Here is a 72,089-nt window from a genome sequence, read left to right as displayed (position 1 = left end):
AAGCAACCTAAATGGCCATCAACAGATAAATGGATAAAGAAGATGTGGTATATATACACAATGGAATACTACTCATCCATAAAAAAGAATGAAATAATGCCATTTGCAGCAACATGGATGGACCTAGAAATTATCATACTAAGTGAAGTAAGTTTGACAGAGAAAGACAAATACCATATGATATCACTTATATGTGGAATCTAAAACATGACACAAATGAACTTATTTACAAAACAGAAACAGACTCACAGACACAGAAAACAAACTTATGGTTACCAAAGGGGAAAGGGGTTGGGATAGGGATAAATTAGGAGTTTGGGATTAGCAGATACAAACTACTATATATAAAATAGATAAACAACAAGGTCCTACTGTATAGCACAGGGAACTATATTCAACATCCTGTAATAAACTGTAATAGAAAAGAATATGAAAAAGAATATGTGTGTGTATGTATATATATATATATGTATGTATGACTGAATCACTTTTCTGTACACCAGAAACTAACAAAACATTGTAAATCAACTATAGTTCAATTTAAAAAATACTTTATCGCTTAAAAATGCTAACCATCATCTGAGCTTTCAACGAGTTGTAATTTTTTTGCCATAGTAACATCAAAGATCACTGATCACAGATCACCATAACAAATATAATAATAATGGAAAAGTTCGAAGTATTGCAAGAATTACCAAAATGTGACACAGAGACACCAAGTGAACAAATGCTGTTGGGAGAATGGCACTGATAGACTTGCTCAATGCAGCGTTGCCACAAACCTTCAGTTTGTAAAAAACATATCTGTAAAACATAATAAACTGAAGTATGCCTGTATCTAGTTTCCCCAGTGGTTATGTTACATCTTATGTAATCACTGGGGAAAACTGAGTAGAGGGTACACAGGACCTCTCTGTACTATTCTGCAGCTTCCTGTGAATCTGTAGTTATCTCAAAAACAAAACAAAACAAAGAAAAAACTCTGCCTAAGTTCAAATCCAGGCTCCACCACCCCCTGTGTGAACTTGAGCTCATTTAACCAATCTGTGCCTTGGTTTTGTCATCCTTAAACAAAATAACATTATCTACCACGTCATGGCAAGAAATAACTGAAATAATACATTATAAGAAAAACAGTTCTATGAGTACTAAGTGATTATTCGCATATTTCTGACTTTCCTTTGTTGTAGAGCTGGGCAAGATCAAGTCCTCTTTTCATCTTTGATTATTTACATGATCTACTTCATGTCCAAATCATACAGCTATTATCAGGGAGCCTATATGACTAATAAAATGTTTTAAGCATCTCTCCAACACATCTAAGAAAACGTTGGGCTGCAGGATGAAAACAAGAGAACTAGACACTGAGCATATCAAGGATAGGCATGGGCAGTTCTACTCTCTGACTTTATTCACACCCTACCTTGAGAATCAAAATATGCCTCCCAAAGCACAGGATGTTTACTATCCATATAATTTATTGAACAAAAGCAAACAAAAATCATACTGTTTAATTAATCAAAAGCCAATTAGAAAACCTGACACATATATAGCCAGACAAACCCAGAGGAACAAAATAGGAAGCCAAGAAATAAATCAAATACATTTGGGAGTTAAGTATATGAAAAGGGTGTTATCTGAAATTGGTCAGGGAAAGTTGGAATATTCAATAAACTGTGTTGTAACAATTGGACAGCCACCTGGAAGTAAAGGTTAGACCCACACTTTACATCAGGATAAATTCTAAATGGATCAAAGACTTAGGTGTGAAAATAAAGCAATGAAAGTACTAGAAGAAAATAGAAACATCTTTCTAACCTTGCAGTAAGGCAGGCTTTTCTTACCATGATACAAAACAAAGAAGCCATAGAATAAACAATTAACAAAACTGACTATATAAAATCAAAAAGTTCTGCATGACAAAAACAAAACCAAAAAATCTCAAAAAAGAAAAGAAGGAAAGAAAAGCAAAAAAGCAAAGAATAAATGGGGAAAAATATTCACAGAAAACAATAAGATCAATAATCCTCTTTAAAAACATATCTGGTTATTCCTGTAGCACTGTTTATAACAGCAAAAAATTGGAAACAACCTAAATGTCCATCAGCAATAACCTGATTAAGTTATAGTTTAGTAAATTTTACATGATAGAATATTATGCAGTTGTGAAAAAATGGAAAAGTTCTTTAGTTAGATAATACAGAAAGATATCTATTATTAAAACTATTATTAGTTTTTTTTAAAAAGTAAAGTGAAAACAGAATATATGGTATGCTTCCTTTTGAGTAAAAGGGGTAATTTAAGAAAATATAAATATATATATATATATTGCTTATATGCAAAAAGAAACTCTGTAATGATATATAATAAACCACTTATATTGGCTATCCAGGGGGTAGGCAGGTAGGTGGTAACTGAGCAGATAAGAAAAATTTTTCATTTTATACTTTTTGTTACTTTTTTGAATCATTCAAAAATTTATCTGTTCAAAACATTAGATTAAAAACAACTTTTAAGCAGATTAGGAAAAGATTATTTTATTCATTTTAACCTCCATTAAAAGGTATCCCAAGCAATTTGAATAGACTGAAAATATTCTGATAAACACCTAATCAGAGACTGGGAGGTCTTAAGATGCCACCAAGAGCCCCTGAGTCAAAATGCTGAAAGATGATTTCCCACTCAACAGTCTAAGAAATTAGTTTAAATTTACTTCAAAATAGGAAGAATCATAAAAGTATTTTAGCAAATTTTAAAGGCATTAACAACTGAATTTTATGAAATTCTGAGGTCTAGAAATGCCACACTATTTTAAAGAGAAAAATATATTTTTTAAAGACAACAATGAAGGTGGACAATTGGCAGGGGTGGGGGAAGCAGCTTTTGCAGTAGGAAGATGACTAGTAGGAAATACCAAAGAGCTACAGTTTACTACAGCAGCAACCTAAAGTTTGAGAGAAATATTCCAACAGCTTATTATCTGTGTACATGTGTACTGTGTGTGTTTATTTATTCATTTGTTTATTTATGTACTTGTTTATTTTAGTCATTCATTCATTCATCCCAGACTGATAACTTTCATTTTTTTTTTAATTTTTTTTTATTGAAGTAGAGTTGATTTACAAAGTTGTGGCAATCTCTGCTGTACAGCACAGTGACTCAGTGATACACATATAGACATTCTTCTTTATATTCTTTTCCATTAGGGTTTATCACAGGATACTGAGTATAGTTCCCTGTGCTATACAGTAGGACCTTGTTGTTTATCCATCCTTTATATAATAGTTTACATCTGCTAATCCCACACTTTCAGTCCTTCCCTCTCCCACCCCCTCCCCCTTGGCAACCACAAGTCTGTTCTCTATGTCTGTGAGTCTGTTTCTGTTTTGTAGATAGGTTCATTTGGGCCACATTTTAGATTCCACATATAAGTGATATCATATGGTATTTGTCTTTCCCTTTCTGACTTACTTCACTTAGTATGATAATCTCTAGTTGCATCCATGTTGCTGCAAATGGCATTATTTTGTTCATTTTTATGGTTGAATAGCATTCCATTGTATATATGTACCACTTCTTCTTTATCCATTCCTCTGTCAATGGACATTTAGGTTGCTTCCATGTCTTGGCTATTGTGAATAGTGCTGCTATGAACATTGGGGTGCATGTATCTTTTTGAATTAGTTTTGTCTGGGTATATGCCCACGAGTGGGATTGCTGGATCATATGGTAATTCTATTTTTAGTTTTCTGAGGAACCTCCACACTGTATTCCTTGTCCTTTCATTTTAAACAAAATAAATTTAAAAGCTGAAGGGAATTATATTCTTAAAGCTTTCAGACCTACAGAGCTAAAAACCTATTTAAAGAAGCAATTTTTTACAGAACATAAGCCTAAATTATAAAATGGGAGGGCAGCATGATTACCACATTGGTAAGTGATCATAAAAAAGTAAAAGTGATCATTCCTAAGACACTAAATATTAAACCCAGAGAGACTATAAATATACACACTTTCATAGCTTCTAGTCATTTCTAACCTTTAGTTATTAAATGATTTACATCTTAACTATGGAAAGAGTACACAATTTTTCCAAATTTAAGTATTTTACCTTGAGAGAAGAAAAAGGAAAATTTACAATGAATAATATACACTTTGGATGGAAACCTGACAATATAAAACTGGGGCTTAAGTTTTTGTTAGGGGAGACATAAATTTAAGTCTGTATTTGTCAGCTGCAAACTGGTGTGCCTATTAAAGACTATTTACATTAATCTGCTTTGCCTTTTATTTTCCATAATCCAAGATGGGGTTGAGAGTTCCTCCCGCATGCTCCCAAAGTACTCTATGTATAATGCACCTTACTGTGTTCTAGAATTCTGTTGATGTCTCCATGACACCCTCTAGACAGGTTTCCAGAAGTCAGGACCCTTTGTCTTCTATTCACTGTAGTAGTCACAGAACCTAGTAGAGTGTTTGGCTTGATGATGATTAATAGACATTGTTGATTTGATTAGATATCAAAAAGTTTAGGTGTAGCACATATTTACTCTATTGATATTTTTGTTACCAAGACGCAAGTCCGTGTGCCCAACGACGCACAGTGAGGCCAGACAATACCAAAACGCCGGAGTCTGGAGAAGAGAAAGGTTTATCAGTTGGTGGCTCCCTCAGGGCCAGGGGAGCCGACATCCTTTATGGCCCTGCGATAAACCTTTCTCTGTTCCAAACTCCGGCGTTTTGGTATTGTCTGGCCTCACTGTGCGCCGGGCACACAGACTTGGTTTCGGGACTTGCGTTTCGGTAACGCCACCAGTGCCCAGGCCTGGCTGAAGAGGCACATCTCAGTCGGTCACCCGCCAGCTCACCTGCCAGCCTGAGGCTGGGTGAGCTGGAGGGCCCTGGGGAGAAGGCCGGGATCTGCCTCTTACCTCACTCTCCACCTGACGACCACCACTCCTCCAACGGTTGGCTCAATGTCCCTCTAACGGTCGCCCATTGACACTCACTTTGGGGCGGGGCCCACTTCAGCGCCAACCAATGGCTGAACGGGCCTTCCAACAGTCGCCCATTGACAGTTGCCCGCTTGTGGGAGGGGTCCACTGAGGCACCGACCAATGGCTGAATGGGGTCCTCTGTGGCAGCGACCAATGGCCGAGCAGGACCTCTAAGGCCGTTCTAACTTTACCACATTAACAGTCTCCCGATAACCATTGCCTGGTATCGGGGTGGGGTGGGTGTAATGGCGGGCAGCAATGGCCGAGTGCTAAAGGCTGCGCACTGCAGCGCTCTATTACATTTTTACAGAGCCACCTTTTTCATTTAGGCCAAAGTTATTTGATTTTTATGTAGGCCATCACTTTTTTTTTTTTTTAAAGTTCATTCGGATTTTTCCGTACTATCTTTTTTTTTTTTTTAAGTTATTTATTATTTATTTATCATTTTTATTTTTGGTTGTGTTGGGTCTTCGTCTCTGTGCGAGGGCTTTCTCCAGTTGCGGCAAGCGGGGGCCACTCCTCATCGCGATGCGCGGGCCTCTCACTTTTGCAGCCTCTCTTGTTGCGGAGCACAGGCTCCAGACGCGCAGGCTCAGCAGTTGTGGCTCACAGGCCCAGCCGCTCCACGGCATGTAGGATCCTCCCAGACCAGGGCTCGAACCCGTGTCCCCTGCACCGGCAGGCAGACTCTCAACCACTGCGCCAGCAGGGAAGCCCATGCCATCACTTTTAAAAAGAGATGACAAACTTATAAGACTGATTAAGCATAAGAGAAATTGATCCTTAAGAGTTTCACTATAAAATTCTCCAAGGCTAATTTTCTTTCTGTTTATATAACTCAAAATTAGCTGTAACAGAGTTTACTCTTTTACAGCGTCCTTGTATAACTCTGTGGAAAGTATTTCAGATTATTTGGTCCCTTTGGCTGTTATATGATTTTTATTTATAATTCAAATATTTGATGAATCCTCTAGATGTTGAAAAACCAAATTACTATGTTCAGAAAGTGTTAAATGTTAGTGGGAATGAGGAATTACACTGCAGGCTCCACTGTGATCCTACAAAAGCTGCCCTGCTTTATCTGGCCAAGAGGTGGCAGCATGATCCAGGAAAACGTCGCGAAAATCCTGTGGCTGTTTCTCCTGAGTATTTAGAACCACTAAAGAATTGCTGGACTGTGGGACACAGAGTAAACAAAAATTTAGCTATTCTACTGGTTCCAACCAAACTGAATGTCCAAAGTAGTAGAGGTCATTGGATGGTTTCAACCATTTTACAGCTAGATCCAGTGTCACCACTGTTGCTAATTATCACCTGCTTGTTAATTCACAACAGGTGTAACACAACACAAACTAGCAAGGTTCCTGCCAAGCCAGAGAAGAGAGAGGTAAAGGAACAAGGGGAGCTTGGGAATAAGAGAAACTGAAGAATGCTTTGAGTAGTCTGGAACACCTCTCATATGCACATGTGATGACCTTTCAGTCTAATAAACATGATTAATATGTGATATAATTTTACAGTTTATAATACTAACCCTTTATATATAACTATATAATTAACATAGATACTAACAATAATACAATCAAATAACTACAAAAACTAGTGAGGGTTTTAAGGTCGATTAATCTACTCATTCTTTGTACAAGTATATGATTCGGTAAAAATAGAAGAATTTATCCCATGGCATAGGTACTTCTGTTTGACTGACATTCAACATTTTCATATATTTTATTATACCTGCAGGATGTGATCCTTTTATAGAATAATAAAATTATGGTGAAATATTGGGCCAGTTAGATATTAAAGATAAACAATTACTTGTTTGAGTTTGTTTGGTTTGGTTTGGTTAGATTCAGTCATTAGTTGACTTTATTTCATTCTGCCATGTCATGCTTACCTATATAAACTGTTAATTAATAGTGTCCTTGCTTTTAAAGATTTAAGAGATCCTGGCATGCTCTATATTTAAAGAGTTCCTAGTTGCCATGCAGTTTCCTAGGAGACTGAGAAATCTGTTGCTATTTAAACACAAAACTAAACCGACTAGACTTGTTTAACTGCAAAATTGACTTGAGACCTGTTTAAAATTATATAAGGGAGTAGCCACTAAGCTTAGAAATGTGTGAAGTGTGCATCAGGGTAGACCTTGAATTTCAAATGAAACTTGGAGACTTAGTAGCACATCATCTTCCTGTGCACAGTCTCTGCTAGGACTCACCATGGGCCGTATGGCAGCACAGCACTAGAAGAAGTACAATCACGCAACATCACTTCAGGGCTACCATGGAGCTGACTGAGTTGGTGGTGCAGGACCAACTGTTAAATCTTTCTGCACCCTAATTGCATGCAAGCAGTCTACACATCTGCTAAATGTTTGTCAAAGTGTTGATGACAGTGATGATGATGTTAGTTTGGTTTGCTAAGAAATCAAACAAAGGAAATTTACCAGGTAAAGAATGAAATGGTAATAAAAACTACATTTTTAAGGAACGTTTCTAAAAATTAGGACTTCAAATTTTAAAAAGAAGTTAACAGTATGCTCAAAGTGCTTTGCTAGATCCTAGGAATACTAACATATACACGAGGAGCAACTCATAACAGAGCCCTTCCTAGGGTGCTGAGGAAGGTTTCAGAAGGAAACCAATATATAAAGAAGCCTTGAAGGATGCTTAGGATTTCATCCAAAAGCAAAAAGGTTATTAAAGACAATAGTCAGGGCAAAGGCAAAATGTTGAACAGAGCAGGATGAGAGAGATGATACCTCAGCTTTGATGCCCTAGTATACAAGGGACAATAGCTGTGGGTCAGAAGGAGGAAGATGCTGAATGGCGTGGTAATGGTGTGCACCTTATATTCTGAGGACACAGCAAGGCAGCAAAGATTTATAAATAGGATGATTACATCATCAGATTCATGTTAAGACTCTGGCAGCAATCTGCAAGATGCACCGGAGTAAGAGGGCAGATGTGAGTCAAGGAGATCAATTAAGAAGCTATTACTAGAAAGATAATAAAGGCTTGAATTAAAACAGTAAAAAGGAAAAGAAGACAAATTTGAGCTACTTCAGATGATGATTCAATACTGATCTCAGGTGGCCTTGGCCTGCAGCAGCTTGAAGCAGAATTTCGGTTCCTGGCCAGAGACTGAAGTCAGGCCACGGCAGTGAGAGTGCTGAATCCTAGCCACTAGACCAGTGGTCAGTGACAAGGCCCTGGCCTTTCGGCTTTGCAAAAATGAATTCCCACAAAGACACAGAAAGTAGTGAAACAAGCAAAGTGTTTACTAGGAGGAAAAAGAGTGCTTGTGGATAGACACATGGGCGGGCTCAGAGGGAGTTGCACCCTCGTGGTAGTTTGAATCACTTTTATGGGGCATTTCTTCTGGGTTTTCTTTGACCAATCATCTTCCTTTGCCTGGTTTTGAGTCCGTATTTGGTATATCTCAGGGTCCTCCCATGTGCATGCGTGCGTGTATGCGTGCATCTCTTAGCCAAGATGGATTCTAGCAAAGAGGCCTATGGGTAGGTTGGCATCACTTACTATGGGGTGGTGCCCCCTCCCTTACTGACCTCCAAGGAGCCTTTCTGCGCCTGTGTAGTCAGGAAGGTCTCCTTGACTTGGAGAATGAGGAATATGTGGTCTTTTATCTCTTATCTGGGCAGGGCTCAGCTTCTCCTCCCTCCTGCTATTTTGGAGTATCTGTCACAGGGGACAAATTCTGGCTGCTCGGCCTGGGGCCCATCTATCTCCTGCCTCAATACAACCAAAGTTTTTAAATGACCAATTTTTCCCAGTCCCTTCCACTGGCCCTAAAATTTCTACTTAGTCATGATGTGCGAGGTTAAAAAAGCAAGTTAATAAGTAATTATTCTAATAATTCCATAATATAACAATTAATTATTAATAAGATTAAAAATAAAGGAAGGTAGTCAAGTCGGATTTGGCTGTGTGAATGTTGAAGAATTGGTAAACTGTCCAGGATAGATGTCCTCACAGGTTGGAAATTAAGATTTGGGGCTTGGTAGATATAATAAGAAAGACATATTTGGTCTTCATCCCCAGTTCCTCGCACAGAACTCCTAAACCCCCTGGAATTTCCTGAGTGGTGGGGTGAATTTTCAGCCTCATCCAGCGACCTCCAGGGAGAGGAGAGGGACTAGGGATTCAGTTGATCGTCAGTGGTCGATGATTTAATCAATCATGCCTTTGTAATGGAACCTCCATAAAAACCCTAAATGATGGGTTCAGAAAGCTACCAGTAGGGTGGCACAATCCAAACTCTATGGGAACAGAAGCTCCCACACCTTGAGACCCTTCCTGACCTCACCCTATATACATCTTCATCTGGCTGTTCATTTGTATCCTTTATAATAAATCAGTAATAGTAAGTCAAGTATTTCCCTGAGTTCTGTGAGCTGTTATAGCAAATGATCAAACCTGTGCAGGAGGGACTGTGGGAACCTCCAATTTATAGCCAAGTCAGACAGAAGTGTGGGTAAGCTGGGAAGCCACTACTTAAAATTGTTGTCTCAAGTGGGGGGCATTATTATGGGACTCAACCTTTAATCTGTGGGGTTTGTGCTGACTGGGTAGTTAGTGTCAGAACTGAATTAAATTGTAGGACACCCAGTTTGTGTCCACAGAGAACTGGAGAATTGCTGGCTAAGGAAAACCCACACATTTGGTGTCAGAAGTGTCATGAACAGAGAAATGGTTTTCCTTTAGTAAACAAGTCAGGAATGAAAATACAAATTGGGGGATCATTTATGTATGAGTAGAAGAGTGAAATCACTCCCCCAACAGAGGGAATATATATGGAGAGTGTTGAAGATGAGCTCAGCAGAAGCCTGAAGGAAGGAAGTAGGTGGTAAAGAGGAGCTAGCTAGGCAAAGTGCGGCTGGAGTAGTAGAGAAAAATAGTGCCCTAGAAACTAAAAAAAAAAAAAAAAAAAGGATAGGCTGTCAACAGTGACAAAGTGCTTGAGTTCAGGAAGGATAAGGATTGAGAAGAGGTCACTGGATTGGGCAATTACAAGGTCACTATCTTCTAAGGTTCAACTTCACTGGAATGGTAAGAGGAAACTGGATTAATAAATAAGAAGAGAGTATATTGAAAAATTTTAAAGCTATCACTTACTTTTACATTGAAGTACGATTTTGGGGAATTATGGAAGTGTGGAGATAAGGATACATACTTCCTTTTTTTTTTCTATTCTAAATTCTTTTACTCAATATGAAAGTGTTATTACCTGCAGCAGTATAATCTCAGTCACAAAAAGATGATATAAAATAATGAATTTTTTAAAGCAATACAAATCCAGAAAAAGTAAGCAAACTGGATTGTACCTCCTGAAAAATGTTTTTAAAATAAAAGTATATTTTGGCATTTGGGAGGCCTAGAGGTAATATTGGGTAGTATATATATTAGTCATTTCCCACCATGTTACCTAACAAGATTAAAAGAAATGAACTTCTCATTAGATGTTGCCAAATAGAAACCCAATGAAGATTCAATAAGTTCACTGTTCTATTAAAAATTCAATTAAAACCTCAATCTCCTTCTAGTAACAATTAATACAACAACAAAAGAATATAGGCAAATAATACAAGCTCAAGACAAACAAATTAGATTTTTAAACAGGTCCAGCTTACCACAAATAATAGTTATAATGAAATGACGTGCCTTTTAACACCTAAGTCCTACAGCTTTAAAAAAAAAAAAAAAAGCCTCCCCTCCACACTTTAATGTTTCCAACCCACAAAACCATTAGAAAATATTTCATTCAGCTTCTTTAGTAGAGTTGTTCTTTTCATTACTCATAATCCATTCATTTAGAAAGGCATTGCCTTTCCCCGCCCCACCCCCCAAACTTAGAATGTATCTTTCTTTGTTGAATCACCCCTAAGGCAGAACAGAATCCTGGTGGAAGATCTTTCTGAAGTGGCTGGCAGTATTAAGAGCTAGGATGAGATCTGTCATTGTGGTTAACCCATAAAGGGAAAAAAAAAAAAAAGTAAACAACAATAAGAGCCTGTCTGTAGCTTTATCTCTGTTCTAGGCATGGTAAATGAAAGAACGTACCTCATGAGCAACCTCAACGGCTTTCTTTGACATTGAGGCAAAGAGAAACAACTCAGTAAATAAGGCCTTTGTTAACTGTCTTGGGTGCTACAAATAAGCATTGTCTTGTTCTGTTAATACATCTATTATGTCTCTAAAAAAATACAAAGCTAAGTTGGTGAAATAACAGTAACAGTAATAGAATTTAATTGTGTAATAATTATTCTTGATATTCTGTTTTAATGATTTGGCATCTTGGAGTCATGGAGCCATGCTAATGATGCAAGGTTTTTTACAAACACCTCCACCATCAGGCATTCGGAAATCTGTCACAAACCCTCCAATCACAAGCATCAACTGTGTGTTTTGCTTCCCACTCAGTAGGGGACATCCCCACCTAGCTCTTCTCAGCGCTATAACAAAGGTTTAGTCCCAGTTCTCTCTACTTCTCCCTGTAAGTGATGCCATATGGCCCCATGTGGCATGTGGTGCCTACCATCCTCTGGGTAACTGTGAGTAATAAACTCTTCTTTCAAAGGTTGTTGTCTGCATGTCTGTCAAAACCTGATTAAAATAAATCTTAGGTTAAAATAAAGAGTCTAAGTATATTATTCAAAATTTTCCTTTCTAAATATTCTACATCTTTGAATCCTTCAATTACTATCACTAGTTTTGGTATTGTTAAAAGGTAAACTAAGGATCACGAAAATTTTGAAGAGTGTATTTGAGCAAACATCAAAGCAAATCAGGCAGCACCAAACTGAAAATGGCTAGGAGCACTCCACCGCAGGAGCTAAAGCAAAGGCTTTATAGAGCAGACGTGGAAGCGAAGCAAGGAAATTGATTGACTATAGCTTAAGTGATGGCCTCATTTGAGAAAGCCTAGTTGGCTGTTCGTGATTAGTTGTTCTTAAGTTTCAGTTTCTTAACCTTGAGGTATTTACAGGAATCAACTCTGGCTTAGGTTTTTGTTTGCTTATACAGGCTGCCAAGGCATTAGAGCCGCCTCAGTCAAACGACCTCCCTGTTGAATTACTTTAACAGAACCAATGCTCTCTCTTGTGTATTTGTTTGCTAGTCATACTGGGGAGACGACAACAGAAAAACAAAACCCCTGCCCTCATGAAGTTTATACTCTAGGTGTTATAGTTGTAAGTGAAGTGAGGAAGCTTATCTTTTATTTCATTTGAACCCCTCACTTTTCTTACATATACTAATATTCAATAATATTTGCTGAATGAAAGAATGATCCATTTTCCTTTAAGCATCAGAAGCCATTTTCTTTAGCTTTACAACTGAATAGTGGTTTACAGTTAAGTTTATCTCACTTGATGAAGACCATGAAGTATAGCACTGCTAAATGATATTTACATAATTCAAGCAGTTGGACTTTACTGAATGAATAGCTTTACTCACCAATCACCAGTTTAAGAATGAGTAAGTGGGTCCTCACCAGACACTGAATCTACTGATGCCTTGATCATAACTTCCCAACCTCCAGAACTGTAAGAAATAAATTTATGTTGTTTATAAGCCACTGAGTCTATGGTATTTTTGTTATAGCAAAATGGGCTAAGACACTATGTAAGTGGAAATTGTCAACTAAGGCTCTTAAAAGTAATCAGTTGCTATCCCACTAGGAATTTAAACCAAGTCCTAGAAATTTGCTATAAATCTCTAGTCTACATCTCTTGCAACTAAGTAACTGGTTTATATTTTAAATATCTGTACCATCTTGTAAGGAATGATAGGAATTTGAATTTTTTTCCTAGTGTCTCACTTTCTTACCCATATAGGCCTATTACCTATAATAAGATTACCTACTGAAGTAGATGCCACTGTTGCACACTCATTATTCATCTATCTATCCCCTTTTTCTGTCTTTTTAACATAACCCTAATTTTGTTCACCTTCCCCAGACTGTGTCTTTCAGGAGAGGCTGGGATATGAATCTCAATTGGCCAAGCCTATCTTGGAGGTCTCACCCCTTTGTTAGTGATAGGCATGAACAGGTGAAGCAATTTTAACTAATGAGATATGAGGGAAAATCTGCTGGGGGGAAAGGTTTTCCTTAGTCTTAAAAAGAGACCGAATATAAGGATGTCCCCCTTTTCTTGCCTCTGGGTATTATCTGTAATCTGTAACTGAGACCATTTTAGGACCATAAGGAAAACCAGACTGGAGAACAAGCCAACACACTTAAAGATGGAGGAGCAAAAAGAGGGAAGGGACCTGGGTCCTTGATAATATTGTAAATTCATTGAATTAACCAACCCTGGCGATGGCCTGACCTCCACGCACCTAGCTATGTTAGGTAATAAAAAGGCTTAAACATTAAGGACATACAGTAAGGTTTTCTACCACTGCAATTGAGAGCGTTTCTTCTGTCTCTCAATAGCTCCGCTCCTAAATAGTAGGCTTCTCAATATAACAAGGGGTGGTAGATTGAATGCAATGATAACTGCTCAAATTTCCTCCTATGTTCAAGCTGCTCTTCCTATTAAAAGGTAGTCTATTTCAAGACGCTTCCCATGAGACTAGTCCTGCCAGCAGAATACAGAAGTATTATGCATATATAAATATAATGCCAGTTCCAGACCTAGGTCTTAAGAGATCAAGCATCTTCCCTTCCTCCTTCACTGTTGGAAACCAGGATGACGTAAGAAAGCCTAGGCTAACTCCCGAATGATGGGCCACTACATGGAGAGAAACTTTATGGAGAAGAATCAGGTAACTCCAGCCAAAAGGCAGCACCAAGACCACAACAATGTGAGTGACACCATCTTGGACCTTCCAGTCCCAATTAGGCCAAGAGGACTGACATATAAAGCATCTCTGCTAAGCCCTGTTTGAATTCCTGACCACAGAATTGTGAGCAATAAAACACCTGCTGTTTTTAGTCACTAAGTATTGGAGTGCTTTGTTAGGCAGCAACAGCTGAAACACAAGGTTGTATTATTTGTTCTCTTGCTTTGTAAAATTACCACAGTCTGTGCACAACGATTAAGAATTATTTAGTGAGCCACTCTGAATGCTAGTGAATATTTTTTTCCAAATATGTGTTTTGACTTAGCTCACAAAGGAGAATGTGTTTCTATGCATGTATCACCTTGTACTAACATTTACAAAATAATTAAATACTAATAAGAGGGGAAATATTTATAACAAATGAGAGTCGATATCCTCAGCAAGTAAAAACCTCTCTCAAATACAAAAGAAAAATAGTAACACCTCAATTTTAAAAATGGGAAAAGCCATTTCCATGAAGAACCATAAATGGTCAGTAAACATGTGAGGAAAATACTTTAACTCAAGCTCACTAATTTAAAAGAAATGCAAGTTAAAACAACATGAGGCATCATTTTTTAATCTACTGAATAGCCAAAGAAAAATTTAAACCCTAAAACTTAAGCCAGCTAAGTTCCAGTGAAAAATGGAAAAATCCTGCATTAGAGGCGCAATGTCTGGGACCCCAGACTGTCCTTGAACTACGGCGACTTCGGCGTCTCTGGTCACACGTTGCCTGACTTTGGGCAGAGTCTAGCGCTGTAAAATGGGCATAAACAGCTATCGCACAGAGCAGTTGGAAGGCTCAAACGATACGCAGAGGGAAAAGGAATATAAGTGGTTGTTACTTTTTGTTCAGCCCGTTCATCCACGGGTTTACTTCTGTCGGCAGTACTGGAAATGCACAGGAATTACAGGAAAATCCAAATTACTTTCTGGAAAACTGGAGGTAAGATGACTCGGGAACGACAAGACACAAAGTCAGGAGGAAGAAAGCCAGGGTAGGAGGTGGCCGAGGCGTGCAGCAGTGCCCTAGGGGAGAGCGACGTCCCCCTAAGATCCCCGCCTCTAGAGCATCCTCGCCCTGCCGTCGACGCTCCGCGGGGCCCGCAGCCACCCCGGGAAGGCGGTGGGAGGGCTGGAGCCACGTGCTGATTGGCTGACTGTGAGAACGGGGCGGGGCGGATGGAGGTTCGGGAGGGCGCGCGAGCGGAAGGCCGCGAGCGCGCACTTCCGGTCTTTGTGGCTCGCAGCTGCAGGTCCGCGGCTCGCGCCCTGGCGGCTCTTGAGCTTCCCGGTGAGGGACACGGGGCCTGAGACGGAGCGGGGGCGGGGAGGGCGCGCGGCCGGGGCGGCGGGCGCTGGATAGAGGAGCCCCGCTCCTCGGCCTGCCCGTCCCCGGGTCTCGGCACCTTGTCCGGGCGGCGTCTCCGAGCGTCCTGGGGACGCAGAGGAGACCAGCACTTAAGCCCCTGCTTTCCAGCGGAAAGGGCAGTTATTCCCCCACCGCCGTGATTTCGCAGATGCTGCGATTTAACCGGGATATAAAAACAGAAAGGCTAGTGCGGCAGGGCTGGTTAATAAACCACAGATTTGTAGACTAAATATTCTGTTCTCTAAAGTTAACTGTAGTGTTAGTGTTCAGATGTACTGATCTGTCTTGCTAATTCAAGGGTACACCCTTCTATCAATATTCTTCCATCCAAAGATCAGATCATGATCGGTCTATATATTACAAAATTAAAAACAATTATTTGTTGCCATATTTCACTTTTTAAAATGTTTACTCCCCTATCTTCTAAGCTTTTTGAGAGTTGAGATTAACGTTTTTGCTTTTGTGTCTCTGTAATATCTGACATTTGCGCACATGGTAAGCATTTAACAAATACTGCTTGGTGAATTCCTAGGTAGACTCATTTATTCACGAGCAAAAACCTTTGTATCTTAATACCTGGCTCGGGACAGAGCCCATAATAAGTGCCTCAATGTTTGTTGAAGAAGCGCATTAAATACTAAATTTAATCAAATGGCAAACGTCCAACAATGTTTTTATTTAAATCAGCTCATGTTTAATATGGATTTTAAAAAATGTTTTATTACTTCCTAAATGAAAAGCACCATTATGTGCCATAGGTTAAAGGTAACTAAAAATAAATGTTTAAAAATCAGCATATCAAATCCTAGCTAGATGCTGTTACCCATGGAAGTCTGAGGCCTATAGTTTATTTAAAAGGGAATTCTGTAAGTAACATCTTCAGAAGATGTTAAAGACAGACTATTCTTGATGCAAACAGGATTGAAAGAGAATTGAAAAGGAAATTCCTCAATATGTGATTCATGTTAATACTGCATTCTTTTGCCTCTAAAATAATTTATCATAGCATAAATGTGGTAGGAATTCTACAAAATGAGAGACGTTGAATGAGGTGAGTGATTTTTAGTTTTGTCATTTGATTATTACTTAGTTACAGTCTCAAACCTGATCCCTTTCCATATATTACTCCGATGACTGATCTTTATTATTGTAAGTTCTTAGAGCGATGACTGATCTTTATTATTGTAAGCTCTTAGAGGTTTTTTTCATTGCTGTAAGTTAACAGTGCTTTTATATCCTTCAGGAAAGAAGAGATTACTCAAAAGAAACTCTGAAGTAGAGGACCCAGCTGTAGTGAGCTTTTTGCTAAGCTGTTTCAGCCCAGAACGGCTATGGAATCCAGAGCAGTTTCAACCCCGGTACCTCAGAATTCTCAGGAACAAGAGCTAATACTAGTGAAAGTAGAAGAAAGCCTTTCTTGGGGTCAGAAACTTAAGCAGAATGGGAGTACCCGATCCTGCCAGGAATTGTTTCGCCAGCAGTTCAGAAAGTTTTGCTACCAGGAGACACCTGGGCCCCGGGAGGCTCTGGGCCGACTCCAGGAGCTTTGCTGTCAGTGGCTGAGGCCAGAGTTGCACACGAAGGAGCAGATCCTGGAGCTGCTGGTGCTGGAGCAGTTCCTGAGCATCCTGCCTGAAGAGCTGCAGATCTGGGTTCAGCAACACAGTCCAAAAAGTGGCGAGGAAGCTGTGACTCTGTTGGAGGATTTGGAGAGGGAATTTGATGATCCAGGGCAGCAGGTGAGAACAGGGAGATGTGATATGTTTTGGGAAAAGGAATATACTTCTTGGAGCATGTGGAGGCATCATAAGAATGGGGTGAGAATTTGTCTCTACTGAACCATAACCCTGAAGTGACTACCAGGGCCATACCTGTCTCTGTCCTTAAACAGTTCTTTTGTTCCTATCCGTCATCCCTGGAGATGTCTTCGGTGACCTCTTGGAGATTTTTACTAAGCATTTTCCCTAGGGATTTTCTCACAAAGAAATTTTCTCACAAATTTTACTGATTTCAGGTCCCAGCTAGTCCACAGGGACCAGCAGTGCCATGGACGGATTTGACACGTCTTGGAGCATCCCAGGAGTTAACAAACATCGAACTCCAGCCTTTAAAGAGACAGCTGAAACCCTGGGAACCTTGCCTTTCCCCCAGAAGCGGTAAGAAATAGAAACTCATGTGGGAACTGTTATCAGGCCTCTGGTCTTGAGGGTAGAGAATTAACGATATTTTACAGCATGCCCCATGTGAGCCTCACGTTTATTATTCTAGAGTGGAGGTGCTCACTCTTGAGCACCTTTGTATTCAGCAATCCTGATGAATTGCAGTCAGCCCTCCTTGTGTCAGTTTCCCCATCATTTATCCACTTATTCCTTCATTTCATGACTTAATAGGGTGCTAATACACATCTATATTGTGGTAGGCACTGGGTCTCTATCCTGAAAGAATTTTCAAGCCTAGATGGGGTGGTGGACAAGCAAAAAGGCAATTACAATACAGTATAGGGTAGTAAATTACAGAATAATTAATGTACTATGGGGGCACATATAAAGGCACCCACCTAACTCAACCTTAGAGGTCCAAGGAGTACTTCCTGGAGGGAGAGACATCTAAGCTAGGACTTGAACTCTGAGTAGAAGAAAGCCAGGTAAATAGGTGGGAGGAGGAGATTCCCAAGCTAAAGGGAAAAACTGTTTCTCTGCTCACAACATTTCTGACACTGCATATGTGGGGTTTTCCCTCCCATTAAGCAATTCTGACACTAACTACCCAGAACCAGTGCAGACCCCACAGGTTAAGGTTTCAGTCCCAGGAGACTGCCTCCCACATCAGATGCCAGTCGCATGTAATGAGTCCCCAGATTATCCACACTTCTGTCCGATTTGGCTGCAAATTCGTGGTTCCACAACCCCCTCCTCAGGTTTCATAATTTGCTATAATGGCTCACAGAACTCAGGGAAACACCTTACTTACCATTACCAGTTCATCGTAAAGGATAGAAATGAACAGCCAGATTAAGAGGTCCATAGTGCAAGGTCCAGAAGGGTCCTGAGCACAGGAGCTTCTGTCTCTCTGGAGTTTGGGGTTCACCACTCTCCTGGGTGCATTCACCATCCCTGAAGCTCTCTGAACCCCTTTGTTTAAGGTTTTTATGGAGGTTTTGTTAGGTAGGCATGATTAATTAAATCATTGGCCATTGGTGATTGATTAACTCAATCTCCAGCCCCTCTCCCTGGAGGTCAGAGGATGGGTCCGAAAGTTCTAACCCTCTAATCAACCAGCCCCCCTGCCCTCCAAGAGTCAACTCATTAGCATAACCTCCGGCACCTTCTCATCTCTACCACAGAGGAAATTTTCAGGGGTTTTATAAGGTCTGTGCCAGGAACTGGGGATGAGGCCAAATCTATATTTCCCACATTACAGTATCACGCAAGCAAAGTCCACAAAATCCTGAAGGTGAGAGAATACAATCCATTCCGGGAATTGCAGGTAATTCAATTTAACTTGAAGAGAGAACTCCTAAGGGAGAGCTGGTTAGAGGGAAACTAGAGAGGAAACTGGGGTGCAGGTTGTGAAAACGTGTCTGTCATCCTCATTCGTTTGTACAGTGCAGTGGGGAACAGTTGAAGGGTTTTAGATGAGTGAGTGACATGATCAGATTTGTGTTTTAGGACTCAGTTGCAGAACAGGAATGGATTTGAGGAAGGCAAGAGTAGGGTCTGGTTAGAGACAGTTGTAATCCAAGTGGCCACAGTGAATAAATCAAGATGTATTGTGGTGAGAGGTGGGAAAGATCACGGCTGACTCCTGTTCTTCAGCATTTAACTTGAATTGCAGTAGCTGGTCATTGTTAAACGTGGAGCATGTGGGAGAGGAGTTGAGGGTGATACTCAGGTTTCAGTCTTGAACAACTTGGTTAATGGCGGTGCTATTCATATAAGTGGGAAAACATAAGGGAAAAAAATACATATGATGATGTGTTTAGTTTGGGACATTTTGATGCTTGTCAAATATTTACAAGTAATATGGTCAATTAGCATTGGATACGAGAGTCTAGAGCTTCATAGAACTGGGATAGAACTGGAGATCTGGGGAGATATTAGCTTATAACATAAGTAGTGATTGAAGCTTAGGACATAGAGAGTTGGTGGAGTGAGGATATATGAGAGCTCAGAACAGAACCCTGAGGAACTCATGTTCGAGTGATTGACCTTGAATCTAAGAAGGAACAGCCACAGAAATCAGGCTAGTGGATTTGGAAGAGAATGGCTCTGGAAGGAAGATGTGGTCCCAGTGTCAGTGCTACAGAGAGGCCAACTAAGTAAGATCCAGAAAGAAGCCACTGGATTTAGCAGCTATGAAGTTGATTTTGATGAGAGTAGTTTGGGGGGGTGGGAGGTGCACAGGTGTGGCAGAAACCAAATTACAGAATGGGAACGAGTACAGACAACCGTTTGAAGAAGCTTTATTCTCATTGGGAGTGAGGTTGCATGAGGGAGATGTGTAGGCAAGGAGCTTGATTTAAAAAGATGAGAGAGGGCTTCCCTGGTGGCGCAGTGGTTGAGAATCTGCCTGCCAATGCAGGGGACACGGGTTCGAGCCCCGGTCTGGGAAGATCCCACAGGCCGCGGAGCGACTGGGCCCGTGAGCCACAATTACTGAGCCTGCGCGTCTGGAGCCTGTGCTCCGCAACAAGAGAGGCCGTGATAGTGAGAGGCCCGCGCACCGCGATGAAGAGTGGCCCCCGTCTGCCACAACTAGAGAAAGCCCTCGCACAGAAACGAAGACCCAACACAGCCATAAATAAATAAACAACTAAATAAATAAAATTTAAAAAAAAAAAAAAGATGAGAGAGACTTGAATTTATTTAAATGCTGACGAACAGGAGTCAGCAGAGAAAGAGATTGAAAACAATAGGAAAGGAATAGTGGGTAACTGATCAACTGAAGTCTCAGAGGAAGCAGGAAAGGATAAATTTCAAACTGTAGATGTAGGCCTTAGTATTAGAAAGGAGGCGGGACCCTATTTTGACCAGTTAAAGAAAAGATACATGCAGATGGCTTTATCTTTGTAAGTAGAAGCATCTATTTTCTCTCATATAGAAAGGGAGTATTGAAAGTGGAGAAATAAAAAGTTGTTTTTTTTCTGTTATCATTTCAGATTGTGAGAACAATGGATCATCAACAAAGAAGGACATTTCAGGAGAGAAATCACAAAGACTTCCCCAGGAGCCTTCATTTGGAGGAATTAGTGAACATGAAAGCAGTTCAGAGTGGCAGCATGGAAGTGGTACAGGGGAGAAATTAAGAAGATCCCCCTCCCAAGGGGGCAGTTTTAGTCAAGTAATCTTCACACACAAATCTCTAGGAAACAAAGACCATCCTGAGCCCCAGAGAAGCTTGATTCTAAATACAAACTCTATAACGTATCAGAAAGTTCCTACAGAAGAGAGACCTTACAGGTGTGACGTATGCGGGCACAGCTTCAAACAGCATTCTGCTCTAACACAACATCAGAGGATCCATACTGGAGAAAAGCCATACAGATGTAGCCAGTGTGGGAAGGCCTTTAGTTTGAGGTCCTATCTTATTATTCATCAGAGAATTCATAGTGGTGAGAAAGCATATGAATGTAGTGAATGTGGGAAGGCCTTCAACCAGAGCTCAGCCCTCATTAGACATCGGAAAATCCATACTGGTGAGAAAGCTTGTAAATGTAATGAATGTGGCAAAGCATTCAGTCAAAGTTCGTATCTCATTATCCATCAAAGAATTCACACTGGTGAGAAACCCTACGAGTGTAATGAGTGTGGGAAAACCTTTAGCCAAAGCTCAAAGCTTATTAGACACCAGCGAATTCATACAGGAGAAAGACCTTATGAATGTAATGAGTGTGGAAAAGCTTTCAGGCAGAGCTCAGAGCTGATAACCCATCAGAGAATACATAGTGGAGAGAAACCCTATGAATGTAGTGAGTGTGGAAAAGCCTTCAGTCTGAGCTCAAACCTCATCAGACACCAGAGAATTCACAGTGGAGAGGAACCTTATCAGTGTAATGAATGCGGCAAAACCTTCAAAAGGAGCTCAGCCCTTGTTCAGCATCAGAGAATCCACTCCGGGGATGAGGCTTACATATGTAGTGAATGTGGGAAGGCTTTCAGGCACAGATCAGTCCTCATGCGCCATCAGAGAGTCCACACTGTAAAGTGACTTATGAATACAATGAATACTGTAAATACTTCAGTCAGGCTTCTATCTTTGTTAGTCAAAAGGGTTTAATTTACTTTGGAGTAAGACTCCATGGAGGTGGTTGTACAGTACTAGGTCTCAAATCAACCTGACTTTATACAGCACCTGCCAGTGCTCATGCACATTGTCCCCTGAAAGCTTTTCCTGTGACTAATTAGAAGAGCAGACAGAAGAATCATTGCTTCCACCTTTCTCTTACCAGTAAGAATACTCAGGAACTGCGAAAGATGGGACTATAACATTGAAACATCATTTTCCATGAGAATGTCATGAAGAGGGCACAGCAACTCTGTCACTGCATCTAATTGTCAGTGGGCCAGATTTGGAGGATGGTGTGGAGAGTATGAGGGACATTTTGTCTCAGGAATGCAAAAATTTTACTGACCAGTTAAGAACAGTGGCAGGGCAGCAAGATATGGGGAAGCAGTTTCATCGATGACTTATTGAGCCCAGGGCAGACCAGAAGTGAGATAGTGAAAAGAAAATACAAATTAAGTTATCCAACAGTTAGTTTTTGAGTGGCTGCTTTGTGCCAGGCGCTAGGGATACAGTGGAAAATAAGACCATATCTTCAGTTTCACGGACAACACAAACAGGCAGTGACACTGTGGTACGATCAGTGCTGTGTGATGTTAAGGAGTACCTGACTCAACCTTGGATCAGGAAAGGCTTCTGAGAAAAATTATCTGAAGGATGAGTGGCCAGGAAGGTAGGCCGGCCAGGAGGAAAGTCTGGCACATCTGAGGAAAGGAAAAGGCCACTTTGCCTGGAGTATTCCTTTTGAGTTCCTTTTGAAGTGGATTCCTGTCTGTAGGAAAAGCATGCATGTGGCCAGAATCTCTATTTACTACAGTGCCTATAGTGAAACATGAGCTAGTGGAGAAATTTGTTAATAGACAAAACCTGGAGTCCTTGGAGCATGGGATGGTGAGGAGCTTTGTCTTGGTTTGTATGACTCCAGGGTAAGGGTTAAAACGTAGTTTCCTTGTCCAACCTGGAGGCTAGGCCTTCCATGTGGGTGAGGGCAGGGGGCCAGAAAGAGCCCAATCTAGAAGTTAAGAGTCTTAGAGTTCCAAATCTCTCCCTCGCAGACATAAGGGCTCCTTTGGTTCTTAAAGACGTGACCAGCGCTTCTGTTGGCTTCCTCCTAACTCCCCAGGCTCCGGGTCGGAAGCCGCTACGGCTGCCATATCATTTGTCTCTGGGTCTGTACTCCCACAGTTCCTAGTGTGCACCCCTAGGCTCAGGCGCTAAAGACTTCCTCCATTGCTGGGTCTGTTACTCTCCAAGCACCTCACATGTGTTCAGTTTTGTCATATCAGCAGTATTTCACAGTCTTGTGAATTTTGTTAAAGACCACACTAAAGGGAAATAACAGAAACAGTCACGGTCCATCCAGAGAGACTGCCCTCTTCTGAGGGACCCAGCAGGAAAAGGATCCCTAGACGGGTGCTTCTCAGTGCAATGCAGAAAGGTGTGTAGGTTAGTCAGCAACAGAAAGACATGTTATTTAAAATACCTAATAGGTCAGAGTTACAACACACCTTACCAAAAATACAAACCTTTGGGAATCTCGAGTCCTGTACATAGGTAGAGTTTTCATGAGGATAAATAGAGAAGTAATGCTTCTATTGTGGCATGAGCATGTATTAAGCAGTAAGAATGGCAGGAGGACTAGATGCCCATGCTTGGAGAGAGAATGTGAGAAAAGAAAGGGCTAGGTTAAATAACAAAATAGCATGGTAAAGCTATTCAACTCATTCCTCTTCTACAGAGGAAGATCCAATCAAACTGAAAAGGGCAGAACAAATGTTAAGTAGGAATTGATACAACATATATTACAAAAGGCAAATATTCTTTATATAGAGGGTTCTTACACGTATTGGTAAGAAACATAATAGGTACTTGCAAAGGGCTTTGTGTATATGTATTACTTCTCAGACAGCCCATATTTTGCAGATGAAGAAATGAAGGCTTGAGGTCATGGCTTACTCAAGGTCATGTAGCTACAAAGTGGTGAGGTCAGACTTTAAACCCAGGCAGTAGGAATCCAGAACGCGTCTGGGGAGCCACTTCTCTGTACTATCTCCCCATGAAAAAGTCCCAATAGAAAAAACTACGTAATAGGCAAATCACAAAAGAATAAATGCCAATGGACAGTAAATATTAGCCTTGCTAGAATTAAAAATGTATATTAAAGCAAGAGTTGAGATGGCACTTTTTTTCCCTCATGAAACTAACAAAGATTCAGGGAAATTGGGACTCTAATGCTGCTGGTGAGATGTGAATAGATGCTGTCTGTGGCAATCAATACCAGAAGCCTTAAACATTGCCTTTTGACTTTAAAATTCTACCTGGAAATGTATGCTTCAGAAACCATCATGAATGTATACAAAGTCTTAAAAGCTGTTAAAAGTGTTGATTAATATTAAATAAGAAAGCATTCATATCTTAAGTAAAAATATAGGACGATATGTACAATATGATTTGTGTAAAAATATATTTATGCATTAAAAATATTGGAAATATATATAATCTCAATGTGCTATACTGGTTATATCTGAGTAATAAGATTATAGGAGATTTCATTTTTTCTTGTGTTTGTGTCTTCCAATTTTTTCTACAATAAATATCTAAAATTTCTAAAGTTAGAGAAAAAAAGGTTTAAAAGGGAGTGGAAGCCCGGGATAGCTGAGAAATTATCAAAAAAAGCATGTGCTTTCTATGGCATCTTTGTGCCTTCCAAGTCCTAGGCAGTTAGCTAACTTGTTAACTGATCTGTGACTTCCTAACTGGTAAATGACAATGGCAGATGTACTCATCTCACTAGTGTACAAAAAGAAAGTCTGCAAATTATAAATCTCTGTGCAAATATGTTATTTGCATGAAGGTGATTATAGTTGAGAAAAGCAATAGCCTTGAAGTGAAGACTTCTGTTCTCCTTAGTGCTCCTCCGTGAATTCCGCAGCCATAAGCAAGTTACCTGACAACCCTGGACCCTCAGTTTAAAAGAGCTGAAGTAGGTGATCTCTTACAGTTAAAGCTTCAACAGTCTATATGAAACAGAGGGGGCACCAAGTAGGTGGATGTCAAAGGTAATTGTTTTTTCCTTCACCAGAGTTGCCTGAGGAAAAGTAATCCATCCCTTTCCTTTCTGCTCAGAACCCTCATTTCTCTTGGTGTAGAGGCAGTCCACTGTTTACCTTAAATGGGTCCTGCACAGATTCATGGATTTAAAAAGATGTGGAATTTAGGCAAAGTGCTTAATACCAGTTTCCTACCTCTCCACTCCTCCCTCCTCACTTCCACAGGCTGCAGTTAACACTGTCCAGATGAGAGGATTAGAAATTTAAACAAGTCTGACCTTGGTCTCTCCAAGCCCCCCTGTGAACAACTTTGCTTCTTTTGCCCCGTAAAGTGAATCCTCAGAGCAAGGAGGATTCCCGATCATTTCCATGCAGAAGGAACTGACCTGAAGAGCATTTCTGCAAAGTCAAGAGGAAGGGTGAGCAGGGTAGGCAGACCTACCCCCTGCTCTCTGATGGCCCAAAACCAGATGTTGCTGCTCAGTAACTTTATCGTTCACAGCTGTCTTGTTGGCAGGCACAAATGATGATAGATCTAAAGGGTCATGGGGTGTTCCTGCACATGTGTGTCTATTAAGGACCTGCTAAGAGGGGTGGGGAAAGCTGTGGCATTCTCCAAGGCTCTTGCTCCCAAGGTGGGGAAGCATCCTGATTCTTGTGGACGATGCGTCTGTTTGTAGAAGCTACTTGCTCTCATTCCCATGATCTTTCAACTACAGTGCAGCTCCAGATGTCCCTTCAATTTTGTGACTTCACCTGGTGAACTGCAGCCCCAGGGACTAGGTATCGTTTCCAGACATGTTTTGGCCCAGGAATCAAAGCTAAGACCACCAATTCCCTGCCTTCTTCCCACAACTCCTTCCCCCATTCTCCCAGCACATCTCCACTCATGTTACGGTGCTCCCTATTACTGAATGATTAATTTCAAAGCAAAACTTAAAACTCAAATTTTATTACAAGACATCTTGCATTACATTCTAATACTAAATAGTTAAAGCATAAACAATGAGGTCCTACTGTATAGCACAGGGAACTATATTCAATATCCTGAGATAAATCATAATGGAAAAGAATATTAAGAATGTATATATATATATGTATAACTGAATCACTTTGCTGTACAGCAGAAATTAACGCCACATTGTAAATCAACTATACTTCAAAAAATTTTTTTAATAAACAGTTGAAGTATATAATCAAAAGTATAAGTGTTAAAATCAGTTACTAAAAATGATTTACCAAACAAGATTTTCACCATAAAAAAGTACACATATATTAGGGTTGGGGGGTAAAAAAAAAAATCTACTAGAAGTACTCCAAAATGTTAACAAAGTTTCTATGGATGGTGGGATCGTGGGTGATTTATACTTTCTCATTTTCTGTACTATCAACATTTACAATTAATTCACAATCAGTGAAAAAAATATTAAATGGTATTAAAAATATGAAATCATTTGATTGTCACCCATAGGAAAAGGCAACTCTCTATCCATTTGAAGGATCTTTTTAGATTTCTGATTGGCCTCACTAATAATCCTACAACCTCTGGACACAAAAGCTGTCCCCCTAATTTCACCTCTCCTATTACCCACAACAGCTTTGATTATCACGTCTTCTTCAGAAGTGACAGTATCAGGAAGAGAAATCAGGACATCTTAGAAGAGGACTCAAACTTTCTCTTAAGTATTAACTGCCCTCAGCAATTGTGAGTTAATTAAAACTGCCAAAATAAAAATTGGAGAAGTAGAGTTTTGAGGAATATTCAACAAATATTCATTGCCCTCAAGTAGCTTAGCATATGTGAGTCTGGTGATGAGGGGAGGGAACAGGAAATGAGGAAGGCAGACCTCCCATTCCCGTGTTCCTGTCAGCTTCCCATTTCCTGGGCCCCAGGGTCATGGGACACAAACACTCCAGTCCCCACTGTCCCTCTACCCTCCAATATGTATTCTTTTCTTGGTGTACAAACATGCCTTTTTCCATACAATGCAGCAAAGTCTCCCATCACACTAATTCTCCTCAGTACTTCAAGAGAACTGGGATAGGCCACCCAACTCAGTGACTAAATAGGAAGAGAGGAACAAACACCTGTCCTGGCTTCTGAACCAGGGGCCCCAAGAAAAAATTCCTGCCAGAGAGAAGAGTTCAGAGGAAGGGATGTCTCCAGATCCTCTGTTCATGCCATTGCACGTGCTATAACCTCTGCCTGTAACATTCTTCTCTTCCTTCTTGCCTTGGTCTGGCTAACTTCTACCCACCTTTTATGTCTCAACTGAGATTTCATCACATCCAGAAAGCCTTTAGTGACTCATGGACCAGGCTAGGTACTCCCCTGCCATACATGCATTTCAACAGAACCATATATATATCATATATATATATATCATATATATATCATATATCCCAATATATCACATATATATCATATATATATATCCCATTATTCACCCCCAAAGTGAATTCCTAGTATTTCATAATTGTACAACTCTTACCCAAAGAGTTAAACTCTGGTGTGAGTTCTCTGATGCTGCATAAGGCCTGATCTATGCCTAAATGTTTTCTTACATTCACTACATTCATAAGGCTTTTCTCCAGTGTGGATTCTCTGGTGCTGGGTGAGGGCTGAGCTCTGATTGAAGGATTTTCCACATTCATTACATTCATAAGGTTTCTCTCCAGTGTGAATTCTTTGATGTTCAATAAGGATAGAGCTTCTACCAAAAGCCTTACCACATTCAATACATTCATAGCCTTTGTCTCCAGTGTGAATTTTCTTATGCTGAATAAGGGCTGAGCTCCGGCTGAAAGCTCTCCCACATTCACCACATTCATAAGGTTTCTCTCCAGTGTGAATTCTCCGATGCCTGATGAGCTCTGAGCTGCCCCTGAAAGCTTTTCCACATTCACAACATTCGTAGGGTTTTTCACCACTATGAATTCTCTGATGTCTAACAAGGTCTGAGCTCAGACTAAAGGCTTTGCCACATTCTTTACATGCATAAGGTCTCTCTCCAGTATGAGTTCTCTGATGTCTAATCAGCTTTGAGCTCTGACAAAAGGCTTTCCCACAGTCGAAGCACTCATAGAGCTTTCCCCCAGTGTGAATTCTCGGTTGTGTTATAACATTTGAGTTCAGACTGAGACTTCCTTCACCTTCATTACATTCCAGGACACTCTCTTCTGTGGAGATTTCCTTGTTGAAGCTTGCCAGGCTAAAATGTCTTTCCTGGGAAGGGAGCTGACTCATTTTGTCCCCTGAAGCACTTCCTTTTGGCTTCTCAAAATTGTCCAGACCTCCCAAAGCTTCTTCAACTACCTGTCCTGAAGGAGTTTCCCCAGGGAGTCGTCTTGAGGATATCATGGCTGCTGATGCCACACATTCAATAATTTCTTGCTTTGCTGTCAACAATTTGTCAGCCACCAGCTTGCCATCTAAAAATGTGAATAGAAAATGCAAGTGTCATTTGCTCCCTATGTTGGAAGAAAAGAAATTATTGTAGCAGAAACAGAAAATAAACCAAATGAAATAGGTATTTACTTATTAGAAGGAAAACTCTTAAAAACTAGCTTCCCAACCTAGAATTTAGAAAAGTGGCCTGGGGTAGTGAGAGGTGGCACCCTCAGAGAGTAATATAGACTAGAATGAGAGTCAGCGTTGGAAAGGAGGGATGGTGAACAGGGCAAGACATTAGTTAAAGGAGATAGTGATAAACAGGAGTAGCAGTGAAAGACCAGGAAGCTGGGAGGCAATCTTGGGTTAGAGGAGATGTGCTTTTAGGTAATGAGGGAAAGGAAAAGAGGAGATAAAGAGTAATTAGAATAAAGACAGATGTCTAAGAGTATTGAATCAGCAGTGCTTCTACAAAAATAGGAGAGCAGGAGATACAATTAGGAAATGCTTTAGGGGTTAGAATTGGACAGAGGTAGGTGGTGCAAAGGTAAATTGCAGATTCTAGCAGGTTCTAAGTTGATCAAATGATTATAAGCAAATAGAATAAGACATGCAGAGCATAAGAAAAGGAATATTGTGAGTTCCTGACTCATTCTGAGGCCAGGTGGGAGTCTTCTATGTTCACTTTTTTATGTATAAATGGTCAAAGATGGTGCATGGAAACAAGAGGCAGATGTGACTGCCTGGTGCCGAACCTTCAGCTCTCACACGACACGCCCCTCTCATTTCTAGATTTCTAGTAACCCAGAACAGGAGACTACTGGATGATGGCTGAGGTAACTTCAATTATTTTGAGTGGGGAAAATCTGAAGAACTGTTAAGTTACTTTCGTTCCCCTCAAAGTCCTCTAAACTTATATGCATTTTATAGATCAGGAAACGAAGGCTCAGAGAGGCTATGTCACTGATGTAAGGCCACAGAATTAATAACTGGTAGTGTCAGGATTCAAACAAAGATGCTTAGCATCAAGGCTTGCACTTTCCCCCTATGTCATCTGCTTTCCCTACTGGAAGGAAGTAGGGCTGTAGTTGCACTAAGAAAAAAATTAATTTAAAAACCTTTTTTATTTAGCTTCAGAAAAGTCATGTTTTTCTATGAAAACAAATACTTCTTTTTGATATTCTTGGAGTTCATCACACTTTAAACACAACAATAAACTCTCACAATGATTCCCTGACCAAAGCAGAGGGCTATCCAGCTTCCCTTTTCCTTACTCCTTACCAGAAATCACAGATGGACAACACTGCCTCTTAGATTAGGACAGAACACTAAAATTCACACTGTTCTTGGATCTTAAATAGAAATTTAAATTACTCAAGGCTATGTTCGTTCAAAAAGGGAAAATTTATGAATAAAAGCATAATATATAAAAAAAGGCAGAAGAATAATAAGCACCAACTTGGTTAAAGTCAGAGACCTGACAACCTAATGAGAAATCTTGTGAAAGTAGTAAATAGGTCAAATTATAAAGAGTATAAATTATAAAGGGTATAAAGTGGCAATAAAATTGTGTAGGGACAAATTTAGGGCTGTGAAAATTAGAAAAGCAATGTAATTTATGGGATTTAAAATACTTCTTCAAATTCTATAATCACATGAAGACAAATTATGAGACCAGAGAAAAATCTTGACCTTAGATGTATTGATCAGGAAAATATTAAGACTCTTATTCTTTCAACTATATATGTATATTATATTAAAAAAATTAGGATAAACAGTTAACTAGCGTAATTCCTGGAAATGACAGAGATTAAAAGTAGAATAAGAGATGATTACTTGAATATTTAGAAATATCGGTACAAAAATAATCCAAATAATCTAATTGATATCTTCCAAGAATGAATGATAATTTACAATCAAGCCCAAGGTCCAGATGCTGGAGGGCGGAGTACAGATTATAGGAGGCTCTTTGGAAGAGAAGTAAGCCACAGGTTCCTCTGTAGAAGAGCTCTTCTATATAACATCCCCTCACCCCATCCCACTACTTCCCTACCTTTTCAGTGACCTGTATGGTCTAAAATCATCTTAACTCGGGACTTGGCCTTTAACTGCACATGGACAAATATGATTCAGCCTTAATACTATATAGATGAGGCTCCACTACCAACTCAGATCCCCTTCACCAACAGGGTGCCTCCTTCCCCCAGCTGCTGTGAGTGTTGGCTCCTAACGACCCATAGCTGCCCTCTTCTCTGGAGCGTTGCCCTGGCTGATGAAAGCCACCTGGCCTAGGAAATTACTTCCACCCTCACTGCCCCACAACCCCGCCTCAAGAAGGAACAACTCAGCAGTACAATTATGCTCCAGAGGGTCCTCCCAAAGCCCCACCTCATGGATTAAGCCAAGGCTAGGTTTTACCCGACACCATATCATTGCTTGATCTTTTCCCTTCCTAACCCTACCTCTCTCACTCCATCACAGAGTTCTCCTGAGGAGCATGCCCTCAGTAAACCACCTGCACTCAAATCTCCATCTCAGGCTCTTCTTCTAGCAAAACATACTGCTAGGCTAGTGAAGAAGCTAAGGAAAATTATATATTATATTATATATTATATAACCAAGAGTGTAAGGTTGTAAAAATGACATGGCAACTCTTACAATCCTATCAAGGTGGATTCCTCCAATGATTTAATCCTTATTGACCTAGGTAAAAGATGTGAAATGATACACATTAATTCTTCAGAGGTGGAGCTAAGACCCTCAAGACTAAAAAGAGATCAGCATAATGAGATTTATCAGAAACCCAGTCAAGGCCATTCAAGACCATATACTTAGGAATCAGGCATAAATGGAGGATGAGGACATTTTGCTAAGGCCAAGGAAGGCTGGAAGATGGAATCACTGTGGCCATAAGTTGATTGAGTCAACAACATAATACCACTGTGAAGGAACAAACAAATAAAAATATATAGGGTGCAACAAATAAGAGTTGGGGGTGTGTGTGAATCTACCTTGTAAATTGACCAGATCTTCATTAGAGTATTTTCTTTTTTTATCCCTGTACTTCAAATGAATGTGGAGAAACTGAAGCACATCCAGAGGAATGAGCTGTGATGACTGGAGAGATGGAACACAGATGGAATCAGAGGCAGTGAGATGCTTAGTTAAAACAAAGTCAAAGGGCAGTGTACTCATTACCTTCAAGAACAGGTGTGTTTTATGAGGATTCTGCTAAACAAATAAAATAAAATGGAATTAAATTAAAGCTGGAAATAGTTCATATGGACACAGAGAAGAAGTTTAATACCGTTTTAGTTTGCCGGTCTGCCTGCCATAACAAAATACCATACACTGGATGGCTTAAACAACAGAAATTTATTTTCTCACAATTCTGGATGCTGGAAGTCCAAGATCAAGGTGTTGGCAGGTTTGGTTTCATTTGAGGTCTATCTCTCCTTGGCTTGCAGTGGCTCCTTCCCACTGTGTCCTTATATGGTTGTCCCTCGATTTGTGTTATGTCCCAATCTCCTCTTCTTACAAGGACACTGTCATATTGGATTAGGGCTCACCCTAACAATCCCATGTTAACTTATTTACTTCTTTAAAGGCCCTATCTCAAATACAGTCATATTCTGGGGTACTGGGGGGTAGGGCTTCAACATAGAAATTGGGGGGGACATAATTCAGCCCACAACAAATATCAGTATGAAAAGCCCAATAACGACTTAAAAAATTACAGCACAGTCTCTGTTCCTCAAGACCTTAAAAGAAGGAAATAGAAGTAATCTACCCTGATTTAGATATTTACCTACTTTAAGGCAGGGGACTTGAGGAGATGATTTTTTAAATCCACTTGAATGTAGTTTTTGCTTGATGCAGAAGATATTTAAGTGGGCTTACTTGGCTAATGATGTGTGTTGGGGGGGCGCTAGGAGGGAGTTTCCCAGGAGGTCTCAGTGTACAGATGCATGGATACCTTTGGTGAATGCCAAGGTCCAAGATCTAGCCCTTGACCTTGTGGCCTCATAAACCTAACTTTATCATCATACAATGAATAGATTTACCTCTTGGGGTTAACTCTCATTAGCCAAGCTCATGAAACTGAGCAATAAAACCATAACAAAAATTAATGAGTAATGTAACTGTCACACAGACCAGACTAGACTAATGTACGTTTTTATTATAGCTAAGCTTCATAGGAATTTAATAAGATTGCTTGGTAAAGATGAAATCAGAAGGGTAGTTGGGTGTAACAAACTTGTTAATGAGAACAATAAGCCTGATGTACATGCTGCCCATAGGGATGATTTTGCCAATAACATAATCAAAGCCCTTTTGGTCAGCTTCAAATCCACCCTTCAGTGCCCTGCCTGTGCTACACTTCTCCCTGGCCAGCTGACAACGATGTGAGCTTTAACAGTAGGGGCTGAACAGACCCTGGAGGAGGAAGGGGCTTTTCTTCCTGGTGCTGGTGTGCTCTCTTTTTCCCTGCAACGTGTGGGGCATCCAGCAGTGCCAATCAGTTTCAGGGGCACCACCCCTGAGGGTGGCTTTGCAGCAAGTTCTGTGTCATGGCACCTCCCCATGGCGGGGGGGCTCCTGGCACCCCAGAGGGTAGCTTCTCAGTGAGTTCTGCCCCCTAGAACACACACTTTCCCCCCACCCATGAATGGCTTTCCTTCGTACCCCAAAGAGCAGTTTCCCAGCAAATCTGCCAGCAAGCACTCAGGGAACATATCCATCCAGTGGGCCATAGCTGTGTCCTCTCCAACAAGATCTGGATCTCAGTTCTGCCAGGGGAGGGGGAAGATGCAGCACCCTCTTGCAGATTTGTTCCTTTCTTGGGCGCTCTGCCTCAACCCTAGAGACTCCCTATATGTGTTATTTCTGTATACTTTATGGGGGTTTTAAAAACTAATTAGTAAGTAATCCTCTGTCATAGTTAATAATTCTTAACATTAAATTTTCCCTTTTCAAGTTACTATGTGGTTTCTCTTATTGATACATTATTCATCTCCATCTTAAGGACTGCCTTGCCAGTAGGACCATAATATTAAAAAACCAGAATACTGCTCTTTGAATATTATGGATATTATTAGAGAATTTTATTAGAGACCTTAATTCTTAATCCCAAATTAGAAATTATATTGGAATTTCAGATTCTAGGCAGAGCCAATGAAAGAATATTTCTAGGCAAGGGGGCTTTTTCACAGTACTTAATGACAGTCATAAGAAGCAGTTATTAAGAAAATGACCCATGCCACGGATTTAAGCCCTCACCTCCGCCCTCAACCCCAAATGGACTGTGGCTCCTCACCTCTCCCACAGAAACCCTGGGGCTCCTGAATCTCATTCTTGCCCTGGTTCTCCAAGGGCTGGAGCTGGATACTCAGTGACTTCAGTGCTCCCATAGATGTCATTTCCTTCCAGATCATTCCTTGGCCATGAGCTGTGTCCTAGGAGTAATCAAGTACCAACACTATGATTCTGAGGACATACAAGAGGAAAACCCCTAGAATAACAGGGCAGGGCAGCCAGAGTCAGAAACTCATTCAGATGATTAGATAGAAAACAACAAGACTAAAAGCTCTAGTGACTTGATCCCAGTGCACAAATAATAACCCAAAGGACAAAAATTTTATAATTCTGGGGTAGCCCAGTCAAGGCCACTCAGAATGGCTTCCTCATTAACTTACAATCAGTAAAACAAGCGAACAAAACACCTACTTACCTGCTGCCTTGGCTCGTCAAGCTCTTTCTCCAGCTCCTCCAGCATCATCACGGCTTGCTCTCCACTCTCTGGTCGGTTCTCCCGAAGCCAGGTCTGCAGCTCCTCTGGCAGGATGGCCAGGAACTGCTCCAGCACCAGCAGCTCCAGGATCTGCTCCTTGCTGTGCACCTCTGGCCTCAGCCACTGACCGCAAAGCTCGCGGAGCCGGCTCAGAGCCTCCCGGGGCCCCGCGGAGTCAGAGTAACCAAACTGCCTGAACCGCTGGCGGAAGGCCTCCTGACTATAGGCATTTCCCTGAAGGCCAAAGTCCTGTCCCCAAACATAATTTTCTTCTTCGACCTTCACAATTATGAGTCCTTCCTGCTCTTTTGGAGCATGGTAGACCAAGGCTGCAGACTTTCCTGCCATTCTGGGCAGAGATAGTCTGAAGAGGCTGCCTAGTTGAAGCGGGGAGGGGATGGACGTCTGTGTCTGAGAGATTCTTTCTGAATTCCAATTCTCCAAGGAGCTCCTGAGGTGGACAATGCTAATATCACACAGGGGAAAAAATGTATTTAGAATATAAATTCAGGTGTTTGAAAACCAGTTGCTACTGAGTGTAGCGCTGTAAAGAAAACTGACTAAAAGGGAGCTTCCAGGTAAACAATACATTTATAGATGATTCAGGATTTTTCTCAGGATGTAAAACAGAAAAGTTAAAGTATCACTGAAATAAATTCAACTTTTGGTAACAATGGTAGAGACAACATTAGGGATAATAAATAATGCTTATACATCATGGAAATCAGGAAAAACACTATAGTATATTATCACCTCTCAGAATAATAACCACCATTTTACTGAGCACCTACTAGATGCCAAGCACTAGCTAGATACTTAACATAAATTTAATATAATTTCCCTAATAATTCTATAAGGATAATCATAATTATGCCCATTTTCCAAATGAGGCTACTGAGAATCACAAGGGGACCAAAGACACACAGCCAGTAAGCAGCAGAACTGCTCTCTGCAACCAGAGGATTTATTAGCTCTTTCTATTAAGCCATAGGGTCTCCCCAAAGAAGGGAATTTGCACTTAATAAACCTACTATGGGCCAGGCACTTTACAAATACAATTTTATTGAGGCTTGTAAATAACACTAGTAGGTATGTATTATCATCCCCACTTTACAGACGAGGAAACTGAGGTTCTTGAAAGTTAAGTAATTTGCCCAAGGTCCCAAACTGGTATACGGCAAAGTCAAGACATGAACCTAGAGTAGACCAACTCTAAAGCACTTGTTTTTTTAAATTACAGAATGGGTTAATGCCCAGGACAATCTTGGTTGATACTATAAGTTAAGAATGAGGGGGCTTCCCTGGTGGCGCAGTGGTTAAGAATCCGCCTGCCAAGGCAGGGGACACGAGTTCGAGCCCTGGTCCGGGAAGATCCCACATGCCGTGGTGCAACTAAGCCTGTGCACCACAACTGCTGAAGCCCGCGCCTAGAGCCCGTACTCCGAAACAAGAGAAGCCACCGCAATAAGAAGTCTGCGCACTGCAGTGAAGAGTAGCCCCCGCTCATCTCAACTAGAGAAAGCCTGCGCACAGCAACAAAGACCCAACGCAGCCAAAAATAAATTAAAATAAAATAAATAAATTTATTTAAAAAAAAAAAAAGAAAGAATGGGGGTGAAGGACTTCCCTGGTGGCACAGTGGTTAAGAATCCACCTGCCAATGCAGGAGACAGGTTCAAGCCCTGGTCCAGGAAGATCCCACATGCCACGGAGCAACTAAGCCTGTGTGCCACAACTACTGAGCCTGCACCCTAGAGCCCATGTGCCACAACTACTGAAGCCCGTGCGCCTAGAGCCCGTGCTCTGCAACGAGAGAAGCCACTGCAATGAGAAGCCCACACACTGTAATGAAGAGTAGCCCCCGCTCGCTGCAACTAGAGAAAGCCCACGCACAGCAACGAAGACCCAACGCAGCCAAAAATAAATAAATAAATAAATAAATAAATAATTTTTTTAAAAAATCTGCTTTCTAAAAAAAATTAAAATAAAAAAATAAGGGTGAAAATGTTAGGAAAAGGTCATGGAGAATGGCCAGGGTAAATGTACAAAAAAAGGAAGAATTTTTCTTTATTTTTTTTTAATGTTTTTAGTTCTTTATTTTTTAAAATTTTTATTTATTTACTTTATTTATTTTGGGCTGTGTTGGGTCTTTGTTGCTGCGCACGGACTTTCTCTAGTTGCGGCAAGCGGGGGCTACTCTTCGTTGCAGTGCGCAGGCTTCTCATTGCGGTGGCTTCTCTCGTTGCGGAGCATGGGCTCTAGGTGTGCAGGCTTCAGTAGTTGTGGCACATGGGCTTAGTTACTTCACCTGCATGTGGGATCTTCCTGGACCAGGGCTCGAACCTGTGTCCGCTACATTGGCAGGCGGATTCTTAACCACTGTGCCACCAGGGAAGCCTGGAAGAATTTTTCTTGACTTTAAGTCACAAGGTTCTGAGACAGCACAAAGGAAAGAGGAGTGGATTCCTTCATCCATTATCTCAACAATACTTGAGCTATGTGCTAGGCAGTGTACTGAACAGGACTCTCAGGATTCAGAGGTCTGTCTTCAAGGACTCCTAGTTTAATAAGGGAAAGTGACAGGGAAACAGGCAAACACAGTGCAATACATCCAAGGATGGAGGGAAGCAGACAAGGTAGCCCGGAAAGGTGACTAAGACCAGGAAGAACTGCCTGCCTGGGGGAACCATCTCAGCAGAGTCTGGTATGAGTGAGCTGGGTGGAGCTGTAGAGGGAGGTCATTCAGGCAAGGAGCAGTGGGTATGAGAGGATGTAGCCCATTGAGGAAACTGCAGGTGATTCAGAAAGGCCAGACTCTGGCTATGGCTCAGAAACAGCCATGAGCATGGCCCTCAGACTTGTTGAATCAGAATCTCCATGGGTGGGGCTTCAATAAGTGCCACAAATGCTTCTGATGTGCAGCCAGGGTAAAAACCCTGGGCCAGAGCCTAGGCAGAGTTAAGGAATAGTGAGAGAGGAGGGACCTAAACACAGAGAAACTTGGGGGCATTTTTCTTCTTAATTTTGTGGTATTTGGAAAATACTAAATACATTTCTTTAGTTCTTATTATGACAATTGACATTTAAGAAATCCCATGATGATGCATTGTCAGATCTGTGCATCAGTATAAATACTATGCCTCAGCAACTTGTCCTCCATTGGGTGGCTGAAGAATTATCGCTGTTCCTTCTCCATCTCCTTCACAAGTCCATCCTCCTTTACATCAGAGTTCCACAGGTCAGCCCTAAGTCCACCACTGTTCTCATTCTCTCCCAGGCAATCTCATCCTTACCTTTGGTTACCATCGATCTCTAGTCTGGACCTCTCATCTGAGCTCCAGCCCTATTTATCCACTGTGACTCACATCCATCATAACTCTTTTTTTTTTAAATTAATTAATTAATTTATTGGCTGCGTTGGGTCTCTGTTGCTGCGCGTGGGCTTTCTCTAGTTGTGGCGAGTGGGGGCTACTCTTCATTGCTGTGCACGGGCTTCTCATTGCGGTGGCTTCTCTTGTTGCGAAGCATGGGCTCTAGGCGTGCGGGCTTCAGCAGTTCTGGCTCGCGGGCTCTAGAGTGCAGGCTCAGTAGTTGTGGCACATGGGCTTAGTTGCTCCATGGCATGTGGGATCATCCTGGACCAGGGCTCGAACCCATGTCCCCTGCATTGGCAGGCAGATTCTTAACCACTGCACCACCATGGAAGCCCCATCATAACTCTTCTTGAATTTCTCAAAAGGACCTCAAACTCAGCACATGCAAGATCAATTGATGATTCCTCCCACCCCAACCTGCTCCTCTCCCAGTGATTCCCCTCTCGGAAGTAGGAACAACCATACGGCTGCACTGCCAGAAACCTGGAAGCATTCCTAACACCTCCTTCCTGTATTTAATGCAAATTAAGTCCTATTGATTTTATTTCCTATTTCCAGAATCTGCCCTTTCCCATCTCTGCCACCACCTTCTTCATTCCAGCAACTATCCTTCCTATCACACTGTACAATAACCCACACTCTGTTTATAGTGTAACCACAGTGACTTCTTCAAATTGCAAATCTGATCCTGTTCCTTGGACTAGTTTTAAAAAAGCAAAAACAAAAACAAAACCAATAAATAACCAACAAGGACCTACTGTATAGCACAGGGAACTCTGCTCAATATTCTGTAATAACCTAAATGGGAAAAGAACTTGAAAAAGAATAGATACAGGGGAGGAGGAACCAAGATGGCAGAGTAGAAGGACGTGTTCTCACTCCCTCTTGCGAGAACACCAGAATCACAACTAGCTGCTGGACAATCATCGACAGGAAGACACTGGAACTCACCAAAAAAGATACCCCACATCCAAAGACAAAGGAGAAGCCACAATGAGACGGTAGGAGGGGCGCAATCAGAGTAAAATCAAATCCCATAACTGGTGGGTGGGTGACTCACAGACTGGCGAACACTTATACCACAGAAGTCCACCCACTGGAGTGAAGGATCTGAGCCCCACGTCAGGCTTCCCAACCTGGGGGTCCGGCAACGGGAGGAGGAATTCATAGAGAATCAGACTTTGAAGCCCAGTGGGAATTGATTGCAGGACTTCGACAGGACTGGGGGAAGCAGGGACCCCACTCGTGGAGGGCGCACACAAAATAGTGTGCGCATCGGGACCCAGGAGAAGGAGCAGTGACCCTGGGGGAGACTGAACCAGACCTACCTGCTAGTGTTGGAAGGTCTCCTGCAGAGGCGGGGGGTGGCACTGTTTCACCATGGGGACAAGGACACTGGCAGCAGAAGTTCTGGGAAGTACTCCTTGGCGTGAGCCCTCCCAGAGTCTGTAATTAGCCCCACCAAAGAGCCCAGGTAGGCGCAAGTGTTGGGTTGCCTCAAGCAAAACAACCAACAGGGAGGGAACCCAGCCCCACCCATCAACAGTCAAGTGGATTAAAGTTTTACTGAGCTCTGACCGCCAAAGCAACAGTCAGCTCTACCCACCACCAGAGCCTCCCATCAAGCCTCTTAGATAGCCTCAACCACCAGAGGGCAGACAGCAGAAGCAAGAAGAACTACAATCCTGCAGCCTGTGGAACAAAAACCACATTCACAGAAAGATAAGACAAGATGAAAAGGCAGAGGGCTATATACCAGATGAAGGAACAAGAAAAAAACCCCAGAAAAACAACTAAATGAAGTGGAGATAGGCAACCTTCCAGAAAAAGAATTCAGAATAATGAAAGTGAAGATGATCCAGGACCTCGGAATAAGAATGGAGGCAAAGATTGAGAAGATGCAAGAAATGATTAACAAAGACCTAGAAGAATTAAAGAACAAACAAACAGAGATGACTAATACAATAACTGAACTGAAAACTACACTAGAAGGAATCAATAGCAGAATAACTGAGGCAGAAGAACGGATAAGTGACCTGGAAGACAGAATGGTAGAATTCACTGCTGCGGAACAGACTAAAGAAAAATGAATGAAAAGAAATGAAGACAGCCTAAGACACCTCTGGGACAACATTAAACGCAACAACATTCACATTATAGGGGTCCCAGAAGGAGAAGAGAGAGAGAAAGGACCAGAGAAAATATTTGAAGAGATTATAGTCGAAAACTTCCCTAACGTGGGAAAGGAAATAGCCACCCAAGTCCAGGAAGCACAGAGAGTCCCATACAGGATAAACCCAAGGAGAAACACGCCGAGACACATAGTAATCAAAGTGGCAAAAATTAAAGACAAAGAAAAATTATTGAAAGCAGCAAGGGGAAAACGACAAATAACATACAAGGGAACTCCCATAAGGTTAACAGCTGATTTCTCAGCAGAAACTCTACAAGCCAGAAGGGAGTGGCATGATATACTTAAAGTGATGAAAGGGAAGAACCTACAACCAAGATTACTCTACCCGGCAAGGATCTAATTTAGATTTGACGGAGAAATCAAAAGCTTTACAGACAAGCAAAAGCTAAGAGAATTCAGCACCACCAAACCAGCTCTACAACAAATGCTAAAGGAACTTCTCTAAGTGGGAAACACAAGAGAAGAAAAGGACCTACAAAAACAAACCCAAAACAATTAAGAAAATGGTCATAGGAACATACATATCGATATTACCTTAAACGTGAATGGATTAAATGCTCCAACCAAAAGACACAGGCTTGCTGAATGAATGGATACAAAAACAAGACCCATATATATGCTGTCTACAAGAGACCCACTTTAGACCTAGGGACACATACAGACTGAAAGTGAGGGGATGGAAAAAGATATTCCATGCAAATGGAAATCAAAAGAAAGCTGGAGTAGCTATACTCCTATCAGATAAAATAGACTTTAAAATAAAGAATGTTACAAGAGACAAGGAAGGAAACTACATAATGATCAAGGGATCAATCCAAGAAGAAGATATAACAATTATAAATATATACGCACCCAACATAGGAGCACCTCAATACATAAGGCAACTGCTAACAGCTGTAAAATAGGAAACTGACAGTAACACAATAATAGTGGGGGACTTTAACACCTCACTTACACCAATGGACAGATCATCTAAAATGAAAATAAATAAGGAAACAGAAGCTTTAAATGACACAGCAGACCAGATAGATTTAATTGATATTTATAGGACATTCCATCCAAAAACAGCAGATTACACTCTCTTCTCAAGTGCACACGGAACATTCTCCAGGATAGATCACATCTTGGGTCACAAATCAAGCCTCAGTAAATTTAAGAAAATTGAAATCATATCAAGCATCTTTTCTGACCACAACGCTATGAGATTAGAAATGAATTACAGGGAAAAAAAAGTAAAAAACACAAACACATGGAGGCTAAACAATACGTTACTAAATAACCAAGAGATCACTGAAGAAATCAAAGAGGAAATCAAAAAATACCTAGAGACAAATGACAATGAAAACACGACGACCCAAAACCTATGGGATGCTGCAAAAGCAGTTCTAAGAGGGAAGTTTATAGCTATACAAGCCTACCTAAAGAAACAAGAAAAATCTCAAGTAAACAATCTAACCTTACACCTAAAGAAACTAGAGAAAGAAGAACAAACAAAACCCAAAGTTAGCAGAAGGAAAGAAATCATAAAGATCAGAGCAGAAATAAATGAAATAGAAACAAAGAAAACAATAGCAAAGATCAATAAAACTAAAAGTTGGTTCTTTGAGAAGATAAATAAAATTGATAAACCATTAGCCAGACTCATCAAGAAAAAGAGGGAGAGGACTCAAATCAATAAAATCAGAAATGAAAAAGGAGAAGTTACAACAGACACTGCAGAAATACAAAGCATCCTAAGAGATTATTGCAAGCAACTCTATGCCAATAAAATGGACAACCAGGAAGAAATGGAAAAATTCTTAGAAAGGTATAACCTTCCAAGACTGAACCAGGAAGAAACAGAAAATATGAACAGACCAATCACAAGTAATGAAATTGAAACTGTGATTAAAAATCTTCCAACAAACAAAAGTCCAGGACCAGATGGCTTCACAGGTGAATTCTATCAAACATTTAGAGAAGAGCTAACACCCATCCTTCTCAAACTCTTCCAAAAAATTGCAGAGGAAGGAACACTCCCAAACTCATTCTACGAGGCCACCATCACCCTGATACCAAAACCAGACAAAGATACTACAAAAAAAGAAAATTACAGACCAATATCACTGATGAATATAGATGCAAAAACCCTCAACCAAATACTAGCAAACAGAATCCAACAACACATTAAAAGGATCATACACCACGATCAAGTGGGATTTATCCCAGGGATGCAAGGATTCTTCAACATACGCAAATCAATCAATGTGATACACCATATTAACAAATTGAAGAATAAAAAACATACGATCATCTCAATAGATGCAGAAAAAGCTTTTGACAAAATTCAACACCCATTTATGATAAAAACTCTCCAGAAAGTGGGCATAGAGGGAACCTACCTCAACATAATAAAGGCCATATACGACAAACCCACAGCAAACATCATTCTCAACGGTGAAAAACTGAAAGCATTTCCTCTAAGATCAGGAACGAGACAAGGATGTCCACTCTCACCACTATTATTCAACATAGTTCTGGAAGTCCTAGCCACGGCAATCAGAGAAGAAAAAGAAATAAAAGGAATACAAATTGGAAAAGAAGAAGTAAAACTGTCACTGTTTGCAGATGACATGATACTATATATAGAGAATCCTAAAACTGCCACCAGAAAACTACTAGAGCTAATTAATGAATTCGGTAAAGTTGCAGGATACAAAATTAATGCACAGAAATCTCTTGCATTCCTATACACTAATGATGAAAAATCTGAAAGAGAAATTATGGAAACACTCCCATTTACCACTGCAACAAAAAGAATAAAATACCTAGGAATAAACCTACCTAGGGAGACAAAAGACCTGTATGCAGAAAACTATAAGACACTGATGAAAGAAATTAAAGATGATACCAACAGATGGAGAGATATACCATGTTCTTGGATTGGAAGAATCAATATTGTGAAAATGACTATACTACCTAAAGCAATCTACAGATTCAATGCAATCCCTATCAAATTACCAATGGCATTTTTTACGGAACTAGAACAAATCATCTTAAAATTTGTATGGAGATATAAAAGACCCCGAATAGCCACAGCAGTCTTGAGGGCAAAAAACGGAGCTGGAGGAATCAGACTCCCTGACTTCAGACTATACTACAAAGCTACAGTAATCCAGACAATATGGTACTGGCACAAAAACAGAAATATAGATCAATGGAACAAGATAGAAAGCCTAGAGATAAACTCACGCACCTATGGTCAACTAATCTATGACAAAGGAGGCAAAGATATACAATGGAGAAAAGACAGTCTCTTCAATAAGTGGTGCTGGGAAAACTGGACAGCTATATGTAAAAGAATGAAATTAGAATACTCCCTAACACCATACAAAAAAATAAACTCAAAATGGATTAGAGACCTAAATGTAAGACTGGACACTATAAAACTCTTAGAGGAAAACATAGGAACACATAAATCACAGCAAGATCTTTTTTGATCCACCTCCTAGAGTAATGGAAATACAAACAAAAATAAACAAATGGGACCTAATGAAACTTAGAAGCTTTTGCACAGCAAAGGAAACCATAAACAAGACGAAAAGACAACCCTCAGAATGGGAGGAAATATTTGCAAACGAATCAACGGACAAAGGATTAATCCCCAAAATATATAAACAGCTCATTCAGCTCAATATTAAAGAAACAAACAACCCAATCCAAAAACGGGCAGAAGACCTAAATAGACATTTCTCCAAAGAAGACATACAGATGGCCATGAAGCACATGAAAAGATGCTCAACATCCCTAATTATTAGAGAAATGCAAATCAAAACTACAATGAGGTATCACCTCACACCAGTTAGAATGGGCATCATCAGAAAATCTACAAACAACAAATGCTGGAGAGGGTGTGGAGAAAAGGGAACCCTCTTGCACTGTTGGTGGGAATGTAAATTGATACAGCCACTATGGAGAACAATATGGAGGTTCCTTAAAAAACTAAAAATAGAATTACCATATGACCCAGCAATCCCACTACTGGGCATATACCCAGAGAAAACCGTAATTCAAAAAGACACATGCACCCCAATGTTCATTGCAGCACAATTTACAATAGCCAGGTCATGGAAGCAACCTAAATGCCCATCGACAGACGAATGGATAAAGAAGTTGTGGTACATACATACAATGGAATATTACTCAGCCATAAAAAGGAACGAAATTGAGTCATTTGTTGAGACGTGGATGGATCTAGAGACTGTCATACAGAGTGAAGTAAGTCAGAAAGAGAAAAACAAATATCGTATATTAACACATGTATGTGGAACCTAGAAAAATGGTACAGATGAACCGGGCTGCAGGGCAGAAGTTGAGACACAGATGTAGAGAAAAAACGTATGGACACCAAGGGGGGAAAACTGTGGTGGGGTGGGGATGGTGGTGTGCTGAATTGGGCAATTGGGATTGACACGTATACAGTGATGTGTATAAAATTGATGACTGATTCAAAAAATAAAAAAATAAAAAAATAAAAACTACAATGAGGTATCACCTCACACCAGTTAGAATGGGCATCATCAGAAAATCTACAAACAAGAAATGCTGGAGAGGGTGTGGAGAAAAGGGAACCCTCTTGCACTGTTGGTGGGAATGTAAATTGATACAGCCAGTATGGAAAACAGTATGGAAGTTCCTTAAAAAACTAAAAATTGAATTACCATATGATCCAGCAATCCCACTACTGGGCATATACCCAGAGAAAACCATAATTCAAAAAGACACATGCATCGCAATGTTCCTTGCAGCACTATTTACAATAGCCAGGTCATGGAAGCAACCTAAATGCCCATCAACAGACGAATGGATAAAGAAGTTGTGGTACATATATACAATGGAATATTACTCAGCCATAAAAAGGAAAGAAATTGAGTCATTTGTTGAGACGTGGATGGATCTAGAGACTGTCATACAGAATGAAGTAAGTCAGAAAGAGAAAAACAAATATCGTATAGTAACGCATGTATGTGGGACCTAGAAAAATGGTACAGATGAACCAGTTTGCAGGGCAGAAGTTGAGACACAGATGTAGAGAACAAACGTATGGACACCAAGGGGGGAAAACCACAGCAGGGTGGGGATGGTGGTGTGCTGAATTGGGCGATTGGGATTGACATGTATACACTTATGTGTATAAAATTGATGACTGATAAGAACCTGCAGTACAAACAAACAAAAGAAACAACTAATGCTAAACTTTCTTTGGGTTATTTGTATGGAAATATGTTAATATAAATGTTTCAGACATTACATGAAATTTCTAAAAATCTTATATGTTCTGGTGTATTGTTATAAGTCATAATTCTAGTTATTTAAAATTTATATCTCAGAAATAACTAAATTTCCTTGTCAATTGCATTATTATGAGTTTTCATCAAATCTTTAACCATGGTCATTTTTAAGTCTTTTGTCATTTACAGACAGTTCTGGGTGTACTCTGATGCTTTTGCAAAAATGTTCCTATAAAAGGGTTTCATCTTTAAGGAATTCATGGACGAGACCGACAAGTACAGGTTTCTGGTAACTGACTATACTGCTGAACTGAATGAATAAGCATTTTCAGAACTCTAATGGAAAACTGATGAATTCATAAAAGTGCTAACAAAAGATCAAGATGAAAAAAAATTAATTACATGGGACTGAGTGAACTGATGAGGATGATTATAATTTTTGTGACTTTCTGTTTGAATAAAAAAAAAAATCCCACAAGGACTCAGAGGCAAAAAATATACAAATCAATTTTCACTGCAAAGTAAAGGAGCTGTTACAGTGGAGGATTACTGGACTGAATGTCAATATTATGACATAGTATGAGTGTGTTTCGTGTTTGGTAATTGCAATCATTGTCGCTTTTGTTGTGGTCATCCATTTACAACGCTTGGTGTCAAGTTTATTTATCTCTTGTAAAACTAAAATACAGTGTGTGTGTGTGAAAAAGAAAAATCTGATAGACAAAACAAAGAATAGATACAGATATATGTATAACTGAATCACTTTGCTGTACACCTGAAATTAACAAAACATTGTTAATCAACTATACTCCAGTATAAAATAAAAATTAAAAAAGACAAACAAAACAAAACAAAATCCTTTAGCCAAGGTGAGGCTTTCTTTGACTGCAGTCACCTCACTTTACAGATGCCTGGGCTGCATCCCAGCCTGAGCCAGAAACTTGTGGGTGGGGTTTTAGATCTGTAAAACATTCGGCAAGTGATTCTGATGTGTAGGCAGGCTTGAGAACCCTGGGCCAGTCAAGGAGTCATGAGACACACCATGAAAGAGAATTGCATTCCTTTCCCTCAGAGCATCTCTCTCATTTTGTCAGTATAAATACTTCAGTAGGACTATTGGGGTAATACATATCTTCTCCATGATTAGATTGTAAGCTACATCAACATTTTTGCTCACCACTGTATCACCATCACCCAATCCAATGTGTGGCATAAGTTGACTGCTTTGGACCAGAAGTGTGGATTTAAGTGTCAGTTGTTTATGGAGTTGTCTAGGGAACCCAGGTGGGGGGGCTGGAAGCACCTCTGGGAGATAAGATCCTGGTTCCAGTTAGCTCTTAGTCCAAGCAACCCAAGAACCTCCACGGCACCTTTGGACAATCCTGCTTACTGCAGTATAATGTATCTGCATTGTCTGCTTAAACACTAATTGAGCTTTTATTATAGTCAAGTGCTGTCTACCTGTTTTAAGTGTCTTCATTCATTTCACCTTCATAGCACTCTGTGCTCTACAGTTTTACAGAAGAGAAACAGAGAAGTTATGTAATTTGTCTCAGGTCACATGGCTAGTAAGTGACGTAGTCTGGACTGTTTTGAAACCATATGGTCTGACTCCAGAGTCCATACTCTTGGATGTGTGTTCTGCTGAACTGCCCTTTCACATCTGCCTTCCCCCACCAAACCAAGAGCACTTTTAAGGACAGCCTGTGGTTTTCGCACATTTCTCTAACAATATTTATTGAGTGCCTACTTTGTGCAGGCACTGTGCCAGGCACTGAGCAAAGAGTTATAAACAAGACAGTGCCCTTGCATTACAGAACGTAAAAATAGTAAGGAGAAGCAAATGTCAAACAAAAATCGCACGGAATTACCTGATTTAATCGTGATAAGAACTACAAAAGAGAGAGCAGAAAGTGCTCTGAAAGTGGTAAAAAATCTAACCTAGACTGGGAAGTCAATAAGGACGGCTGAGAGCGGACTCAAAAGCGATCTCTGGGCGCGTGAAGTGGGAGGAGATATTCCATCAGTGCCCCTCCGACTCCTCTGCTAGCGGCCTGGCACACAGGAGGCGCCCCGTAAGTGCTTGTGGAGTCAGTCGACGCAAGGGCGGGTGGATGAACCGGCAAACGGACACATGCATGAAAGATGGACGGACGGACTGATGGGCTGATGGACAGATGGGCGGGCGGACTGTAGCATCGAGGGGCGGCCACCTGGTGCAGCCGCAGGCTCTGCCCGGGGCCGAGGAAGGCCGAGGCCGGACAAGGGCGGTTTGGGAAACACCCAGGCCCGTGCTGCCGTACCACCACACTCACCCTTCGCTCCGCGGGCTGCGGGGACCGACCCCAGGCGGGGAGCAGAACGGCCTCTGGCCGCGCGAGCCGGAAGTAGGGGGCTGCGCGCCCCTCTAGGCCGCCCGGAGGACTGCAGCTCTGTGGCGGGCGCGCGCGGCAGGGTTCGGAGGACCGGTGCGGGGTCCGGGAGAAGGAGCGCGTCTCTGGGTGGGACCTGGTGGGGAGAGCCCCAGGTCGAAAACGGTTGACAGGCGACTGAAAGAGGAAAAAAGAAATAGAGATAGAGGTTAGTATAGCATCAAGGAGATAAAAATAGAACCCATCATCTGTAAATTTGGGGAAGAGGACCAGATCACATTCATACACCACAAACACGTTGACTGTCTGCAATGACAGTTCTAGAAGTTACGGGGATGACTGTAGGGGAAGAGCCTCTACCCTGGCATGGCGAGGGGACAAGGCGGAGATCAACCCTACCGTCGACTGCAAGGGCGTGGGGACTGGGGCCGAGCCGAAGAAGGTCTGTAATTTCCCGTAGAATGCGCTACTCAAGCTGAGCCTTGCCGACCGAGTGAAATGGAGATTTGGAGAAGCGCAGGTTTCCCAGGTAGGGAGCGGCAGGAGCGAGAGCCCAGCGGTGGGACGTACAGGGCACGCTGGGGAGTTAGCCCAGCATCTTGGCTGGCCGGAACCTAGGCTAAGGGATGGGTTGGGGTCAAGTTTGGAGAGTTTCAAATGCCAGGCTAAGGAACTAGGAACGCATTTAGGAACGGTGCAGGCCATTTATATGTGAGATGGCCAGAACTGTACTTCAGGGCAGTATCTGACAGTACTTTGTAGAGAGGATTAAAGGGCAAAAGAGATGAGAGAAAGAGGACAGGCGGTTAAAAATGTGAACTTAGCAAGATTTGCTAGTATCTGAAAATATGATTGAAGATGGGGAAGGGAATGACATTACCAAGGGAGATCTTATGGAAAATAAACAGGGAATTATGAAATACTAGTACCTGAGGGTGGGAAGAGGAAGAGTTGGTAAAGAAGAGGAGCTTCTCAGAGAAGTTGGGCCCAGCTGGTGCAAACATCAGAAAAGCCAGGAGAGCATCTCAGGAGAGGGAACAGGTGACTAGGAGTTGTGCCAGAGAGCTGGAGATGATGAGAACTAAGGTGATGCTGGAATTAAGGCGAAGGGCAGAAGACGGGTCAGAGAGAGATGTTACCTGAGGAATGTCCTTGCCAGGGGTTAAGAAGTGTATGGTAAGGCCCTGAGAATAGATAATAATTCCTTTTAAGAAATGTGATAATGCAGGAAGGAAAAAGAGAGGACACTGGTTGGTCTAGGCAACAGGATTGAAAGGTGTTTCTTTGTTTTCTGAGGAGGGTAGAGACCTAATTATATTTGTAGAAAAAAGGTAAAGTGTGGGTGGGGAGAAAAATTGAAGATAAAAGAAAAGAGGAATAGCTGACAGGGAGAGAATAAGACTGGATAGGTCTCAGAAAATAAGATGAAGCATTATAATAAAAAATGGTGCATTTGGTCTATGTTGTCATGCTTTGAATGCAGACCAGCCAAGTAGTATCAGTTAGTAATGCTGATTTTACCAGTAAATATGTGCATGTACCGTTTGTTGAATTGTCACAAACTGAACACACTCATGTTACTAGCACTCAGATAAAGAAACAGAATATTATCAGTCCTCAGAAAACCCCCTTGTGCTCTCCTCAAGCCGCTACCCTCCTCTAGCCCTGAAAGATAGACTACACTGAACCTTGAATATGATAGGTTGGCCTTGCCTATTTTTGTATTTGGATAAATGGAACTCAGTATGCACTCTTTTAAGTCAGACTTCAACATTGTTTGTGAAATTTGTTCATATTGTTTTGTAGATGTACACTGTACATTTTCACTTCTAATAATATTATATTGTGTGATTATGCCAACACTCAGACATTTTATTATTGGTGAACATTATTGAGAGTGAAGTATTTAAGTCTCTAAGTACATTAATTTATTTTTGAATATTAAACCAACCTTGTATTACTAAGATAAATTCCACTTGATTATGGTGTATAATTTTTTAATATATTAAGGAATTTAATTTACTATTATTTGATTGAGGATATTTGTGTCCATATTGTTAGAGGTATTGGTCTGTAGTTTTCTTTTCCTGTGATATCTTTGTCTGGCTTTGGTATCAGAGTAATTACTGGCCCCATTTATTTTCTGGGAGAGATTGTGAAGGATCGGTATTATTCTTAAACTGTTTGATAGAATTCACTAGTGAAGTCATCTGAGCCTGTGCTTTTGTGCTTTACTTTGTTAGAAAAATTTTTATCACTAACTCAATTTCTTTACTTTTCATATATTTATTCACAGTTTCTATTTCTTTTCCAGTCAGTTTTAGTAATTTGTGTATTTCTAGTAATTTGCCCATTTCACTTACATTGTGTAATGTGTTGGCATAACATTGTTTATAATAATCCCTTTAAATCTCTATAGGGTTGGTAGTGATGTCCCCTCTTTTCTGCTTTTGTTAATCTCTCTTTTTTCTTTGGTCAGTCTAGTAAAGGCTTGTCAATTTTTGTTGGTATTTTCAAAGAACCAAATTTTGGTTTGATTTTTTAAAATTGTTTTTCTGCTTTTTATTTCATTAATTACTACTCAAGTCATTATTACTTCCTTCCTTCTGCTTTTTTTGGTTGTTGTTAAGTTTGCTGTTCATTTTTAAGTTTCTTAAGGTGGAAACTTAGGTTACTGATAAGAGATTTTCTTTTCTAATATAGGCATTTCAAAGCTAAAAAATTTCCTCTAAGCACTGCTGTAGCTGCACCCTATAAAATTTTGTATGTTGCATTTCATTTTCATTCAGTGTAAAACATTTTCTAATTTCCCTTGTGATTTCTTCTTTGAACCACAGGTTATTTAGATATGGGTTGTTTAATTTCTAAATATTTTAGAGTTCCCAAATTACTCTGTGGCTTGATATGCCCTCTGGGTCAGTGGAAACACTATCAACCCCAGTCTCTGGGCCACATAGGTCCCATTGGCCCCTGAGCCACTCTCAGCTGAGGTGGCCTTGGTGTCTCAGCCCTCAGTAGTGGACCCACCCTCTGGGTACTCCATTTCCTGGATGTAGAATCCCAAAAGTCTGACAGCTTTCCTTTATTTTGTCCTGTCTCTGTCAGGAATTTCCCTGGTTGTCCAGTGCTTAAGACCCTGCGCTTCCACTGCAGGGGGCATGGGTTCAATCCCTGGTCAGGGAGCTAGAATCCTGCATGCCCTGCAGCACAGCCAAAAAAAAAAAAATTCGGTCCAAGATGGCAGTGTTGTTTCTGGTGCTATAACATTCTCAAGAGCCATGTTGGTCTTCCGTGGATATCAAGGGGATCCACACAATTGGATACAAGGGTCCTCCACAGATCCTTCCTATGGATAACCCCATTTCTATTCCTGGTTTCTGTTGAGATGGTTGATTGGATCCATGAATCACACATCTAACCTCTTCACCAAAAGGTTGTCCAGCTACACTCATGGCCTTGTCTCCAGAGCATGCTACCTGTGTAGGCTGAGGATTTTCCAAATCATCAAGTACTGATTCCTTTTTGCTTAACAGTTCCTTCCTCAATTTATCTCTTCCTCTCACATTTTACTATAATCAGCAAGGAAAAAACATCAAGCCACACTTTACACATTTTGCTTGGAAATATCCTCAGTTAATTACCCAAGGTCGTCACAAGTTCTATTTTCTGTCCAACAGCAGAATATGATTCAGCCAAGTTTCTGCTACTTTCTAACATCTATCACCTTTCTCCAGTTTCCAGTAATGTTTTCTTCATTTCTGCCTAAGACCTCTTTTTTGGCCATGCCGCGTGGCTTGTGGGATCTTAGTTCCCAGACCAGGGATTGAACCTGGGCCCCCCGGCTGTGAAAGTGCGGAGTTCTAACTACTAGATTGCCAGGGAATTCCCCCCACCAGAAGTTTTTTTTTTTTTTTAATTTTTATTGGAGTATAGTTGCTTCACAATGTTGTAATAGCTTCTACTGCACAGCAAAATGAATCAGCCATACATACACATATATCCCCTCCCTTTTGGATTTCCCTCCCATTTAGGTCACCACAGTGCATTAAGTAGAGTTCCCTGTGCTATACAGTATGTCCTCATTAGTTCTCTATTTTATACATAGTATCAATAGTGTATATGTGTCAGTCCCAATCTCCCAGTTCCTCCCATCCCCCCTTCCCCCTTGGTATCCATACATTTGTTCTCTACGTCTGTGTCTCTGGTTCTGCTTTGCAAATAAGGTCATCTATACTATTTTTCTAGATTCCACATATATGCAGTAATATACGATATTTGTTTTTCTCTTTCTGACTTCAGTCTGTATAGAAGTATTTTTTTTAATGCTCATTATTTCTAGCAAAATTCTGTTCATGACAATATATGTATTCTCTAAGATGACAGAGGATTCCTCTACTGTCCTTTTCACTTCCTTCTGAGACCCTGCCAAAGTCACCTTTAATGTCCATATTTCTACCAACAATCTCTTCAAGGCAACCTAGACTTTTTGTATCATGAGCCTCAAAACTCTTCTAAGTTCTAGCCATTACCCAATTCTAAAGCCACATCTACATTTTTAGGTATTTGTTAAAGCAGCACCCCATTTCTGGTACCACAAACAGAGTGGTTTAATACAACAAAAATTGATTCTGTCACAGTCTGGAGGTTAGAAATCCAAAATCAAAGGTGCTGGCAAGGGCCATGCTCCTCTGAAGGCTCTGGGGAAGGACTGGTTCCATGCCTGTCTCCTAACTTCAGGTGGTTGCTGCCGTCCTTGGCATTCTTTCCCTTATGGATGCATCACCTCAGTCTCTACCTCCACATTCACATAGCATCCTCCTCTCTCTGTGAGTCCCCTCTGTGTCTGAATTCATCTCTTCGTATATGGATACCAGTCATTGGATTAGGGCCCACCTTAAACCAGTATGACCTCATGTTTACTTGATTACATCTGCAAAGACCCTATTTTCAAATAAAGTCACATTCGCAGGTACCAGAGGTTAGGAGTTGAACATATCTTTTGGGGGGGGGGGACACAATTCAACACAACAGTGTGGTAAGTACAAACTAAGAGTTGTTTAAACCACTGTGACTTGGTTTTGAAGTTGAAGACTTCAAATTTTTGCCAATGACCTCATTTGATTGAAGACAAAAAAGAAATTATTTGATCTGAATTCAACACTAAAGGTCTTGGAGAATTCTAGTGTTTCTGATACAAGCCTACCCATCTCTGCAAAGTGAACCTAAGGAACTCTGATTATATTGGCCATTATTTCCCCTTCTGAATCTGAGTTTTCAGCACTTGTTCTGTTTTTGAAAAGTCAAAGTCAATTCGACATGCACATTAACATTTCAAAGGTGTTGTATTGTTGTAATTCAGGTGTCTTATTCAAAACAAACAGCAGCAGCCTACTCATTAATACATACTTGATCAAAAGGAAAGTTAATTTTTTTTAATTTGGCTTCACAATTTGGATTTATGTCCTTTTTTTACCTAAACCTAGAGATTGAGTTTTAAGTTGAAGTTCATTCTTTGTGAAGATTGCTTATATAGTCTAAGTATCGAAGAAAATTAATTTCCAATGCAATGTAATACATGGTAAGCAAAAGTTCTCATGTAGGTCTTTATGTTCAACTTTCTGAGGAAGAGGTCCATAGTTTTCATCATATTCTCAAAGGAATTATATTATCTCAAAGATTAAGAACCACTACTCTACAAACCATGCCTAAATCAGATATATGTTAGTTTGGCCTAGTTTCTCCCAAGAGGAAATGGAATAGGAAATAGAAATCAGGTAGAATATTGGGGGGGGGGGTAACATATCAGTTTCATTCTTGAGGCTCTGATATCATTTTCATGCCTGTATTACCACCCCTGATCTCTCTGGAAACCTCTGAATGTCTTTTACCTTACGAGATGAACCTCTTCAGTGTCAGCTGGAGTGGACCACAGTTGGGTCTAGGTTTGTTTTGGCCAATGCATCGAACTGTTGAACTCCAAGCTGGCTTCTCAGACTCACTCACAGAATGTAACATCTCTGGTAAGACTCCACAAAGCAACAAATCTAGCATAATCTGAAAGAACAGTTTGGTTTTCTTGGTTAAACACCCAGAAAATTTATGTTCACTTCGTCACTTCTGGGTAAAAGATTAACAAAACCCTTACATTTGTACGTGAGAATTAACCTTTGGTTGACTTTCCCATCCTCTTTTACTGGAAACCTATTACAAGTATGTCAACTATGGCATTCTCATACACTGTTGGTGGGAATGCACAATGATTCAGCCACTCTGAAAAGCAGTGTAGCAGTTTCTTAAAATGTTAAACATACACTTAACCAGGAAAGAGAAAAAAGCATATGTCCATATAAAGACTTGTACACGAATGTTCATAACACCTTTATTCGTAATAGTGAAAAAACTATAAATAACCCAAATGCCCATCAACTGGTGAATGGATAAACAAATTGTGGTGTGTACATCCAATGGAATATTATTCAGAAACAAAAGGGAGAAGGAGTGGACTATTGATACACACAGCAAGATAGATAAATCACAACATAATAATGCTCAGAAAGAAGTTTGAGTGCAAAACAGAGTGCATTCTGTTTGATTCCATTTAAATAACTCTCTAGAAAATGCTAATTAATCTATAGTAACAGAAAGCAGAACAGTGGTTGGGGGTTGTGGTAGGAAAGGGATGGATTATCAAGGGAAGGAGGAAACTTTTGGGGATGTCACAATTTTCATTGTGGTGATGGTTTCACAGTTGTATACATATGACAAAATTTACCAAATTGTATAATTTAAATATTTGCTGATTATTGTATGCTGGTTATACCTCAGTAAAGCTGTTTTTTAAAAAGCATCTGTACTCCCTACTTGGGAGGGCTGGACCCAAACGAGTTCCTTACATTTTATCAGGGTCTCATTCACACATCCCTAAGATTTCATAAATCAGAACAGGGTCTTAGGCTGGAACAGAAAACCCTCTTCCTCTACATCAATCATTACTTCAGCCAGCCACCATTTTCTCAAACCTATACCTTTTCCTTCGACATCTTAACCCAAGTCACATGTCTCACCGGTCTCAATACTTCTATTATTTATTTCTATATCTCCCCCCCTGCCCCCGCCCTTATTCCCCAAGATATTTCCAAGGAAACAGCAATATCCTTTCCTACCCTGATGCCCTCCGCCACCCCCTTTCAGGTCCTTCTCACCCTGATCCTTTAGCCACAATGAGGATTGTATTGGAAAGCAAACATTTTAGGAGACCCCATGGCCTTTCTTGATAGCGAAGTAGGTGAAAATCCAGCTTCGCAGCAATTTAGGGATTAATTCCTGAGCATTATTTACTTTTAAGGCAGTGGTTCTCAAATTGTGGTCCCAGGACCAGCAGCATCAGAATCGCCTGAGAACCTGGGCTCCCATGACAGACTTACTGATTCTAAACTGGCATGGGGCCCAACAATCAGTATTTTAATAGAGGCATACCACTGTGCTGTGGGGAAAACCAGAGAGGACAGGAAGAAAGTTACAATGGAAGCACACCAGCGAATCTGATTGACAGGTTGGGGGGTGGGTGGGGGAACGGATTAAAAAAAAGAGAGAGAGAATTAAGGAAGAACTCATTATGTAGTCAGAAAACCTACCCTGCCCCAGGGAGCTTTCTAGAAAGATGTTTTCTGACATTCACGTCAAGAATTGGCAGATAGGGGGACTTCCCGGGTGGCGCGGTGGTTAAGAATCCGCCTGCCAATGCAGGGGACACGGGTTCGATCCGTGGTCTGGGAAGATCCCACATGCCGCGGAGCAACTAAGCCCATGCACCACAACTACTCAGCCTGTGCTCTAGAGCCCGCGAGCCACAACTACTGAGCCCGCATGCCACAATTACTGAAGCCCTCATGCCTAGAGCCCGTGCTCCGCAACAAGAGAAGCCACCACAATGAGAAGCCTGTGCACCGCAAGGAAGAGTAGCCAGTCCCCCTTCGCCCGCGACAAAGCGCGCGCGCAGCAACGAAGACCCAACGCAGCCAAAAATAAATAAATTAATAAAGTAATTTTTAAAACTCCGAAGTGATTAAGTTATGTGTGTGTATGAATATACACACACATATATATTAAAAAAAAAAAAAAAGGAATTGGCAGACAGGGCCAACCAGGCCCCTCGCTACGGCTCCGCTGGGGCCAGATCCGCAGCTGTTCAGGGGTTAAATCTCGGCAACTCCCCGCCCCCACCTCACCTTGCCGCCCCCCGCCCCGCGCGTGCGCACGTGCGAGGCCACGCGCCATAGAGCTGAGCAATCCTCCCAGATTCCTAGAGCGGTCGGCGGTGATGGCCGGTTTACATCGTGTGAGGCTTGACGGTGACCTGGAGAATACATCGAGGTATGGGTGATGTCGGCTCACGGAAGGCGGAGGAACTCGGGTGATCTGCCCTTCCCAGCAGCCTTGCAGCGCCACCGGGGAACCGTATGCTGTTTCTTGAGTCCGTGGGGAGTCGAGGCTGCCGACGTGGCCCCCAGGCGCGGCTCCTGGGCATTGCGAGCTGGTCGGCTCTCGGCCTGGTGTGCTGTTGGTACGCGGTCAGCCCTTGACTAGCCTTGGGTTCAGCTGAATGAACACCAGAAACTTTGGGGGCGGGTGGAATCCAGAGCTTGGATGCATTCACATGAATCAGCGGACGAATGTGTGAGTGTGGGAAGAACGGAAGGAGAGAGAGACAGATCATGATGATGGATCAGTAGTGTCATTTCGGTGTAGGAGGGGCAACGAATAACATAGAGCTAACCGCTACGGCAAAATTCTGAAATTCCCTCCCCTGCCTTATCTTTACAGTTATATCCTGATTTTGGTAGCATTAACCCCCGGATTATCTTTGAAGATCTCTAGATTTGGAATGGAGAATGTATGTCCAAGAGGGGTGATGCCTGACTCCTGAATGATAGGGAAAAGAAGCGTAGGAAATTTGAAAGAAAAGCACTTGAAAGTTAAATGAGATTTTGTTTTCTCTTTAACTTCTTTTATATCTAGAGGATGTTTCTGGTCGTCTAGTCTCAGAAATTATATCTCCAGTCTCCACAATGATTCCCTTCCAAGTCCAGTGGTGCCCAGTTGCCTGCAGGTCTCAGACTCCTACGTGGACAAGAAAAGCTTAGTGAGGAAATGGTAAATCTCCAGTTGCTCCCTGAGGTGTCAAGTGTCCAGTGGCAGGCAGTCCATGGAGATCCAATTCAATTATGAAGCTCAAGAACACTACCTTCTGTCAGGTGAGAAGCAGTGTGTATCTTTCTTAGTGGTTTGGGTGGGTTGGGGGGTGGCGCCGTGTTACCTTGCTATGTTAGTGTCTTCAAGTGCTATTGGTATTCCTAGTGTCTTCAAGTGCTACTGGTATTCCTCATTGCCTACCCCCCACTGTATTAGGCAGTACCATTTCTTTTGTGCTCCAAGCCCACGGCTTTATTGTACATTCTGGCAATCAAATTCTCTTGGTTTTCCTTCCTCTCCTTAAGTCCCCAGTGTCATCCATTTTTCCCATTATAATCACCTTATTACCAATCTGTCAGTGTTTGGTATTTGCCCTTTAAAATCTTTTCAAGTCATCCTTCTCATGTACTGTCGGGGCATAGTTAAAAGTTTTGGAGTCTGACACCTGGATTCAAATACTAGCTTTGTCATTTACTAGCTTCAGTAAGTTACTTACATTTTTTTAAAATAATCCTGTTTCCTCACTTTATAGGTGTATAATAACTCACACCTTGAAAATTATTTTGAGGGTTGTGTCTATCTATTACTCCATAATAAAGGACCCCAAAACTTAGTGACCTAAAACACTAAGACATTTTTCAACCATGTTATTTTCTTATGGTTCTGTAGGTCATCGGCTTGGGCTGGGTTCAGCTGGGCAGTTTTCTTCTGGAATCACTCATGCTCAACTAGGGCCAGGGTCTATGTTGGTATCAGTCATAACATGTCCAGCTGTTGGTGCTGGCTATAGCTTGGGTCACGTTATCTCCAGCAGGCTAGCCTAGACTTTTTCACAGGGCAGCTAGTTTTTAAAATCAGAGAAAGGGATGCATAAGCACTTTTCTAACCTATGTTTGCGTTACATTTGTTATTATCTCATTGACCAAAGCAAGTCACATGACCAATTCCAGAGTCGTTGTGGGAGAAAACTACACAAGGATATAGATATTAGGAGATAGGATCATTGGGGTCCATTACTACTATAACAGATACCACAAGCACTAGATAAGATTCTGTATATACGGCTCTGAGCGCATACCTGGCTGGTAGTAAATTCTTTACGAATGGTAGTCACTGTTATTTTTAGTAAGATAATCTTGGTGCTGACTTTGTTCAGATGTTCTGCAGGCTCTCATTTCCGCATCATATTTTGCTGCTTTTTGATTTTGGTCTTCCCATTACTGCTGTTTTGCCTATGAAATTAACCTTCTGTTGCCCTTTTCTTTTACTCTAAATCTTTTGCCTGTCTTTAGTTTTGGAGTATCTTTTATTTTATTTTATTTAGTTTCTCTCTCCTGTATTTAGAATTTGTTTTTCCTTAAGAGTCTATTCTAAGGCATCTAGCTCTCTTCTTTCCTGAGAATCACTGCCTCCTCCTTGTTGTTTTACATAAATTGACATACATACTATATGTGTTTGTGTCTCTTAGCCTGTGTATAAAATAACATTTTTTATGATAAAGCAATATAATTATATTAAAGTGCATTTATAAAATATAGAAAGGCACAAAATAGAAATTTTAATAACCTACAACTCCACCATTTAGAGATAGTCACTGGATACATTAATACATTAATACTTAATGTATCCTTCAAATCATTTAATTAACTGTTCAACAAATATTTATTGTTGATAAATGTTTATTAGTTCATAAGATCATAGCTTATTAATGATTATTAACCATTAATATAATATTATTAGTTACTGAGGGTTTACTTTGTGCCAGCCACTGTTCTAAGTTCTGGGGATGTAGCAGTGAACTAATCAGAGAAGGCTTTGCCCTCAAGGACTTTACATTCTAGTAGGGGAAACAGGAAATATATAAATATACAGTATAGTATCAGATAGTGATAATGGTTATAGAGGATGTATCAGTCAGGATTCTGGCAGGAAACAGATGGCTCATTCAAATTGGGTAATTCAAAGTTTCATAAAGAGGATGGGAAGGATTACAGAAATCAACAAGGGATGGAGAACAGCGTACACAAAGCCTAAGCTGATAGTCATAACTATCCTCTTCCATCACCCACTCCATATTGCCCTTACCTTCTGCCAGAATCTCAGTGGCACAGAGTTCTTTATCTAGTCAAATAAAATAAACCTTTTCTAGATGACCTGAGTGCTTGGTGATCCTGCCTCTTTCAGGCTACTTCCGTGAACCATTGACTGGGCCTATTAGACATGAGAGAACTACGAGGCACCCCCACTGAGTCCTCTGAGTTCCAGTAGCAGCAACCATTTCCCCACTGGTGATTGGTATCAGTCATTCTGGCCAGTAGAGTGACCCCATCTCTGCCTGCTGGTTTGGCAGTTTGAGGAGCCCAAAATGCTGAAGCAGGAAACAGTCTCAACTTCAAATTTAACAAAATTATGACTTTGTCCCATGGTAGAGGTATTTTTCCTTTGAGAATCGGAACCCTGAACCCACCAAGCCCAAGATTATAGGGATAGGAAGCAAAAATAATATAAGTGGATTATGAGGTATATAGTAAGAAGAGATATTATTACTTTCTCTACCACCCTTCGTTCCTATACCCATGTATTATGGCCATGGGGAAGACAACACTGTTTATCGCCCTTTAGTTTAATGCATATATTGCATCCTGTATGACAGCACCCCAAACTTATCAAGATGTTGTTGTCTAGCTTGTCCTGTAACTGAGCCTACATTTAATTATTCCACCATTATCACAATCCACTTACTTCTGGATGATGGGACATGCGGTAAGACCCATGAATTATATGTGTATGAGCTCATTGCTTAACTTCCTTCCCTGCAAAATGACTCCTTTGGAGGTAATATTATAGAGAATACCATGATAATAAATACGGCATTCTCTTAAGTCAATGCAAATTTGTATCTAGACTATGTATTTAGTCCTTTGAAGTTGCTGCCCTTTCCATAATAAAAGGGGTCAGATGTAATGAGTCTGTCCCCAAGTGGCTAGCTGGTTCCTCTCTAGGGAATGGTACCTTATTAGGGCCTTAGCGGTTAGCTACTTGGGCACATAGCAATGATTATAGGCATATCAACCTTGATAAGTGGAGGTCCATATTGTTGAGCCCATATATAGCCTCCATCCCTGCTGCCATGACCTCTTTGTACATGAGTCCATTGGGCAAACATTGGTAAAAAGGCTGACATTGACATTCATAATATGGATCACCATGTCCATCCTTCTGATTGAGAGGCTTCTCCACAGTGGATGCCCTTTGGTGAGGATTCACATGGGCCACAAACATATTCATTCTTTGGTTCATCCTCATACTTTTCCTCCAGAATTCTTATTTCTTGTCTTCCAATCTTGTTCTTTCCAGGTACCTAACTAATCAAGTAACCCATTAGTCACTATCCATGGATCAGTATATACATGTATCTTAGGCTATATTGCCTTCCATGGAAAGTAGACAACCAGGTGTATACCTGAAATTCTGCCCACTGGAAGGATTTGCCTTTACCAGCATGTTTAAGGCCACCCCTGAGTGGGGGTATAAGTGAAAGGTACTCACTTTCAGCTGGTGCCCACACACTGGGCAGGCCCATCTACAAACCAGTTCTGTACATTTTCCTCCTCTGTGAACTGATAATAGGGAATTCCCATAGGGCCATGAATATAGGTTGAGGGGGAGAGGTAGTGGAGCAGTAGGAACAAGTCCTATGGGAATCTGAGTCACTCGCACATGGAATTTACTTGTCTTCCAGATATGCTTTTATAATGGAATACTGGTTTGTATGTTCAATTTTATGAATTGATGGGTCAAATAACAACTAATACATAGTGGTCAGTTTGCAATAGTTATTTGGTGCCCTGTGGTCAAGCATTAAGTTTCTATTAGTGCCCAAAAGCAAGCCAGGATCTGCTTTTCACTTAGAAAATTGTTGGCAGAAGACAGTATGACCTTACTCCACTGTGGTTCTCTTATAGAGGCTGGCAAGAGGCTTCATACAGCAACCGTGACTGCTGCAGACACTTCCAATACCATTGGTTATCTTGGTTAATAAGGGTCATGTGACAGGACAGCTTGCATTGCAACATGGTCCTACTGCAGAACTTTTTTTTACTCTAAGCCTCACTCAAAAGTAGCAACCTTGCAAGTTACTCAAATTGGTCATTTCAGCACATTTACTATGGTATCTGTTACCTCAAAAATGCAGGGCCCACCAAGCATTGTGCCTTTCTGAGGTGGTAACAGTTGGTTAGAGAGATAACCGAAGTGAAAGAATAAGCCATGTAACCATCTGAGAGAAGAGTCTTCCAGGTGGAGGGAATAGCAGAAGTCAGAGGCCCATAGATATAGCAGGAACAGAGTAAGCCTGGAGTAGACAGGTGATAGGGGTGGTTTAGAATGAAATGAGGGTAGAGAGAAAGAAAGGGACCAGATCATATGGAACCTTCTAAGTCACGGTAAGGACTTAGAATTTATTCCCAGTGAAATGGAAAACCATTGGAATTCTTTACACAGGATAACATGTAAAGATCACTCTGACTGTTGTATGGAGAGCAGGAGAAAGGTAAGTTAGCAGGAAGAAAGCAAATGATTTAAGAGAGTAGTCAACTATGTCAAACAAATCAAGAATAAGATTGAAAATTGACCACTGGATTTGTCAAGATAGAGCATATTAGGGACTTTAATAAGTGCAGGTTTGATGGAGTTACAGAGATAAAAGCCTGATTGCATTGGGTTAAAAAGAGAATAGACTTGATGTTGGTTAGAAAATAGAGCAATGTGAACTATATACACCTGATGGAAGTGTGAAGTGGCTTAACCACTTTGGAAAAGTCTAGTTGAAGACCTAACAGTTCTGATCCTAAATTTATATAACCTAGAGAAACATTTGGATATATGTATCAAGATAGACGTACCAGCATATTCATATCAGCATTGTTTGAAATAGCAAAATGTTCTTATGCATTGAAGAAGAATGGATAAATCACTTGTGGTATATGTCACACTATAATAGTGAACATGAATGGACTACAGCTACACACATGACTGTGGATGAATCTTCCAAACATAATGTTGAGTAAAAAAAACAAGTCACAGAATACGTATGGTATGATTCCAGAAATGTATAAAGTTCAAAAACATGCTGTATTTGCCTGCTAGGGCTATAACAAAACCACAGACTGGGTGGCTTAAACAACACAAATTTATTTACTCAGTTCTGTGCATTAATTTTAGTCATCTAGGCTTTGCTTTCTTCTAGAAGTCTTATAGTTTTAGCTTTTATATTTAGGTTTATATTACATTTCTAGTTAATTTTTGTGTATAGCATAAGGAAAGAGTCAGTTAATTTTTGTTATTATGATATCCAGTTGTAACACTTTTTTTGAAAAGAGACTACCCTTTCACCATTGAATTATATGGGCAACTTTGTTGAAGGTCAGTTGTACATACATGTTTGGATCTATTTATAGACTCTGTTCTATTCCATTAATGGATATGTCTATCCTATGCCAGTGCCTCGCTGCCTTGATTACTGTAGCTTTGTAGTAAAGCTTGAAATCAGGGAGTATAAGCTCGCTTATTTTGTTCTTCTTTTTCAAAATTGTTTAGACCCTTCTCTGCCTTTCTACACAAAGTTTAGAATCGGTTTGTCAGTTTCTACAACAAGGCCTGCTGAGATTTTGATTGGGGTTGCATTGAATCCATAGGTCAATTTGGGGAGAATTTCATCACTTTAACAATATTAAATCTTCCTATATGTAAATGATGGCATATATTTCTATTTATTAGGTCTTTAATTTCTCTCAGCAACATTTTGTAGTTTTCATTATGCAGATATTGCACATATTTTGTTGAATTTGTTTCTAAGTATTTCATTTTTTTGGTGCAATTGAAAAAAATTGTTTTTAATTTTAGGTTCTAATTGTTCATTGCTAGTATACAGAAATACAATCAGGTTTTGTGTATTGCACTTATAAAACCATTTACAAGTTCTAATAACTTTTTAAAGACACTTTAGGATTTTCTGTATACCTGACTGCATAGTCTATAAGACAGTTTGACTTCTTGTATGTCTCATTTATTTTTCATGTCATATTGCATTGTCTATGAATATTGAATAGAAGTTGTACAATATTGAATAAAAGTAGTAAGAGAGGGCATCCTTGTTCTCCTTCTTTGTTCCTAGGAGAAAAGCATTTAATGCTTAACCATTAAGTATGATGTTAGCTGTTGGTCTTTCTTTGCTTTTTATTGAAGTAGTTAATTTACATGTAACATAGTTGATGTTTGGATTTAAATGTACCATCTTATTTTTTGTTATTTTCCCATATTTTGTTTCTTTTTTGTTTTTCTTTTTTCTCCCTTTGTGCCTAATTTAATTATGTTACCAAGGTTTTTGTTTTTCCGTTTTTTTCTCTATTAGCTTATTGTTTATACACCCTTTTATTGTTATTTAATTGTCACCTAATAGCAGCCTTTCTCAAATGTGATTCTGTGAGAGAATTAAGCCAAAATGCTCTAAGGCATCCACTGTAACTTACATATTAATGTTTCTCCTGTACATCTATTGATTTACTTGGTATCTACCATCTTTGGGAGAATTAAGAAAATAGGCAAACTATTTTCTTTTTATTTTCTTGTGGAACCCTAGTTGAAAAAGGCTGCCTTAGAAGTTACAACGTACACATTTGATTTATTACAGTTTATCTTAATTTACTATTTCTAGGATAACCCAAAGACCTTGTAATATTTTAGTTCTATTTACCTCCCTCCTCTTGTGCTATTTTTGCCATGTATTTTAACTCTACATATATATTGTAAAACCCATGAGACATTCATATTGCTTATATCATTCAGTATATACACATTTAGATTTACCGCAATACTTTACTTTTTCCAGTACCCTTTGCCTTTGGCAAAGAGGATAAGCCTCCACTTGGAGGCTTGGGATTTTGGACTTTAGCCCTTGAAATTAATCTTTGTCATGTTTTCAGCTCTCTAGATCATTTGCAGTCTGAGAATGGTGTGCCTTTTATAGTAAACACCACTTAATAATGGAATGATAGTCTCAAGAATTTCAATGGAGCTCCCATGTTCTCTACCATTACAGCCCTCTGGTATTGTTGAGCAGAGGAATAATCTCCTCAAAATCAACTCAAAAGAGATTTCTGATCCTACCTCCCTAACCTTTTTTCTGGTCCACATACCTTAGTAAGGAAGTTTGGTCACTGAATATGGCTGTTCCCAAAAGGATCATGTTTTCTAGGCTACTTCCTTCTAATAATCAGGGCAAAAGAGGTGGAGGACTATGTAGACCTATTTTTGAAAATGCAGGCTTCTTTTCTAACCATTCCTGGGCTTGATGCTTCTTTCTTTCCCCTAATGACAACATGTGACCAGCCTGGTTGGTATACACTCACAGTGACAGCCTGGCTGCCACTGCCTCCTCCTCCTCTCCCTCCCTTTCACCTCCTCCCCCACTCCTTCACCCACGTATTTATTCATACTGACTACTTTATATACGTCAGTAAGTTGTTTATGTATTAGCTCTAATATAGTCAAACTTTCCTAATCACTGTAATTAGGTTTCAGTATTCCCAGATCTCCTGTGACAGACATATACAGAATATATCTGATAAGCCACTTCAATAAACGATTATCCATTACTTGTTGATTCTTCTTAGTTTCCCTCTCAGAAGATAATTTTTAGTATTTTCATAGGAAAATACTAATCTATTTCACCTGAAACTTTCTTAAAGTATGGAGAACACATTCCATTTATATTTTATTGTTCTAGATGGTGAGACTAAGGCCAAGGTTGGAGAGCTGGCTTCCGAGGAAGAAATTACAGCAAAAATTGAACCATTGACTGAAGAGTCTGGTAACCCCAGAGATGATGTTCTCCAGGATTCTGAATGCAGAGAATTCTGTGGATTTGGGGATAAATTCAATGAAAAGGATCAGAACCTCTTCAAAAGAAGACAACATAACTGTGATGAATGTGGGCAAAACTTTGCTTGTAGTACAGGCCTTATTAGGCATCGAAGAACCCATTGGGAAAAACCCTATGAATGTGATAAGTGTGGAAAGGCCTTTAATGTGAGCTCAGCCCTGGTTCTGCATCAGAGAATTCATACTGGGGAGAAACCCTATCCTTGTAATTGGTGTATTAAAAGTTTCCGTCGGAGCTCAGACCTTATTAAACATCAAAGAGTCCACACTGGTGAAAAACCTTACAAATGTGATGAATGTGGGAAAGCCTTCAGTCAGAGCTCTGATCTTATTATACATCAGCGAATACATACAGGAGAAAAACCCTATCAGTGCAGTCATTGTAGTAAAAGTTTTAGCCAGCGCTCAGACCTGGTTAAACATCAAAGAATACATACTGGAGAGAAGCCTTATACATGTAACCAGTGTAACAAACATTTTAGTCAGAGTTCTGATGTTATAAAACATCAAAGAATCCACACTGGTGAGAAACCATATAAATGTGATGTGTGTGGAAAAGCCTTCAGTCAGAGCTCAGATCTTATTCTACATCAGAGAATCCACACTGGAGAGAAACCATATCCATGTAATCAGTGTAGCAAAAGTTTCAGTCAGAACTCAGACCTTATTAAACATCGAAGGATCCACACTGGAGAGAAACCCTATAAATGTAATGAATGTGGGAAAGCTTTTAATCAGAGCTCAGTCCTTATTCTGCATCAGAGAATTCACACTGGAGAGAAACCCTATCCATGTAATCAGTGTAGCAAAACCTTCAGTAGACTTTCAGATCTTGTTAATCATCAACGAATTCACACTGGAGAGAAGCCTTACCCATGTAACCAGTGCAGTAAAATGTTTAGTCGAAGATCAGACCTTATTAAACATCATAGAATTCATACAGGTGAGAAACCCTATGAATGTGATGAGTGTGGGAAAACCTTTAGTCAAAGCTCAAACCTTATTCTGCATCAGAGAATCCACACTGGAGAGAAACCCTATCCATGTAACGATTGTACTAAAAGTTTTAGTCGTCGTTCAGACCTTGTGAAACATCAGAGAATACACACTGGAGAGAAACCGTATGCATGTAATCAGTGCAATAAAAGTTTTAGTCAAAGCTCAGACCTCACTAAACATCAGAGAGTACACTCTGGGGAAAAACCCTATCATTGTGATTGTTGTGAGAAAGCCTTCAGTCAGAGTTCTGACCTTATTCTTCATCAGAGAATTCACACTGGAGAAAAACCATATCTATGCACACAGTGCAGCAAAAGTTTCAGTCAGAACTCCGACCTTATCAAGCACCAGAGGATCCACACTGGGGAAAAACCATATAAATGTAATGAATGTGGGAAGGCTTTCAGTCAGTGCTCAGCTCTTGTCCTACATCAGAGGATCCACACTGGGGAGAAACCATATCCATGCGATCAGTGTGGCAAAAGCTTTAATCGGCGCTCTGATCTCATTAACCATCAAAGAATCCACACTAATGAAAATCCATATAAATGTGATGTGTCTGGGAAAGCCTTTAGCACATGCACTGATCTTACTGAACACCAGAGAATCCACACTGGTGAGAAACCCCACAGGTGTGTTCAATGTAGCAGAAGTTTTAGCCAACTCTCTGATCTTATTAATCATGAGAAAGTCCATGCTGGGGAAGACACTCTAAATGTGTTGAATATGGGAAAACCTTTAGTGTATACACCAACTTTATTCAGTACCAGAGACACTCTGCCAGAAAAAAATCTTATGATTGCTATGGATGATTATGAAAAAGGTTTTAATCAATGCTCAACTTTTGTGCTACATTAAAAAAAGACACACACACACTAGAGAGAAAGCATATTAATTCAATTTTTATAATGAAAGTTTAACTCAGAGCTCAGACATTACTAAAGAAAATTTCTGAGGAGGAATCCTGTGAGTTGTTGGAAAACCTTCAATGTGAAAAAATTTTTACTGAATGTCAGAAACAATGGAAAAAAATTTCTATCTGCTGTAATGTAAGAAAAGCTCTAGTCTTTTATTCAAACACTGCACAAGAGGAAAGTTTTATCATTATAAGAAATGTCTAACCATATTAATGCAGAACCTTATCAGATATTGTAAAAATCAGTGTGGTGTTGTGTGCAATCAGAACTCAGAAGGAAATGTATTAGTGTTATAATCTCAAACCTTCAGTGAGCCCAGCTCACCTATTGCATATCAGAGAAGTTATTTTAGAGAATGTAGGGAAAACTTAAACCCTTCCCATATCTTAATTGGCATTCACTCTGATAATTCGCATACCACTTACCTCCTGACAGCTGGAGAATCCTACCTTATGCAAACATTAGTTATTAAATTCCCTCTGTGTGAACATGCTATGCTATGCTGGTATTAAACTTACTAACTGCATAACTCTAGTGCCCCATTTTCTGAAATATCCTTTTTTTTGGGAGGGAGGCCAAGTTTTGGTCTTCCTAGTGAGCATGAGTTTTCAAGTTCCTGTGGTGTTCACAGCAAACATGAATTTATTTTGCTCTTAATAATGTAGCCCATCCATAAACTTTAGTGGTTTGAAATTACTTCTTCAACACTACCATTTAATTACAGTTTCTAAATATGTGAAACAATTTTTTAAAAAATAATTCCATATGTTAAAGTGTGAATATTTCTCTACTACTATGTTTATCCTGTCTGTCATCTATAGATGGAACAAAAATGTTAGCTAAAGTAACACCCACATGACTATATTGCATATTCTGTCTAAAAATAAAAAGACCTATTGATCTTTTTTTTAATGGCAACATTCATCAGACTTTGTTTTGTTTGTTGATTTCTGACATATATATTGATAATACGCCATGTGTACACAGTGTTTTCAACTGAAAAACAAACAATTTTTAAAAATAAGAAAAATTGTCTTTGTGGTATTAACCATTTGTTAAAATCCTGCTACTCTCATTTACTTTGACTATCCCCCATAATTATCCAATTAATATTTTAATTTAACATACATTGTTAAATTATTATGTGCAAGACATTTTTTTAGGTTTTGTAGTATACACAAAGAATATACTGTCCCCAAAAAGCATGTGTTGTACAGTGATAAAGGCTGATGTATACAGAAAATATATGGCTCAATATAATCATAAAGTTAGGCAAGATGCTTATAAGAGCTCACAGGAGGTAGGGTTCAATTCTGATTGGAAAGAAAAGGAAAAGCTTTGTGGAGCTCCTGAGATTTGAGTTTTGAAGGATGGGAGTAGAGGCATAAAGGCAGAGAAGGAATAATCAACAAAGGCACAGAAGCAAGAAAATATAAGAAGTGATGTAGAGTATGGTGCTTAGTCATTAATTCAATAAATATTCAGTGTCAGGCACTGTACCAAGTGCTGCTGAAGAAAAAATGATTCCTGCCCTCATGCTCAAGTGTTTAGGAAAATAATGACTGAAGCATGTACTTAAAAGAGTAAGAATAAAGTGGAAATTAAAATGAAGTAGGAGAAAAGACAGTTAAGAAATGTGATGCTAGGGCTTCCCTGGTGGCGCAGTGGTTAAGAATCCGCCTGCCAATGCAGGGGACACAGGTTCGAGCCCTGGTCCGGGAAGGTCCCACATGCTGCGAAGCAACTAAGCCTGCACTCTAGAGCCCTCAAGCCACAACTACTGAGCCTGCGTGTCACAACTACTGAAGCCCGTGCACCTAGAGCCTGTGCTCCACAACGAGAAGCCACTGCAATGAGAAACCCGTACATCACAGCGAAGAGTAGCCCCCGCTTGCCACAACTAGAGAAAGTCCACACAAAGTAACGAGGACCCAACGCAGCCAAAAATAAAAATAAATAAATTTTTTTAAAAATTAAAAGAAAAAGAAATGTGATGCTAAACAAGCAGACACTTCAACTTTCTGGGGTTTAGTGTCATCTGTAAAACAGAAAAGTACTAGGTATGGTTGGAATAGATTTCATATTTCTGCATTTTATTCTCAAGGTAATGGGAAGCCATTAAGATCTTTGAACCAGGGAATGGCATGATCATCTTCCTGCTTTCAGAAGAGTCTAAAATTAAAAGGAGGAGCAGAAAGGAAAACTATTTGGGAAGTCTGGAAATAAAATCACAAGATCCAGAAGTAGAGGAGCTAAAATGCATAGACATGATGATAGGTTGAGAAGTGAGTAGGGAAAAAAAGCATACAATCAATTATCATCTGTTCTTTAGGGAATTTTAAAAGTGAAGAAGAAAAAGTAAGATGATCAAATTTATATCTGAAGGTTAGCCATCTTTCCTGAGAATAAACGTTAAGAGCCAACTGCTTACTACACGTTACTATCTAGTGTCCTACAAGTAAACTCAAATTCATGAAGTTGACACACACCCATGATATCTTCCTCCTGAATCCCCTACTAAACACCTTGCCATCCAGATAAAATAACTGGTTGCTATCCTACACTCCTCACTCTCCCCCAGTTTTCTAAATCTACTTGCTCACTAGGTCATTTCTGAGTTACAAAAACAACACTGCCTACTGTAAAAATTTAAACAGTAGTGAAGTATACAGAGTAAAAAGGGAAGAGAAACACAGAGAATTGGACCTGACATTTTATGCCAGTTGATTTCCCCCAGGCATTTGCTGATTCTCAAACTAGCAGGGCAAAAGGCCAAGAAATCTAACCAAAGGACACTGGAAGGTCAAGTGGAACTCAGCAAACTCACTGTGATAGTGGATAAAAATTGGGAATACAGGACATGCCAAGTAGGAAGTGTTCTTATAAACACCCCACAATTTCAGGGTAAACATTAAAAGGCTATATATACCCCCAGAATAAGAATGAAATATGTGTGGACCAAGTCTAAAAAATGTCTGAAATGCAATCTCAAGTCAGGTCAGCCTTTTAGTGAATTAAGTTATCTACTCCTAATCTAGCTGCCAATGAGAAGAGAAAAGAGGGTGAATCCTGTCTGGAGAATGACAACCTCATCCAGAGGCTATAACTTTTCATGCACAATGTCCAGTGTTCAAATCAAAAACTACCAGAATCATTAGAGTCATAGACACTAATATAAATTCACACACCCATGCAGATGGATAGACCAGAAACAGTTATAGAATGTGTGTATACATGGGTTAGTAAATATATATATATATATATATATACATATATATATATATATCACACACACACATATACATACATATATAACATAGCTCTGTTCTCTGAGAGGACCCAGGGCAATGATACTCCAGTATCAATAGGCATACCTAGCTCATGGTTTGTAGATAGCATTCTACAAATAAAAGGAACAAGTGCTCCTTTGAGAAATGGCTGATTCTAGGGCTAGGGCAGGGAAAATACAAGATGAGCCAGGAGCATGTTATAGCACCAGAAAGTAAGCAAGAACTCAAGAAACAAAACACTGGGAGCAGGTCAAAGGAACATAGGAGCCAACCTGAAAGTGTTCCCAAAGCCAAATAAATATACATGGGTCCATACTGATATAAATAAATATGGCAGAAGAGACAAATCTTCCTTATGGAAGAATTCCAAATAATATATGTAGATTTCCCCCCCTCAGGATGTGGAGTTTAATCCCCACCTCTCACTCCTAGAAGAGTCTGGACCTGTTGACTTGCTTCCAAGGAATAGAGTATGGGAAGGGAAAAATAGTAACCACAGTGGAGAAACCTGGCAAAAACTACTTTAACCTAAGGTTTCTTAACCTCAGTACTATTGACATTTGGGGCCAGATAATTCTTTGTTGGGGATGGGGGCTATTTTTTCCACTTATAGGATTTTAAGTATCATTCCTGGCCTTTCTCCACTAAATACCAGTAGCAATCCTCCCCCTGCCCCGCCAGTTACAACAACCAAAAATAGACATTGCTAAATGTCCCCTGAGGACAAAAATTACACCTGCCAGAGAAGCACTGCCTAAAGTTTAACAGCACCAGTGATGTGTGGATATCATGAACCACTTGGTATGATGTAATAAGAAGGTCACTTCAGCTCTGTATATTCTTTCCAAAAACGTATAATCTCAAAATAACTAAAGTCAGAAATGAAAGAGGGCACATTACTGTGAATATTATAGAAATAAAAAGGATCATAAGAGAGCACTAAGAACAGTTGTACACCAACAAATTGGATAAACTGGACAAATTCCTAGAATCATGCAACCTACCAAGTGAATCACCAAAAAATAGGAAACCTGAATAGAACTATAGCTAGTAAGCAGATTCCCAACAAAGAAAAGCCCAGGACCAGATGGCTCACTGGTGAATTCTACCAAACATTTAAAGAAGAAACATCAATCCTTCTCAAACTCCTTCAAAAAATTAAAGAGGAGGGAATGCTTTCAAACTCATTTTATGAGGCCAGAATTAACCCGACACCAAAGCCAGACAAAGACACTACAAGAAAAGAAATCTACAGACCAATATCTCCTATAAATATTGATGCAAAAACCCTCAACAAAATATTACCAAACAGAATTCAACAACATATTAACAGGATTATACACCATGACCAAGTGGGATTTATTTCTGAAATGCAAGGATGGGTCAATCAATGTAATACATCATATTAACAGAGTAAAGGATAAAAACCACATGATCATCCCAATTGATGCAGAAAAAAAATTTTTTTTGACAAAATTCAACACCTTTTCATGATTAAAAAATAAAAAACACACTCAACAGTCCAGGAATAGTACTTCAACATAATAAAGGAAAGTACCTCAACATAATAAAGTCCATATATATAAAACTCACAGTTAACATCTACTCAGAGGTGAAATACTGAAAACTTTTCCTCACAAGAATGCCTGCTTTTGCCACTTTAACGTAGTACTGGAATTCCTAGCCAGAGCAACTGGCAAGAAAAATAAATAAAAGGCCTTGAAATTGGAAAACAGGAAGTAAAATTATCTCTCTTTGTAGATAACATGATCTTATATGCAGAAAATCCTTAAAATTACACACACACACACACACACACACACACACAACTTGTTAGAACTAATAAATCATTCAGCAAAGTTGTAGGATACAAAATCAACATGCAAAAATCAGTTGTGTTTTAATACACTAACAATAAACAACCTGAAAAATAAATTAAGAAAGCAATTCCATTTAAAATAGCATCAAAAATAATAAAATACTTAAGAATAAATTTAACCAAGGAAACAAAACACTTGTACACTAAAAACTACAAAACATTTTGAAAGAAATTAGACACCAATAAGTGAAAAGATATCCCATGTTTAATACTACCCAAAGAAATCTACAGATTCAGTGAAATCCCTATCAAAACTCCCACAATTTTTTTCAGAAACAGAAAAATCCATCCTAAAACTGATGCAGAATATCAAGGGACCCTCAATAGTCAAAACAATCTTGAGAAAGAACAAAGTTGGAAATCTCACACTTCCTGATTTCAAAACTTACAAAGCTACAGTAATAGAAACAGTGTGATACTTGCATAAAGACAAATGTATAAACCAATGGAATAAGATAGAGAGCCCAGAAATAAACCCACCCATAAATGGTCAAATGATTTTCAACAAGGGTGTCAAAACCATTCAATGGGTAAAAGACAGTTTTCTCAGTAAATGGTATCGGGAAAACTGGATATCAACATACAAAAGAATGAAGGTTGACCATTGCCTTACATCATATACAAAAATTAACTCAAAGTGAATCAAAGGGGACTTCACTGGTGGTCCAGTTGTTAAGACTCTGCACTTGCACTGCAGGGAGCACGGGTTTGATTGCTGGACAGGGAACTAAGATCCCACATATTGCACAGCACGGCGAAAAAAAAAAAAAGAGGATCAAAGACCTAAACATAAGAGCTAAAACTACAAAACTCTTAGAAGAAAACATTAAGGAAGTCTTCATGCAATTGGATTTGTCAGTGATCTCTTGGATATGACAACATAAGCATAGGAAACAAAAGAAAAAATAGATAAATTGGACTTCATCAAA

General features: G+C 40.1%; 1 protein-coding gene across 3 annotated transcripts; it reads left to right on the top strand.

Moving 5' to 3' along the window:
- The first annotated feature begins 15,078 nt into the window (after window positions 1–15,078).
- Window positions 15,079–66,876, top strand: ZNF397 (zinc finger protein 397). Of its 3 annotated transcripts, XM_061170449.1 has the most exons (5): window positions 15,079–15,140; window positions 16,462–16,957; window positions 17,233–17,374; window positions 20,377–21,376; window positions 64,300–66,876. In XM_061170449.1, exons 2-5 carry the CDS (start codon window positions 16,550–16,552, stop codon window positions 65,930–65,932), a joined length of 3,183 nt encoding a protein of 1,060 aa, XP_061026432.1. In that variant the 5' UTR covers window positions 15,079–15,140; window positions 16,462–16,549; the 3' UTR covers window positions 65,933–66,876. The 3 variants fall into 3 exon arrangements, with proteins under 3 accessions (XP_061026432.1, XP_061026431.1, XP_061026430.1); XM_061170448.1 differs by lacking the exons at window positions 15,079–15,140; window positions 16,462–16,957; window positions 17,233–17,374; window positions 20,377–21,376 and adding exons at window positions 55,229–55,315; window positions 55,961–56,196 and having other exon boundaries at window positions 63,921–66,873; XM_061170447.1 differs by lacking the exons at window positions 15,079–15,140; window positions 16,462–16,957; window positions 17,233–17,374; window positions 20,377–21,376 and adding exons at window positions 55,252–55,505; window positions 55,961–56,196 and having other exon boundaries at window positions 63,921–66,873.
- The last annotated feature ends 5,213 nt before the right edge of the window (window positions 66,877–72,089 follow it).

The sequence above is a fragment of the Eubalaena glacialis genome, chromosome 15 (genome assembly GCF_028564815.1).
Source record: "Eubalaena glacialis isolate mEubGla1 chromosome 15, mEubGla1.1.hap2.+ XY, whole genome shotgun sequence".
In the NCBI taxonomy this organism is placed as follows: domain Eukaryota; kingdom Metazoa; phylum Chordata; class Mammalia; order Artiodactyla; family Balaenidae; genus Eubalaena; species Eubalaena glacialis.
Note: the sequence above shows the minus strand (reverse complement) of the source record. Positions and strands in the feature narration are given on the sequence as shown.

Coding starts and splice junctions, on each gene's coding strand:
- ZNF397 (XM_061170449.1), top strand. CDS start 16,550: ATGGAATCCAGAGCAGTTTCAACCCCGGTACCTCAGAATTCTCAGGAA. Junction 16,958..17,232: donor TTGATGATCCAGGGCAGCAG/GTGAGAACAGGG, acceptor TACTGATTTCAG/GTCCCAGCTAGTCCACAGGG. Junction 21,377..64,299: donor GAATGTGGGAAGGCTTTCAG/GCACAGATCAGT, acceptor GTGTATTAAAAG/TTTCCGTCGGAGCTCAGACC.